This window comes from Cryptomeria japonica, chromosome 6 (genome assembly GCF_030272615.1).
Source record: "Cryptomeria japonica chromosome 6, Sugi_1.0, whole genome shotgun sequence".
NCBI classification, from domain to species: Eukaryota; Viridiplantae; Streptophyta; class Pinopsida; order Cupressales; family Cupressaceae; genus Cryptomeria; species Cryptomeria japonica.
In genome coordinates, this window is record NC_081410.1 from 290,134,329 (window position 1) to 290,206,417 (window position 72,089).

The following is a 72,089-nucleotide window of genomic DNA, read 5'->3' on the forward strand; positions in this document are numbered from 1 at the left end:
CATAGAGTTTGCGCTAAGTGTGATGTCATCAGCGCATAACACTGTTGAGCCCCCCACATCCCTATGGAGGTGCTGAGGTACTACAGGTTCCTTTCCCTTATCCCGAACATCCGTCTGTGACAAGAATATAATTAACACTATCAAAATTACTTCAAAACACTCAAGAAAAGATCATAATGTAACAATTTGCTTCTATCTAATTTGTACAATTACAATGAGGTTTACCTGCTCCGTAGAAGTGTTGGGACCTACACCCCTATCTGTGCTATGTGGTGGATCCATGTGGCCCTGTGACAAAGAAAAAGTATAAAAATGTTAGCGAAATGAAACCAATAGACTTAGTAAAAAAACTTAATAATACAATGGTTTATTGGATTCATTAATTGGAAGTTGGCTTAAATGGTATATATATAGTACGTACCACCCCCATGATAGTAACTTTGTTTGTATCTATATGGTTCAAATTCTAATCGATTACCAGCTCTTCCCCTGCACTTATTGATTTTATTGCACATACAAACACAAAATTTCCCTCACGTGCCTCAAATATGCAATTGGGTTGCTTATTAGTTGACCCAGGTCGTGTACTATTTATAAAACCTACAATATTCCCCATTGCTTTTGGCCTTCCATCAAAGTATATAGCCACTAGTTTACTTTGATCATTATCTTTTTGTTGTATATAATTGGCTGATAGTGCATACCTACGCATACTTTTTTTATATCGAACAATCTACATCCAATCATTATAATTGTAACAAGGTCCAACAAACTCCATCAATTCAGCAACTTTGTTGTAACAGACCTTTATGCTATCCATGGAAAATAGGCCCAAACCATGTAACGACGAAGGTGCTATGTGATATATCCTCTCATTAACACAAAAATTAGTGTTTATTGGAGGAATTTCCTTGGGTACACATTGTTTCAGTAGATGTTTGTACCTCAAGGGCACCTCAATGTCACCTTTGGTCTCATCATCATAAGAACATGACCCCCCTTGAGCAAGAAAAAATGCCATGTGTTTATTGAATTTTCTTCTAATCTTTTAACCTCTAGTTGATCTCCCTCTTTGAGATATACTACATGTCTCACTTTCCTCTTCTATTCCTACATTTCCCTCACTCGAGGAAGACACATCTGACAAATACCTATTTGGTGATACCTATGCACCATCAAATGAGAGAGTTAGTTGGTAATGAGAGAGATATTTTTCAAATGAGGGTAATATTGATGAAGAAGTCGGCCATAAAGTTGATGTTGAGATTAAAATTTGAGTAAGTCCAGCTGGGGCCTCAAGTGTTGATAACTGTATTAGATTTGCTGCTAATGTTGAGGTTTGCAAAACTGAGGAAGTTTGTTTTTCTTGTAATTTTAAAAAAATATATTATTTCTATAAGGTGTATTGACTTATACTTGTCGATCCATGAGACTGTGCAGGATCCTCGTCAAAGGGGTTCAGGTTCCTGCACCAACAATTGAGCATCATAAGCATTACATTTGTAATTTGATAAACAATAAATACTGCAGTATCATAAGCATCATAAGCATCACATATGTATCATCATATATGTAATTGAGCATCATAAGAATCACATATGTATCATCATAAACATGTAATCCATCACATACGTATCATAAATCACCATCCATCACATAGCTAATAAGTAGTCCACATTCCATAAATAAACACAAAGTTCAAAAAATGTCACATGTATCATCATAAGCATGTAATCCATCACATATGTATTTTAAATCACCATCTATCACATAGCTAGAGGTGCATCATGAATTAATTAAGTAATGGCATTAGAATTCAAAACATATGAATTGTTTATGTAACCATATAAGTCAAATCAATTTCTATCAAGATATCAATATTAAATAGATAATATAATAATCACATCTCATACATTTCATTCATGTCATTGATCTTCTTCTTCATCCAACTCATCATCATGACCATCATCATCATCATCATCATCATCATCATCATCCTTGTCTTCGTCGTCGTCATCGTCATCGCCGTCATTGTCATCATCGTCATTGTGTTCATCATCGTCATCATCATCACAATCACCGACACCATCACCATCACCATCACCATCATCATCAGCAAGAACACCATCATCATCATTAGCTTCTTCTTCGTGTACATTTTTGTCAAGAACATCATCGAGTAACTGTCAATCGTGATCATCTATAACATCTTCTACTTCTTTGGTATCTTCTTCTTCCATCACATTATACATTATCGGCCTTCCTCTTGGATCATGTCTAACAACAAATGACCAACCCAGTTTATGTGGAACCTCCGAGTAAAATACCTGCTCACATTGACTTGGAAGAACATAGGGCTCATCCCCAACTCGTTCAAATGACCTTGTATTAACCATTGTAAATCCATTATCATGTTCGATAACAGTTCTATCAGGATCATTTATATTCAGTTGTAGCCTATACCATTTGACGACGAACAAAACTAATTTGAAGGAATTAAAGTCACACTCAAGTATATCATCCAAAATGCCATAGTATCTATTTTGACACACTTGAGGCTGTATGTCATTTCTAGATGAAATATTGGTCACCTCAAAGACTGTAGTTATCCTAGAATCACAAGTTTTCTTTGTGTCATCCAACAGTTTGATGTGAAATTTATGACCATTGCAGCACATAGCCTTGTGGTGTTTGACCTGCAATATGTCTAACATATTAAAATTATTGCATCATGAGTTGATAAACATACGGGTGATTAATAAAATTATACATACCTGTTGATCTCTTAAACCATATGCTAAATTAATTTCCCTTTGTGTAACATTGGAATCTCCATTACGATGAGCTTCTTTAACCAATGAAGTGACACCATCCCATGTTAATGTGCAACCAGAATGTTGACATCGTTCAATCCACACCGTCATCCAATCAAGATTGTTTGCAATATACAAATGTAGCACATCCCACTCCCAACCGACTATACAAATAATTAATAGACCACTTATAGCTGATTTATTTAGAAGATGAAGAATTAATTTACTACAATAACATCTTATAATTACCTCTCACTTTCTTCAATCTACCTTTCCCCATCAAGTGCTCCCCTTCGAATTTGTTAATGGGGTTGGGATCCCAAATGCGATCTACGTGGATTTTTGCTGCAAAGTTAGGAAGATATTCGGTAATGTACACCATAGTTTGGTATACCATAGAACCCTTAGGATGTGCTCTTTGTCTAACCAAAGCCTTCAAAAATTTCAAGTGCCTCTCAACCATCCACATTGACCTAGTGTGTACAGGTCCACACAATTTGATCTCCTCAACTTGGTGTATGAGGTAGTGTTCTTGTGCATTGAAAAAAGTTGAAGGTAGACACTTTTGCATTTCACACATTAGATGAGGGATTTTTCTCTTCCAATATTTTATATCTTCCTTGTGGATTTCTTTAGATGACAACCACCTAATTAAAGAGATTGAAGACACAAAAATATATAAATGAGACTTTACAAAATAATATACAATATATTGCATAACAAGTAAAACAAATGGCCAAATATAATATCTATACAACAAATTGAACAAACATCACTACTTACCTCATGTATTTTCCAAGATCATATATGACTTGCTTGATATTATTGTCGAAGTGGTCTGGGAGAGATAGAGGTAGAATTTACTGTAACAATTATAAAATGATCTTTTCATTGTTTTCTAACATAATACAATGAAAAGTACATGCACAGTATACAAATATATAGTAAATACACAAGAACACAAATTACCATAATGAAGGTATGCCAATCATGCGTTTTCATCCCTAGCCCAAATTCACTCTTCTTTGATATGAGATTATTTATGTTCGTAGCAAATCCTATGGGAAATTGAATTTTTCGTATGACTTCTTTTATAGAATTGCTTTGCTACTCCGTTAATAACCAAGGAAGGGCACTTATATTAATCTGATCTCCATTGCTATTTGATTGAATGAAATTTTTCATTGCATGATTGGATTCCACAATGTTACTACAAATTTTGACAATTTTTTCTTTGTCATGCCTTCCATCCAATATTTTCCATAATGTCTTTGTTATATTCTTTCCAATATGCATTGTATCAAACAAATGCACAATTTGTAGCTTCTTGTAGTAAGGCAACCTACTGAATTGTCTAGGATAACTTTTTAGTCCCTTTGGAAGGTGGCCATCCATGCCTTGATGACCTTCACTATCATCAATTACATCATCAGTAAACAAAACACGATAGAAAAATTCAAATTCCAAACATAAACCATTAGATGGAATGACATTACCTTGATGATTAATTCTATTAGATTCCAACTTCCATAAGTGAGAAGTCATTCTTTGTGGCTTTGATGTAGTCTCTTCTTTCCCATTGAAAAGATGTTTTTCAGTATTCCGGTACTTATGATTTTTGTGAAGGAAGTGCCTATACTCATCAAACACCTGCTTTCCTAAACTTTTTGAATGACGGGATATCATCTTTGTACCACAAAATGGACATGCAAATTTTCCCTTTGTTTGAAGACCTACAAGATAATGTATAATTCTATTAAATCTATTAATTTTTATAATTATAATTATCATGCGCAACTTGAACACTATAACGTACCACAAAAATGTGTTAGCCCTGGGGCATCATGTATTGTCCATACAAGAATTGCATGGAATTGAAATTGTCTTTGTCCTATTGGTCTAGAGATGTCATACATGGTCACACCATTCCATAACTCCAGCAACTCATCGATAAGAGGCTCAATATATACATTCATATCTTTAACTTGGTACTTGCCTAGTGGAATGAACAAAAACATTACATAATTATTATGACCATTTTACTGCAATATTTATAATTAAATGTAGATGACTATTAAATAATAAAATACTCGGAACAATCATTGCCAACATTATGTGCTCCCTCTTTATTGACATCCATGGAGGAATATTATTGTTGATAACAAAAATAGGCCACACCGAGTAAACAGATCTCAACTCTCCAAATGGATTGACACCGTCTGTTGCCAATGAAAGCCTGAGATTATGAGGTTCTTCTTTAAAGTGTGGCCACTTTTCCTCTATGTCCATAAATGTTGAACCATCCACAGGCATTTGAATAATGTCATCTCAACTTCTATTGCGTGCATGGTAATCCATAAATTCTGCCAAGCTAGTGCACCTGAATAATCGTTGCATATGTGGAATAATGGGAATATAACAAAGAACCTTGCGAGGCACCTTTTTTGTTATTTGATTTGTTCAATATCTATTGATATGACATTTAGGGCATTCTGTTCCAAATTCATGTTGTTTATGATATATAATATGATCATTGGGACAAGCATCTATTATTTGATACTCCATTCCAATATCTTTCATAATGGCAGATAATTCTCGGTATGAGTGAGCTAGAATATTTGATGGTGGTAAGAAAAACTCACCTATCAATCTACAGCAAAAAAAAAGTTTGAGGTGTTAATATAAAGAATATTAATGGTACATGATTCACCATTTATTAACTATAATGACATGTATGACACACCTTCAAGTTCACCAACAACAATACAATAGAGAGAAGAGTTGTTTGGGAGCCTTTGTAAAGGGGCTCATATGCCTTCTCAAGAAGAGGTAAATCATGAACATCAAGGTCATCCTGATCATCATGATTAGCTGTGCTAGTACTAAATGTGTCATGGAACAATGTATTTGTACCATCATCTTCAATTATGTTTTCTGGTGCATGATCATCATCTTCCATGGGATCATTATCTTTAGCTTTGATATTCACACCTCCATGTTCCTCCACTTCGAAAACCATATTCTTAGGGTTTTGTTGATCCATACCATGTGCTCTAGGGTGCTCCACCTATATAAAATTGATATACATAAATAAACCGTGATCATGATCTCATTATCAAGTGATTTCTTATGTATATAAATTGTTAAAATGCTATTTATGAAATGATGGTCTTGAATCCACACACAACTAGGGAGGATCCATATGATTATGTATGACTTCCCCCTTGTTTGTTTAATGGGATTAGCCAACTCCAAGATATAGCCATCAATAATCACTAAGAATGTACAAGTGGATCTTAGCTACCCATACAACAAACACTTACCCCTATCCTCAAATTTTCCCAATGTTTGATTCCTTATATACACTCATCCAAGGTTATCTATGTCGATCTTGGTGAGGAATCACATCACAACAAAGAAGGCAACATTTAAAAATAGCAAGTGTTTCACTAAACTACCAAAGATCATAAATATTGAAAGAAAGAAAAAATAGTAACAATAATAAGTCAAATAAATGTGTTCAATTCCAATAACAATAATAATAGTCCCTCATGTGTGCATTTGTGGCATGAACACAAAAACTCCCACACGGCATGGCCATGTACCTAATGGAGAAGACATGCCTAGGCTACATGCCCAAAAAACATGACTATAATAATAGTCCCTCATGCATGCATTTGTGGCCTGCACACTACAAATCCTAACATATCATGGCAATACACCTCATAGAGAAGACACACCTAGGGCCACATTGCACATAGCAACGTGCCTTACAAAAAAGACATGCATAGGGCACATGCCACATAGCAATGTGTCTTATGGAAAAATGTGCATGCATGTCACACACCAAAGCTATATGTATACATCATGAGGCACATTCATATGTTATCAAACACAACCTATTGTATCTAACATGAGTTCCTCTCTACATGTGTGCAAATCTTCCAACACTGATCACCACTAAGAAGGAATAATATAAAATGCATCTTCAAATACTTGTGTGTGTGTGGAATTGTGTCTTTGAACCCAAATCGCTACCATCAACAACATTTAACCATCACCTATACTATATCAAAACATAAGTATGGTGTGACATCATATCTATTTGCATAATGTCAAAACACATGCAAAGATGGAAATCATCATAGCATGACAAAAATCAATCTCCACATGTTGGAACAAAGATATAAATAAGATAATAGGGTAAGAGGAAACCTGTACCAAGAACCACATACCAACTATCGGCAATGCCATCAAGATAAATGTAGGATAGGATACCACTATGAGCCATCCAATGGTCCATTCTATGAGGAGAACTAGGGGATACTATCTTTGAAAGGTGTGGTCAATAGAGATAATCCCTACTAATTCCACAATATGTCACCATAGCTTCTTGAGTTTTCCATTCTTCTACTTAACACCACATTTATTGAGTTCCTCAACAGCGAGGTTGGTTCTCAATAGGATGCACAAACATGTAAACACACAAGCATGGTTTCATCATACTTGTACAACAATACAAATTCATTTTTCTAGTTAATTACTTAGTGTAAAAATAACTCCATTACATAACATAGGGTAATAATCACCATAAGTTTTCAAATAATCTGCCCAAACATCAATTGGAGTTACCCTTTCTAAGGTACAAACATAATTTATTTATAACTTCAAAATTAAAATAATCAAAATACATCCAAATAAGTTCAATAGTGCATGCAAATAGACAACATGATCCATAATTAAACCCATAAATTACCCTAATTGGATATGCTAATAAAATGGTGTCTCAAATAATAGAGATTATGTTGGACCTATAATAGAGATCTAGACTTTGTTTCATCATACACAAGCATGGTTTCATCATACTTGTATCCAAATACACCATCCATAGATAGGTACTCAATACCACAATCTCATGGGTACCCTTTTAGCTGAATTTACCCTATATTTAGGTGAATCTACCCTTGTATCATTCCTTGATCTAGTATTTTTGTCATCATCCTAACTCCTCTTTTTGTTAAGTCTTATCCCTTCATCTTTAGGAAAATCCACCTATCCTTATGTGAATCTACTTTCTCTTAGGTGAATCTATTTCACATAAATCATTTATCTTATCCATCTTTCTTATGCAAATGGTGAATTTTTCCTATCCTTAGATGACTACACTCCCATTTAGGTGAATCTATCTAGTTTTAGTCTCCTTCCATTATTTTTTCCAAATTTGTATCCTCTAGTTTACATGATTCTACTTGTTCTTAGGAAAATCAACCCTATCATTCTAAGGAAAATTCACCTTGTCATCATCCTTAATCATCTACCTTTCAAGTGTATAGTCCATCCATCCTTGGGAGAATCTAACATATTATTGGGAAAATCCACTCCCTCTTAGGTGAATCCACCTTTTCCACCTTCTCATTAATCTATTATTTGTTCTAAGAAGGACACAAAAGTGGATAGAAAACAATAGAGGAGATAGTACTCAAACAAGTACTAAGGAATTGCATTAGTGACATGTCACAAATGTGAGTTATACACTAGGAAATTTGGCAAGTATTTAGGATTGCTCCTATAGTCTTAATTTTCTCCAAGGAAAATATTGGTGAGAAGATGAAATTTGTAGTTAATCATTTGGAGGTCCCTGCAAATTTTGTAGTTGTTGCATCCTAAGTTGTTGCAAAACAGTTTAGAACGGTCTATGAGGCCTAGGTTTTTGGTTTGGTAGAAAATTGAGTCCACCACTGGCCACGGTCTTTCTATTCTCAAGGTATTGATGATGACAAAGGGAAGGTTTATCAAGATTATAGAAGGGCATCCTGACTCTGAAACCCAGTGGACAATTTATGAAAATGTCATTTCTGATGCACCCAATGGTACAAAGAGATCAAGTAGTTTGAGACTGTGAAAGTCAGGACTCCAAAACCACAACAAACTTGTTATCTAGTCTTTGGCAAAAGCCAGCCAGGCCTTCCCCATCTAGGTATTGGCTGTGAGCATTTTACTTTCATGGAGGCACCCTTCTCAATGACAGGAGTGACAATGTTATCTCCTCTGCCATTTTTCTTTGTGTAATAACTCTTCAAGCGAGGTATGCATGACAATTATTAAATGCTAAAATGAGCTTCTAAAAAAATTTCCATTAAAAAAAAAATCGCAAAATGGGGTAGCATACACACGGCATGTGAACTGTATGACAGAATACCTTAGAGATGTCATTTCATGGTTTTAAGATCGCAGGATATGCACAAAATGGATTAATTCACAAAAAAAACCAGTTGCTTTGATTGCAAAAGAAACCCTACCTTGCTTGTGTAGAGATCGCTCCGGCAAGGGGGGGGCAGGGAGGCAAGATGGTCTTGCTTCAGTTTGCTTTGAAAATGAAAATGCATTGTGTTTGAAAATGCATTGAGATTTATATATTAACTACTTGCTTCCTACACTTCAGGAAGTTTGTGTGTATCAACCACATAGATATAGCACATACTATATCCTATTAAAATGTTACATATTAACTACTAATATATACAATGTTATCTATAAATCAATGGGGTGAATGGTTTCCACATCCCAATTTTCCCATAGGCATCTCAAAAGCAACTTAAATCATATGAAGCAATATATCTTTGACAAGTGGTTTAAACTAAGGATTTTCCTATTGTGTGGGAAATACTGGGAAATACTAAGTTAGCCCACAATGCATTCTCCTAGAATTGAGATTTGTGTGGGATCAGTTGTGAGACATTCTCTATCCAAATGGCATAGCATTAAAAAGCATAAAATGATTAGTTGGTTCTAGTTCATGGGATCTCAAACTCTTATTTTTCTTCCCTAGATCGTTCCAACATCAAATGGAAGCCCCCCACCAACAAGAAAATGGAAACTAAATTCTGATGGGAATATAACATGTTTTATTTCAATCAAGAGATCGATCAAAATGAAGAGCATCATCATAATTATTACAAGTGTGACTAAGGATAGTGGAATTGGTAGTTCATATCATTTGATAAATACTCTCCCATTGAGGAGTTACTCTATTTGCCTATTAAAGTGATTTTGATTCTTTGTGAGATTTCATTGTTGCCATTCTCAAAATTATTTTTTATCTTAAACATTCCCAATACTCTAATAGTAACCCATGGACCCTTTATTTCCAATTGGGAGGAAAAATAAATAAGATGAATTTCCTCAGCAAAATTATAGAGACCAAAATGAGAAGGTTATTCTTCTTTCAAGGTGGTGATGTGTGGAAGCAATTCAAGTGGTGCAAGGCATTTATGTTATACAAGGAGCAACAAGACACCAAGTAAGCTCTAATATTTCTTCCATGTTTGTAAGCAATGCTTTTATTATCATATGTATGACCATATGGGATAAGGGATAAGGCATTAACCAAGGCACTTGGAAACTATTATGTCTAGGACAAATTTTGATTCGGTGTGATTGAGGTAGTGGATAAGGCTACACCAGTTAACTTTTCTTCTCTTCATTGCATAGACTACAAGTTCAAGGAATTGGTGTCTTTGGGTGCAATCAAAGGAATAGAATCAAAACTAGAGGCCCTAATAAGGAAGGTGGATTCCATTCAAGGTTTTCTTTAAGGTGGTGTTGGTGCTAGTCCATACATCCCATCAATGGAAGTGCTCCAATTGTGCAAGCTAGTTAAATCCTCTTCTTTCCAAAAGTGATTTAATCTAGTAAATGCAAAGAAGGTGATAAAATTTATTGTGTTGAGTTGGCATGGTCAAGAAAGAAGATGGCACCTATTCATCCAAACTCATCTGCATGTGATAGTCCTTTACTTGGTTGGTTCAACAAGCTTTTACTATATGGGAGGGTAATAGAATGGTAGGTTTTACATAAGCTATATGTTTTGGGATCAAGATTGTATATCTTAGTATCTACATTATTTCTAAGGGTTGGTTAGGTTATTTTGTTTATTAGTGTTTATGCTACCAATGTATGTAATCTAGATACAATATCAAACACCCATACAATGTTGTAATGTTTTGGTATCCTCCCCAAACGTCATGGTGGGAATTTTGTATATTTTTCATAAATGTTAGAGTGGGTCCTTAACCCTCACTTGATTAATGAAAAAAGGATGACTATCTGATCCAAGTGTAGCAATGTTAACAACATTTTTCCTACATCAACGATGGTCAGATTATTTTTGTCTTAAGAGAGATAAATAGTGCTACCTAACAAATGCCCTAATAAAAGGTTCTTACGGTCATTTACACCTTAACCAAGCTCAACTTTAGTAACCCCACTCCATTAATTTAATTTTTCACACTTCTCATACTAGAATCCATTAATATTCTACAACACAAAGCCTTCCTAGGATGCCTTTACAAAGATGAAAAAGTAACCAACCAAAAATGATGGTTAGCTCACCATTGTATTGGATCAAAAGTATAAAGATGAAGATGCTTATCTTTGAAAAGTTGTTCTTGCACAAGAATCTAACATTAACAGTGACATTTCAAAAAATCGAGGGTAACCTTATTATTAATTTTGAAATTTTGAATTTGTACCAGTTTCTAAGATTCTTTGTTGTGCATCCCATATAGGCTTCTCACACTACTGATTTTATTCCCATGTATATTTATAGTGTGCATTCCTTGTATTTTCCCCCTCCAATATTCTATGCTAATATGTCCACCTCTCTTGGTGTTGAACCTACAACTGCACTCCATCACCTTCAACTCCTTAAATCTAGTGCTCATTTAAGGCTATGTGATATACCCTCAAAGCTTGTATGTCCATCACCTAATACTTGCAATAAGAAAACATCCAAAGTCACTGAGAATCACTTAGCTAAATCATCAACACCCTCCAAAACAACTATCCACTTTTCCTTGGCAAATATGAACAATACTCTAAATGGCTTGATGAAGGTTATTTAGTTGCAAAATAAGTAGCAAGGATTAAGTCCAGAAAACACCAATCTACTATTACAAACCTTCAAAACATAAAAAGGAATTGATGGACTCTCATCAGACATCTCAACAAGAAGAAAGTTTGGTCATCCTTACACATTGCTACTTGACTATTTTCAATAGAACCGAAGAAATAAAATGAATTCTAACTGCTACAAAGGCTTCAGAGAGATGACACATTTTCCACTAGTAACAATTTCGCATCTCCAAGAAGGACCACCATATTCAAAGAAGTTTTTTGTCAATAATCTTGTTGGAACTACTTAACTATGCAACATACATATGAGAAGCCAAGGTGAGAGGCATTTCAGTTGGCCTTGGAAATTTAAAAGCCACCTACCAACTAGAACTAAAAAATGGGAAAAGACCTTTCAACTCTAATCACTTCTCACTAGTTTTCTTAGTTAACTATCATTCATCTTGATTTGGAGATATACAATAAATGGAAGGCAAGAGAATTATTTGTGCATATGGTAGTAGACATAACTTTTTTAGGACATCTCTATGAAATTTTACTAATGTGATTTTCAAGACGTGATTTGGACTTTAGAAAAGACCAAAATAAATATATCATTATGTGCAGTTTTGTGCTATGAATTTGTCAATCTAAGGGTAGTCAACTTCGATTACTGTCATGCAAAGAAGTTAGAACATTCAAAACAATCAACAAAACAAATGCAAATTTTTGAAGGAGACACCGACTGTTATTGAGAAAGCAACTGACATAAACTAAATGTAGTGAATGTGAATCAAGAATGTGAGAAAACACATGAACTACACCCTACTATGAAAACAATTTACAAATGACATGGCTTATACCCTAACTCAGAGAAAAAAAGTGTTGAACAGATTTGTGTCTCAAGATATCTTTCTCACACATTCAAGATTGGCCACTTATGGCAATTCCAAGACAAACAAGCCTAACTGCTATAGCATACACTGGGAAATCTAACATCATGAAAGAATAACCATCTAGAAGGGTTCTAGATGGCTATTCACAACCTGAATTCAAATGTAGATTCGAAACACATTATCAAGTAGATCATAGTATCGAATGCATTGATGTATTTTAGGACAAGGCAGTTTGACTATGAGAAAGAGGTATTGGTTTGGAATGATATATGCTTCCAAAGGATTACTTGGGTTCCTTAGGAGTTGGCAAGGAAGAGGGTATGATTCAGAGGGTATCAATATGGCAACATTCTCCCTATTTGTTCTCATGCAACTATAGTTGATGCCCCCCTTTTGTAATAATTATAGTAGGGCCCACCCTAAAAGAATATGTGGGCTAATGATTCCTAACAATACCCATACACCAATTGGCAATGCCTATTATGGATGGAACTAATTTTTCAGTTCGTTTGGTCCTCCCTCACCTCAACACTATAGTTGATAGTAGGGGCAAGGAGGAGAAAAGGAAAAGGCCAAGTGGAGAGAAATACTACCATTTTGTGACTTGTGAGACCAAATTGAACCCACATTATGACGGAAGCAAGTGAACCTCTTGGAGTAAGGAAAGCAACAGTCTATTAAATACTAGAAACTGTGGCATAATTGGAACATGTATCTATTGTACACTTTGATTACATTCTTCTCATTGGAAGAGGTTCTCTACCATCTAAAATCCACTAAATCTAACTCACAACAACAAACATGTAATGCCCTTACCCTAGTCGGACTTGTAAAACCTGTTTGACCATGGTTGACTTCCTATGTGGCATTCTTCCATGGTAGGTTAACCATGATGCAATGTGTAGTTTAGTTAATATAAATAATTGTGCATACTTATTATTGTGCTCTTGCATCGATTCTTGTGTAAATGTAATTGTTTCCTAACTCCTATGATAAATCTCGAGCTAACGCCCTCATTGAATATGTATATGTATGTGTATGCTTGCGTGATTCATGGGTGCAGGAGATTGCAGGTACAACACTGCTTAGGGTGAGGTTCATCTCCTTTGGGATTTGCAAGGTTGAGTATGCCTCCTTCATCCTTAGAATTCGGATTTTGTGGTTATAAAACTCTTGTCTTGCCTTAGCCATGGTCAGGTGAGCATTGCGTGTGTGGTTCGTGGGGTTTTCTTTTCATTGGGTTGTGTGTCATGTGATTTGGTGGACTTCCTCGGTTTGCATGCCTTGTGCGGGGTAAGTGGAGCTTGTTATCCTAAGTATTAAATTCAATTTAATGAGTAGACGTACACATTAGTAATTTAGAAATTTAAAATAGGTAGCTTCTTTTATATGAATAATTGTTAATTTAAAAAGAGATCGCTTTAATTATAATTGTAGCAAGCTTAAAGCATTTAAATTGAAATAATGTGTTCATTTATGCATTAAAAGTTGAGGAATTAAAATAAATAGATTTCTTTCGTAAGATTAGTCATTTATTAAAAAGGTCGCTTTATTATGTTATAGCGAGTTAATTTAATAGCTAATTTTAAAATAACGAATTTAATGAGTTATGCATTTTAGAAAGGAAAGATTTAAAGTCATTTGGGAAATAGAAATAAATTCATCATTTTCGCATTTTAGAATAAGAAGGATAAATTTTATTATTTAAAAGAAAATTATTATTCTTTTTACTTGCAAAATTGATATAGTATAAAGGATTGATTTTTGAAGTTTTAATTAATTTAAATACCTCACCCTTGTTAACAGTTCAAAATATAAAGTGTTGGCTAAAGTAATATGAAGAAATTTAAAATTAGAGTTAAATAAGAAATGGAAGCTTTTTAATTTTAAAAGAAAAATGAATAAGAAGTATTGAATAATGGAAAGGAATGATTTTCCATTCTCATTCTCTTTTATTTTAAAAATAAAAATGCCTAAATTCAAAAATGAAAATTAGGGCAAAAAAATAGGGTATCTCATTTTTAACCTAGTTTTGAAATGTTTTGGCGGTCTTTTTCTAGGGAGCTTGTTTTTTTGGAAAAAAAAATGGGAGATTGGCTTTGAGTTGCAGGGGGAGCTCTTCATCAAATTCTTTCCTGGAATGCTAATGGGAGGTAGGTTTCTTGTTATCTTATATTTCATTTTAAAACAAAAGAAATGTGTTTGATTCTTTCTTAAAAAGAAATCTGAGTTCTGGTTTGAAATAATGGTGGACATTGGATCAAGATTGTTGTTACTGCCTTATGATTTAGCAAATCTTACTGAGAGTTACTGTTTTGTTTTCTTTGTTTGGGGAAAAATCATGAGTTTTTATTTGGAAATTTTATTGACCATTCTGATATTTTGGTCATTCTGGAAAAAAAAAAAAGAAAAAAAGAAAGAAAAAATGGCTGTGACTGTGTTAAGTGGCTAATGGAGGTCTGATGTTATTTTAGATATTTTATTATGTAAAATTTTCAAAAAAAAAATAATAAATACTTGGGTTGAACTGGACTGTATCAAAAAATATATATAAAAAAAAAAATGAACAAAAAAAAAAAGGAAGAAAAAAAAAATTGGGGTTTCGGGGGGGGAGCTGAAGCTCAACCTGCCCCTCCCCGCGTGTCGCTCGTAGTTTCCTTTCGGTGCCCACACATAGTGGGGGCTGAAGGGGACTGCGTCTCCCTTGGAGGCCATAGCTCCTTCCGATGCCACTGTGTGGCATAGCCGAAGGGACTGCGTTCCCCATGGTGACCGCAGTAACCCCCGACTCCACTGTGTGTGGAGGCCAAGGGGCTGCGCCCGTCGTGGTGGCCGCAGTTCCCTCTGGCTAGGGCACAGCTAGGGTTTGGCCGCCCGCCATTCCTCCTCCTCTTTTTTTAAAAAAATGTTTTCTTTATTATTTAGTATTACTTAGTATTTTAGGTATATTTAAAACTCGAATTCCAGATTTTCATTATATACAAAATAAATAAATAAAAGAAAAAAGGGGGTGCTTGTTAATATAAAAATTACTTTGAGTAATATTTTGTATTATAAAAAAAAAATGAGTTGAGATTTTTATTTTAGTAAATAATGTGTTTTTAAAAAAAAAAAAAGAGGGATCAATGTATATATTAAAATATATGCTAATATAGGTAACATCTATTTAGCATATATTATTATTGACATATATAGACTTTTTGGGCTTTAAGATAGCAATGAATTGCATTGTATTTTTAAATCGAATGATAATTGATTATATGATAATGAGTAAATTGAATGGAGGTAATAGTCTTTATTTTTTTTAATGTATGCAATAGAGGCTTAATTTAGCTCGGAAATGATTTTTCTTCCATTTCTCTATTTACTCTTAATGTATTTTGCTCTTGTAGTAAGAGGGTTGTTTTTGTATCATTAAAAAAAAAGGGGGGCTAGATTATTGTTCTAAAACTAACTTGTCATTAGTGTTTATTTAAGGTTTAATAAATCTGTCTAGATGCTTAAGTCAACTTGGGAAAATGTTGTAATTACCCGTTAACGCTAGAGTATGGCCTATTATTATTTTAGTAATCGATGCGTCTGTTATAGTAGCACGTCTTGCTAGGATTTGTTTTGGACCCTGTCATATGGTTATTTTTGTTGGTCATAGCCGATTTTGTCCCTAGTCAAAGTATCGTCAGTCATTTGAACTTGTAATTGCCTTGAAGTGTTTAGTTGGATCCGCTTCAAAAGAGATCATTATATAAATTTCGACCGAGGTGTATGTTGTATATTGATTGTATTCGCCTAAGTGGCAAAGATGTAAAAGAATTATAAATTATGTATTCCTAACGATATAATACCAAAGAGGTCTTGCAGTTGAGTAGACCCGGAGATGTAGCCTTTAGGGGTGAACTCTGAGATCATATCTGTGTTATGTGATGTTTTAGCTTCCTTTGTTTCATGCTTTAAGTTATCATGTATGGTGGATATCTTGTATAAGTGTATGGTGTGAATTTAATGAATTTAAACCTAAGTGCATAAAATTATTCATCTTGACAAATGTAGTAATCAGGTTCATAAAAGATTGTAATTAAGATTATGGAAAAGTATTTTGATAATGATAATTAAAAGTAGTAATAGTGGAAAAAATCTTGCTGGGTTACATCATTGGATTAACTTGTTATTAACCATGTAAGTTGAACGAATGTGAATGGGAAAAAAAGTTTGAATTAATGTTTTAAATTCTAAGTTGAAATTTAGAGGATGAACCTCATATAGATATTTACCTTTTCATCTTCTTAAATGAGTAACGCCATGTTAATTATGTTTCTCTACATTGGATGAATTTGTTAGTTATTTCACGTTTTAATCTTAACAAATAATCCCTACCAAATTAACTTGATAATTGGGTGAACTCAACTATTTATCCATAATTGTAACCTTAATGAAAGAATCTCTTATGATTGCTAAAATTGAACTAAAAAGGGAAGTGTTTGTATAGTTGTCTACATCTTAATCTTAGCAAATGTATATTTTCATATTAACTTCATTTAACTAAAAAGAGAGACACACATTTAGTTAGTTATAATCTAATCCTAATGGAAGAACGTCACTATTAACTTATATTCTAATCTTGAAAAGATGAATATCATCTTGCTAACTATATTTTAATTTAAATGAATAACTCATGTGTTCCTAATACATTCCCACCTTAATGAATTTAGTCCATCTATTAGCATTATTAAAACTCCAATGAATGAACCCTATGACTAATTACATTTTACCCTCCTTAAAAGAACTACGACTCATTAGTTGGTTATGCTTGGATTCAAAAGAAGGAACCACACTCTATTAATGGAAGTTTAATTCCTTAATGAATGAATCTCATCCTATTAACCAAACTTTTAATATTTAAGAAAGCTTTTAAATGTGGGAGGTTATCTTAAAATCAAATGGATGAACTTGTTATATTTATCACATTGAACCTTAAGGGAGGCCTCTTAAATTAAATAGGTGTTAATGTGCATTGAGTAAATAACCTCTCGATGGCCTCCTAACCACCCAAAGTAAATGAACGCTTCCTAAAATTCTAAGATGTCATATCATTGAACATATATATAATCATGTCTTATGCATTATCTCACAATTAGGATGTCCAGATTTATGGATCATTTGACGCAAGTTGAATTAGGTGCTAGGCTATGTAATCACATTGGGAAACTCCTTAGGATCATTTAGCCGTCTGCTATGCTATCTAAGTTTTTGTTAACTCCAAATTATCTTAATGTTGTAACTTTCATTAATGCTCTTAATTATTATTTAAAAATAAAAATATTTACACTCTATTCGAGTGTTTTTAACTTAAACCCTTAGGGGTTTCCTGGTGGGGCATTACACTTGGTATCAGAGCCCATGTTGCAACACTGGGATCTCTGGTTTTGCTTGTGCCCTTAGTTGGTGTGTGTGTGTCTACCTTATGTTGTATGCTTGTCCACCTTGATGTGAGGGTGTGATTTAACAACCCTGCTTGTGTGTGTTCACACCTTGTTTTCACCTTCTTGATGTGGGTGTTTTGGAAATAATTATAGGTGTTTTGTCTGCTTATTGAAGTCTTGGTCTACGATTTCTCTTACTTTGAAAGGGAGTCGTATGTACCTTCATTCTTGATTTGTTTTACTCTTTTGACTAATCCATCTGGGTTGGTTGTTAATGTCTTGAATCTAAAAGTATGGTATGTGCTTGTTTGTGGTTTTGATCTATCTTAATGATTGTCCACTTGAAAGACTAGTAAGGCAAATGTTAATGCTTATTATGTAGCACATTTAGTGATTATGATTCTTCTTCTTTCTCTCTAGTAAATTAAAAGGATTTGATATGGGTAATTATCTCTTATTTAAGTTTTCTTATTGCAAGAGAAAGGATGATATATCTTGAGCCCTTGTGTGAGCCTCATAACGTTTTGTGTTTTAAATTGTGAAAGGGATTGGTTTAGGAGTTAATTTTTGGTTAATGATAGAAAATGGTATGTTTGCATTAAAGGGTTCTCTATGTTCTTGGTAGGAGTAATATAATTAAATCCCATCTTAAGTAAGGTGCAATAAAATGCATATAGTTGATTTTGTGAAAATTGCTTGATGTGAAAGGAATACCAAAAGAGGACATGTTGTAGTAGCTTCAGGAGTGTATTAGTGTGCTCCTCGAAAGATTGTTTTATGTGCGTATTCAGCTAGTGTGATTTAGGACCTATTAAGTGACGCACCATTTAACTTGCTTTGGATTTAGATATTTGCCTTATTGTGTTTAAGAACGAGTAAATGAAAGACTTGTTGAATTGTATGCATTAAATGTGTAAAATCTAGTAGATAGCTCTTCATTTACCTCCTTGTTGTATTATAAATTTTCAATGTTATATTTGATGTGTTATTGTATTGTATTGTATTACGAATAGTGATTGTGCTCAAGAAGACTTGTATTACAAAAGAACATTTGATTGTCTTGAATTTTGGTTCGGAAAACTAGAACATTATAGTGCAACAATAATGATTAGAAATGTCATGTTAGGATGTTTTGGCACCTTCCTAAAAGATAGCAAAATGAAAACCGTGCAACTCAAATGACAAACTTATATCCGAGCATATGGTGTGATCTTGAAATTCTTGTGTATTCGTAGGAAATAGTTGATTTTCCAACTCTCTTCCTCCTCTTGTTTAAAATATAGGAATTGTTGTTTTTGAAAAACCATTTAGAATGCAGTGATTTGAAGGAAATTTTGTTACAACGCATATGAAATTGTATGTTAGCCTTGGCTTCTAATTGAAAGAGGAAAGTTTTTCACCTTGGAAAAAGGAAATTGCATAGTTAGTAATGTCAATGAAAATGCTTAGGGAAGATTGAGAAAGATATCAGAATGATGTTATTTCTTTGTGTAAATTTGAATTGTTGAGAATTTCAGTACGTGTATCTAGAGTAAACTTTATTTAGTGATTCATGTGTAAAGCATAATTAAAACTTCCCTTAAGTATATGTTAGCATAATGTAAAGTGCTCCCCGTAAAAGTGACTAAACCAATAATGGTGCTTTCTGTGTGTGTTGTAAGCAACCCGTACTTGCTATGTGTGCCCATGGGATGGTGAAGTAACCAACCATGGGGGATATGTTTTCTTATGAGTATGGGAAACCATACCTATCTAGGTGATGTTTCTTATTTGTTTCCTTACTGAGTGCCAACCCACGGGTTGTTGATAAGTCAGTATGTGAAGGGGTAGTAGTAGAAGTCACCATTCCTTGAATAGTATGAACAGCGTACGAGTAATGTCGATGCGAAGCGACTTTAGCTTCCCTATTTTGAGGAAAAGTATGGTTTTGTAATGAACTGTAACATAGGTGTACTCTATACTTCCCCTTGTGATGAATTGATTTATGAGGTTCATGTGTGCCAGCCTAATTCCTATCCTTTATTTTGAGCATATAGATGACAGTTCTTGAGCATATTGATGGATTTTATTGGAGCATCTTTTGCCTTGTCTTCATGAGAGGCGTGTTATTTTCTTACATAAGTTGCCAACTAACTAGTGTTGGTAGACTTGTGGGTAGACCTTAGCCATGTATACCTCTAGCTTACGACGAGTATCCTGAGAGGAACATTGCTATGCGGGGTGTGACTGATGCGTACCTTATCCACAGGGTACACTGCCATGCGGGATATGTCCATTGCGTGCCTTTTCCGCTTGGAGTATTGCCATGTCGTGCTGAGACACGATGCGGGAATGTAGTAGACATTTCCATGCGGCCTACTACTAGGCATAGGGTAGAGCCATGCCACATGACGATGTGATGCGGGGTGATGTCGAGGTGCACACTGCCATGCCATGCGGGTGTGTGACTTGGCCACACCACATGATAAGCTACTAGGCTAGCTAGGCGATTGTTCCTTCCTTCCTCGTTGGTGGCTAGCTACTAGTCACGTAGTGATGTAATGTGCAATTATGATTTTCTTTTAATTATTTATTTATTTCTTTGTGGGCCAGCAATTTATTTTACTTGACCTTGATAGTTTAGCCACGATCTTGCAATCTTGATTTTACTTGATTTGATGTTGCAAATCCGGAAATTATTTTCTTGTCTTATTGTTGGAATTGACAATTATTATCTTTATTCTTTTGTACTTTGGTGGCTAAACCAGTTTATCCTTGTTGTTTTCGTATGCTGGTCTTGTGTTGCAATGTGAGTTCCTCTCCAAGAACGTAGGAGACAGTCTTGGATGAGTGTATACGAGGAAGTAGACGCAGGGAACCTCGAGGATGGAGGTATGTGAGGCTGTGAAACAGCTAGGACCCACTACCTACCTATGAGTGGTGACTATCTCTTGGAGGCTAAACACCTTACACAACAAGGGATATTCATGAGGGACTTGTATGGAAGATAGCACCGCTATGGTGTACCCTAGCACCATCAAGCCCTCGAGTGAGATGTTGGACATTTGTTGATCATGTATTTATTCTGAGAGTAGGCATAGAGATGTGGATCATATATGTTACCTTTGACCGAGCATTAGACATGCTCACATGTGGCCTATTGTGTTGTGCAAACTAGTCTTGTGGATGGATATTATGCGTAATCATGGATTAAATGGAACTAACTTGTCACTATGTTATGGGGCATAGTCATTGGAAAGGTTCTTGTATGTCTGAAAAGTGTAAACAATTGAGTTCTTACATTGCTCTTATTTGATGAAAGTTAACTTGGTGGTAGAAATTGATATTTGAAGCTAGTTCTATGCAATAAAGTTTTGTGAAAGAGATGAATTGGTGAAAGAAATTGACCTTGAGAGCATATTTTCTTGTCATGTTTGATAAATGAGTATGATAACTGTGCTTATATATTTTAACTGCTTTAAATTTGGTGTAATAAAAAGGGAAAAATTCTCATTTCTCTACTATGATTGTGTGTAAATTATAGAATATTTGAAGATGTGAATTGATGTTAGATGCATTTTTTGTTAATGGATGATGACACTTGTAGAGGATGTATGAATAATGATCTAAGATGATGACAAAATAGTTGGTGGTGCAAATTGATGATTGTTAATTGAGTTTAAGGGCTAGTAAGTGTTGCAGGACTTCCGTTTAGCTTTGCGACTTCCAAGAGTACGTTGGAGCCTAGGGGGGGAGAATGTAATGCCCCTATCCTAGTTGGACTTGTAAAATCTGTTTGACCATGGTTGACTTCCTATGTGGCATTCTTGCATGGTAGGTTAACCATGATGCAATGTGTAGTTTAGTTAATATAAATAATTGTGCATACTTATTATTGTGCTCTTGCATCGATTCTTGTGTAAATGTAATTGTTTCCTAACTCCTGTGATAAATCTCGAGCTAACGCCCTCATTGAATATGTATATGTATGTGTATGCTTGCGTGATTCATGGGTGCAGGAGATTGCAGGTACAACACCGCTTAGGGCGAGGTTCATCTCCTTTGGGATTTGCAAGGTTGAGTATGCCTCCTTCATCCTTAGAATTCGGATTTGGTGGTTATAAAACTCTTGTCTTGCCTTAGCCATGGTCAGGTGAGCATCGCGTGTGTGGTTCATGGGGCTTTCTTTTCATTGGGTTGCGTGTCATGTGATTTGGTGGACTTCCTCAGTTTAAGTGCCTTGCACGGGGTAAGTGGAGCTTGTTATCCTAAGTATTAAATTCAATTTAATGAGTAGATGTACACATTAGTAATTTAGAAATTTAAAATAGGTAGCTTCTTTTATATGAATAATCGTTAATTTAAAAAGGGATCGCTTTAATTATAATTGTAGCAAGCTTAAAGCATTTAAATTGAAATAATGTGTTCATTTATGCATTAAAAGTTGAGGAATTAAAATAAATAGATTTCTTTCATAAGATTAGTCATTTATTAAAAAGGTCGCTTTATTATGTTATAGCGAGTTAATTTAATAGCTAATTTTAAAATAACAAATTTAATGAGTTATGCGTTTTAGAAAGGAAAGATTTAAAGTCATTTGGGAAATAGAAATAAATTCATCATTTTCGCATTTTAGAATAAGAAGGATAAATTTTATTATTTAAAAGAAAATTATTATTCTTTTTACTTGCAAAATTGATATAGTATAAAGGATTGATTTTTGAAGTTTAAATTAATTTAAATACCTCACCCTTGTTAACAGTTCAAAATATAAAGTGTTGGCTAAAGTAATATGAAGAAATTTAAAATTAGAGTTAAATAAGAAATGGAAGCTTTTTAATTTTAAAAGAAAAATGAATAAGAAGTATTGAATAATGGAAAGGAATGATTTCCCATTCTCATTCTCTTTTATTTTAAAAATAAAAATGCCTAAATTCGAAATTGAAAATTAGGGCAAAAAAATAGGGTTTCTCATTTTTAACCTAGTTTTGAAATGTTTTGGCGGTCTTTTTCTGGGGAGCTTGTTTTTTTGGAAAAAAAAATGGGAGGTTGGCTTTGAGTTGCAGAGGGAGCTCTTCATCAAATTCTTTCCCAGAATGCTAGTGGGAGGTAGGTTTCTTGTTATCTTATATTTCATTTTAAAACAAAAGAAATGTGTTTGATTCTTCCTTAAAAAGAAATCTGAGTTCTGGTTTGAAATAATGGTGGACATTGGATCAGGATTGTTGTTACTGCCTTATGATTTAGCCAATCTTACTGAGAGTTAGTGTTTTTTGTTTTTTTGTTTGGGGAAAAATCATGAGTTTTTATTTGGAAATTTTTCTGACCATTTTGATATTTTGGTCATTCTGGAAAAAAAAAAAGAAAAAAAGAAAGAAAAAATGGCTGTGACTGTGTTAAATGGCTAATGGACGTCTGATGTTATTTTAGATATTTTATTATGTAAAATTTTCAAAAAAAAAATAATAAATGCTTGGGTCGAACTAGACTGTATCAAAAAATATATATATAAAAAAAAATGAACAAAAAAAAAAGGAAAAAAAATAAAATTTGGGGTTTCGGGGGGGGAGCCAAAGCTCAACCCACCCCTCCCCGCATGTCGCTCGTAGTTTCCTTTCGATGCCCACACACAGTGGGGGCCGAAGGGGACTGCGTCTCCCTTGGAGGCCACAGCTCCTTCCGACGCCACTGTGTGGGGGAGCCGAAGGGACTGCGTTCTCCATGGCGGCCGTAGTAATCCCCGACTCCACTGTGTGTGGAGGCCGAGGGGCTGCGCCCGTCGTGGTGGCCGCAGTTCCCTCCGGCTAGGGCATGGCTAGGGTTTGGCCGCCTGCCATTCCTCCTCCTCTTTTTTTAAAAAAATGTTTTCTTTATTATTTAGTATTACTTAGTATTTTAGGTATATTTAAAACTTGAATTCCGAATTTTCATTGTATACAGAATAAATAAATAAAAGAAAAAAGGGGGTGCTTGTTAATATAAAAATTACTTTGAGTAATATTTTGTATTATAAAAAAAAAATGAGTTGAGATTTTTATTTTAGTAAATAATGTGTTTTTTTTAAAAAAAAAAGAGGGATCAATGTATATATTAAAATATATGCTAATATAGGTAACATCTATTTAGCATATATTATTATTGACATATATAGACTTTTTGGGCTTTAAGATAGCAATGAATTGCATTGTATTTTTAAATCGAATGATAATTGATTATATGATAATGAGTAAATTGAATGGAGGTAATGGTCTTTATTTTTTTTTAATGTATGCAATAGAGGCTTAATTTAGCTCGGAAATGATTTTTCTTCCATTTCTCCATTTACTCTTAATGTATTTTGCTCTTGTAGTAAGAGGGTTGTTTTTGTATCGTTAAAAAAAAGGGGGGGCTAGATTATTGTTGTAAAACTAACTTGTCATTAGTGTTTATCTAATGTTTAATAAATCTGTCTAGATGCTTAAGTCAACTTGGGAAAATGTTGTAATTACCCGTTAACGCTAGAGTACGGCCTATTATTAGTTTAGTAATTGATGCGTCTGTTATAGTAGCACGTCTTGCTAGGATTTGCTTTGGACCCTGTCATATGGTTATTTTTGTTGGTCATAGCCGATTTCGTCCCTAGTTAGAGTATCGTCAGTCATTTGAACTTGTAATTGCCTTGAAGTGTTTAGTTGGATCCGCTTCAAAAGGGATCATTATGTAAATTCCAGCCGAGGTGTCTGTTGTATATTGATTGTATTCGCCTAAGTGGCAAAGATGTAAAAGAATTATAAATTATGTATTCCTAATGATATAATACCAAAGGGGTCTTGCAGTTGAGCAGACCCAGAGATGTAGCCTTTAGGGGTGAACTCCGAGATCATATCTGTGTTATGCGATGTTTTAGCTTCCTTTGTTTCATGCTTTAAGTTATCATGTATGGTGGATATCTTGTATAAGTGTATGGTGTGAATTTAATGAATTTAAACCTAAGTGCATAAAATTGTTCATCTTGACAAATGTAGTAATCAGGTTCATAAAAGATTGTAATTAAGATTATGGAAAAGTATTTTGATAATGATAATTAAAATTAGTAATAGTGGAAAGAATCTTGCTAGGTTACATCATTGGATTAACCTGTTATTAACCATGTAAGTTGAACGAATGTGAATGGGAAACAAAGTTTGAATTAATGTTTTAAATTCTAAGTTGGAATTTAGAGGATGAACCTCATATAGATATTTACCTTTTTATCTTCTTAAATGAGTAACACCATGTTAATTATGTTTCTCTACATTGGATGAATTTGTTAGTTATTTCACGTTTTAATCTTAACAAATAATCCCTACCAAATTAACTTGATAATTGGGTGAACTCAACTATTTATCCATAATTGTAACCTTAATGAAAGAATCTCTTATGATTGCTAAAATTGAACTAAAAAGGGAAGTGTTTGTATAGTTGTCTACATCTTAATCTTAGGAAATGTATATTTTCATATTAACTTCATTTAACTAAAAAGAGAGACATGCATTTAGTTAGTTATAATCTAATCCTAATGGAAGAACGCCACTATGAACTTATATTCTAATCTTGAAAAGATAAATATCATCTTGCTAACTATATTTTAATTTAAAGGAATAACTCATGTGTTCTTAATACATTCCCACCTTAATGAATTTAGTCCATCTAAAGGAATAACTCATGTGTTCCTAATACATTCCCACCTTAATGAATTTAGTCCATCTATTAGCATTATTAAAACTCCAATGAATGAACCCTATGACTAATTACATTTTACCCTCCTTAAAAGAACTACGACTCATTAGTTGGTTATGCTTGGATTCAAAAGAAGGAACCACACTCTATTAATGGAAGTTTAATTCCTTAATGAATGAATCTCATCCTATTAACCAAACTTTTAATATTTAAGAAAGCTTTTAAATGTGGGAGGTTATCTTAAAATCAAATGGATGAACTTGTTATATTTATCACATTGAACCTTAAGGGAGGCCTCTTAAATTAAATAGGTGTTAATGTGCATTGAGTAAATAACCTCTCGATGGCCTCCTAACCACCCAAAGTAAATGAATGCTTCCTAAAATTCTAAGATGTCATATCATTGAACATATATATAATCATGTCTTATGCATTATCTCACAATTAGGATGTCCAGATTTATGGATCATTTGACGCAAGTTGAATTAGGTGCTAGGCTATGTAATCGCGTTGGGAAACTCCTTAGGATCGTTTAGCCATCCGCTGTGCTATCTAAGTTTTTGTTAACTCCAAATTATCTTAATGTTGTAACTTTCATTAACGCTCTTAATTATTATTTAAAAAAAAAAATATTTACACTCTATTCGAGTGTTTTTAACTTAAACCCTTAGGGGTTTCCCGGTGGGGCATTACAAAACATCATTCTGAGTAAGATCAATAATAGGTGTATAATGAGTCCTACTGAGAGGATTAAAAATTCATAGAAGAATGATGTTTTATGCTCTTTGAGCATATTTTACTGTGGCAGAGGGAAATGCTCAAATTCCCTAACTAAACATGTTTTACACTCTTCTTCAAAGTTTTGAGAAATAAGACTTGGATACAGGACATGAATCTTATCAAGAATATTGGGCCAGGTCTAGTTACTATAATGAAAGATTAAGACATGAGTAACTATACAAACCTACAAAAGATAGTGCATAGAGGAGGGTGTTGGAGAGAGGAAAAAATGGAAATTGAGGGCAAGAAAACTTTCTAATCCAAATATCAGATGAAAAGCTCAAGGAAATTTGACCCCATCACCATGTGTTTGGTTAGGGAATTTGAGCATTTCCTTTTTTATTTCAATAGATTACCTAGAGTTTGAAAGCACTACACTAAGAACAATATGCATATGGAGATTAAGAACAATATGCATATGGAGATATCATGTGCTGTACAAGGGACTTAGGCTGAAATTACCTTCAAAACCTGCTTAGATACAATGATAATTTATTTATATATATAGAAGAAAATGCCAAAAAACATAGAATAGTCAATGATTGAGGAGGACAAAGAAGTACCACAAATGCTAGAGAAAGGCAATGTAGGCCACCTTCACTAACAATTGTAGTAGTTGTTTTCAACACAAAATATGCATATACAAATGGCTTTGACCTGATGTATGTGAACACTCCTGCCATGTCTTCTTTGTTAAAAAAAATGTAGAAACACAAATAGCAAACAAGTAACAACTAATTGTTCTTACGTCTTCCCTGTTCAAAGGGTTAATAATCATGTACAATTCCAAAAGGTGTTTTCCTTGGCCTTACCCAAAGGAATGACTACAGCAGTCATCGAAATCATAAGCAGAGGTTTTTGCCCATATTCATTCAAAAGATCTCCAATGATGGGTGTAACCAGCACTGTCCCAATTCCAGAAATCTATTAAAACATTTTCAGTCAACAATCAAATTGCTTAAGAAAGTAATTTTAAGTTTACATGGCAAGCTATAAATGTGAATTACAGAACAAAATCTACAAAACACCCATCAAATGTATCGCTACTGGTACCTTAGCAAAACCAGTAAACTTTACAAACATTCAACCATAATCAGTTGCAATTCAAGCATAGTCAATTAAATATTTTCACCTATTTAATCACCCTACTAATTACAATTATCTATGAAAAGGAATTGGGTTACAAAGTCAAGAAGAAAATGCAATTGCCATTCAACCCCACTCTTGCACCAAAGCAATTATATATGTTTGTGTCAATTAACTTGTTGAAGTTTATCATAGGGTTGGGAATACTTACAAATCTTGAGCCCCCACAAAAAGCTACAAGAAGTAATACCCCTATTACAAGAACTCGTTAAAATGTAGATAGCATAACCTAGAAACAATTAGGAATGCGATAGGAAAAGATGTAAATTTTTGGAAAATATAAATAATTTGTTATTAATATTTCTGAACTTACACTACTTTCATTTTATAAAAAAATAAATAATTCCTAAAGCCTCCAGAAAATTGAATCTATTCTTACACATGACATGTGAACTATATGACGGAAAACCTCAAAGAGATGTCATTTCATGGTTTTAAGATCGCAGGATATGCACAAAATGGATTAATTTGCAAAAAAAACCAGTTGCTTTGATTGCAAAACAAACCTTACCATGCTTATGCAGAGATCGCTCCGGCGGGGGGGGGGGGGGCAGGGAGGCAAGACGGTCTTGCTTTGGTTTGATTTGAAAATGAAAATGCATTGTGTTTTGCTTTTTTAATAAAATGCCCGAGGTCATCGGAATTTTGACGAACATGGGCATTTTTTTTTTTTTAAATCAAATTTTCACACAATGCTCCTTGTTTGTCAGAAACCTCCATCGGAATTTAACCCCAAATGTATTAGTGCTAATATCAATAATATCAGCAACAGGGGAAGACTTCTCATTGTTACCTAGCTTTAAATCAGATGTCACACCTTTATCTTCACAATATTCTATTTCATGAATTGATGCAGTAATATCCAGATTCTCAATTCTTTCTTTGTATAAAGGGTTAAGAATAATATGAAAACCCTTCTCAAAAATATTATAACCGAGCACCAATTGATCTTCATCCACATCTTCACCAAATAATGCATTTTTCACTAAAGTTATTTCTTATCTCATCTTCAGGTCTATCAAGAATCCAAGAATCAGAATATGAACTAGAACACCCAATAATACAATCGTCACAGATCTTATCATCAAAAGCTAATGGTATCTTATCATCCAAATTTTTATTATCACAGTCTTGCAAACTTGCATCCATTTTAGACATAAAACTTTCCAATTCTTCATACCCATCGTCATATCTATTAGAAACATAAGACTACAAACTAACTCCTTGTGAGGTATTCTTCTTGGAGAAATCACTATTGTTGTCCTTCAGTAAAGTGATTGACACCATATCTATCTCTACTTATAATATGTTAGATACTTTCTCGTTAGCCTCTTCTACATAATATGAGGAATAACCACTGTCTAGGACAAGTTCTCTTCACTCACATTTTTGTTCAAATCATAATCAATAGCAGGGCTAATATAATTAGTAGGGATATAAAAGTCTTCACATGGTCCTTTAGTCTTGGATTAATGCTTTGCTTCAAACCCTAACATCTTAGGATAACATACCCTTGCAGATAGATAACCCCTAGGGATTCCATATTTCAAGTTGTTTGTAGTATCCATTGCTATCCTATAAGCCTGATGTAAGGTTTTAGGATCTTTATCTTTTAGCAAATAACTCTCTTCCTCTTCAAATGTAGCCAAATAAACAACTAGACATACTGCATCATTTGGTCTATAACTGCTAGGAATATTATCCAATTCCCTAGAAAACCTAAGATTAAAAGTAGGTACTAACTCATCTTCTTCTTTTTGAATGTCAATGAATGTCTCCATAACTAAGCTTGGATTAATTCTTTCACCAAACTGTTCCATGAATACCACCTTCAGCTCATCCCATGATGAGATAGAGCATACTAGCATGTAGGAGAACCAATCTTTGGCATTTTCCCTCAAAGACTGAACAAACAACTTCATGAAAACATCTTCCTGATTTATTTCAAAATCTTCCATTAATTCAGAAAACTCCTGCAAATGTTGTCGTGATGATTCTAACTTCTTCCTATTGAATCCTGGTAATTGTTCCCTAACCCCTACAAGAACAGGATTTGGGAAACCTTGGATACCATCAAAATTCAATGGTTTATATCTTTCCCTAAAGAAAGATCTATGATGACTTGGCATAGATTGCACTTTTTTTTTGACAATTCATAAGGAAACATAGGTACATGATACATATTTTCGTTGATTCCCTTATTTATTTCCCTTCTCTTAAACTATTTCATTGTAAGAATCAAAACATACTCCATCTAATCTTATACAAAAAGTAAAAACTGAATCATAGGAGCATGCAAAATAATCACTACCATTCCCTTCCTTAGTGCTTCTTTCACTCTTTAGGAAACAATTTTTTTTTACAATTTTCATGAAAATACATTTGACTCATGAAAATCTAAATACCTGGAAATGTTGAAGCTACTGTTGCCTTCTTCAACCTAGGATTTGCAAAATCACCTTCAATCTTCAAATATTTAACACTAATCTTTTGATAGATTCACCACCTCAGAGGACAAATACTCAAACAACTGGAATTTCTTCATAGGTCATATTTGTTTCAACACAGCACTCAACACATCCTTATCATCAAATGGTATTATTGATTCTATCATGAACTTGTCAGGGTACTTCATCGTAAGAGCTCAAATCTACTTCATCCTTCCTACAAATTTATAGGTTCTTCTTCAAGTAGACACACACTAGTGCATAGATCTTAGAGTCTCAAAGTCGCCACTCACAATTGTGAGGTATTACATATAATCTTGAAAAAAGGACAGATCTGGACCAAACTCTTTATAGAACAAGAACTACAATAGATTTCTCAATGACATTAATGAGAATTGACTCAAACCAACAAGGGATAGATTAAGAAGTGTCTTCACTCTGTGGGCAAAATCTTCACTATATTTAGCAATATTTTCTAACAAGAGATTCTCAACAGTTCATTTCATTCCCCAACAAAGTTGCCAATTTTTGTTGGTTCCCAAAATGGACGATGGGTTTACACTACTTACAGGGTAGAGACCAAGCTGATTTCCTCCAAATATCTATGGAGAGCCACCTCCAACTATCAATATCTGGTAGACTTGGACCAATAATAACAAGGACAGAAAGTCCTTCTGTGCTTTAGGATCTGCAACACTAGGGAGGGTGATCCCTTCAGTAAGATATGCTTCTCTCTGCAATGATACTCAGGAACTTACTGAAACAAAGCAGATTATCTCATAATAGCATTCAACAGAAAGGGAGAATACTCAAGGATGGAAAATCCTTTAGTGATCCTCAACCTTAAGGTGGATTATGAGAGAGGGTGAGACAACTTTCAGAAAATACATAAATCTTAGCAAATGATTATTTTGATATTTATAAGATTTATTCTGAGAGATCATAAAGAAGATAAAATTGGAAACTGAAAACCTAATGAGATTTTATATTGAATACCAGTGCCTTATTCATTTGGGTTACAGTGTCTATGAAAAGTGTTACTAAAAATCTGATAAAATTTCATCTAATAGCTGATCTAGCCTGAAACAATATTGCCTTACAATATTTCTCTACTTCTAATCCTTCATCTGAACTACTTATCAAATCCTATATCATTGTTATAAGTTTGGAAAAATTTATAGGTCTCCATCAAATTATTTTGTGGTAATCTTGCTTGCATACCATACACCAAATCAAAAGGTGCACATCTAATTTCTTTCTTGATTGTTACCATGTCTGCCCAAACAGCTAATCTCAGCTTTGAATCCCAAGCCTTTTTATTCTTTTCAAGGTTTCATTTAATAATCTTCATCAAATTTTTGTTACTGGATTCAGCTTGCCCACTTGCTTGTGGCTAGTAAGGTGGTGAATAAGAAATCTGGATACCATATTTGTTGTAGAAGTTTTCATATTCTTCTAACCTAAAACTCAATGCATTATCAGAGACTATCCTCTCTAGACATCAAAATCTGGTCAATATATTGTCTGTAAGGAAATCGATTACCACCTTACCTATTGATTTTTTAGTGGGTACAACTTAAACCCACTTAGTGAAATAATTAGTGGCTACTAAAATCAAAGAATGGCCACTACTTGATTTGCATGATATTTCTCCAATCAAATCTATACCCAACTTCTAAAATGGAGCTTGCACATTTACAAGTTTTAATGGCAAATTTCCTGAAAAAAATTAATTTTCCTAAAAAATATTTGGCATGGGTAACATTTCTTGACTAGTTGATGTGCATCTCTAAAGATCGTTGGTCATCAAAACCCAACTCTTAATACTTTATGTGTAGTTGTTTTAGCCATATCATGCCCTCCACAAACTCCATTATGTAGTTCAGACAACAACTTTTGAGCTTGATCCCGGTCCACACATTTTAACATGACACCATCACTGTTCCTCCACTAGAGCTTCCCATTTACAATGGCATATTTAATAGCATGTAATTTTAATTTCCTCATTTTATTATCAATCATATCTTCAGGACATTTCATCCTCTACAAATAATATATGATATCATCATACCATTTGCATCCATCCATATCATAGATACAAGACCTTTTCTCTTCTTCCAAAATATTTATTTGATTGGCATCCAAATTACTTTGGGCCATTAACTTTGCCAATCCTAATCCTCTCACTAATTTAGTTATTTGGATATCAATATTGAATTATTGGATCCTATTTATCCATCAACATCTTCTTCTAGACACTTCCTGTTGTGTGAAAATATATTTAATTGCAGCACTAGGCACATACGCAACTACTGTTGCTCCCATCAAGTAACTCCTAAAAGCTTTAATAGGCTTCACTAGTGCATAATCTTGCTTTTCATTTAAATCATACTATAATTCTGTAGCTTTCAAAGATTTACTAAAGAATGCTATAGGCTGTTCGAAACCTTCTAGATTCTTTTGCAACAACACAGTAGCAACAGTATCAAAAGATGCAAATGAAAATATTTGCATAGGTTTGCCATAATCAGGTGTTTTAAGAACAGGTGCATTTTTAATAGCCTATTTAATCTCTTGGAATGCCTTGACTGGCTCCTCATTCCATTCTATTTTTGCACCTTTCTTTAACATTTTGGATATAGGTCTACAAATTTCAGCAAAATTAGTGACAAACCTCCTTAAAAAAATATATTCCCAAAAAAAGATTAGATATCTTTCAATGTTCTGGGCTGAGGGACTTTTTATATTGCTATCACCCTCTTTGGGTTAATTCTCACACCATCTTTTGAAACAATGTGACCCAACAACTTACCTTCAGTTACCCCAAAAGCACATTGTTTGGGGTTTAGGGATATCCCATATTCAACAGCTCTATTAATTTTTTTTTCAAGGTGACCACAGTGATCACTTTCCTTCTTGGAATAAGATATTAACTCATCCTGATATACCACTAAGAATACATTTATAATATCATAAAATTCAACATCCATGGCTCTTTGAAATGTTGCTCCTACATTTGTTAAACTAAAAGGCATTCTTATATAAACATAGGTTCCCCAAGGTGTAGTAGATATTTTTTTGTATTGTTCTCACTCTCTAATCATCACTTGGTTATAACTTGAAAAATCCATTCATCATGGATAAAAGCTCACAACCTGTTACCCTTTGTAACATTGCTTTCACATTTGACAATGGATAATTGTCTTTTAATAAAGATATATTCAAATTTCTAAAATCAACACATAGTCTGATATCTCCATTCTTTTTTTTGACAGGCACCAAGTTAGACACCCATGATGAATGTCTGATAGGTCTTATAATCCTAGCATCTCTTAGCTTGACTAGCTCCTCTTGCATTTTATGTGCTAATGTTGGATTAATAGACCTCTATTTTTGCCTAAAAGTCTTGGCATTTTATTTCAAAGGAATCTCATGTTGAAATAAATCTTCCCTGTAAACCTTCAAATCATCATACGACCAAGCAAAAACATGCTTGTATTTCCTCAATAAATCAATTAACATTTTTCTAACCCTGGGTGACATTTTCTTTCCAACATATACCTTCCTTGGGGCTTCTTCTTTCCCAAGGTTAACTTCTTCTAAATCTTTAGGGTGTGGGGCAGTAGTAACAACCTTAGCTTTATCTTGACTATCAAACATCTCTCTAAAACAACCAAACCTCTAGGAATTTTATTTGTCTTCAATTGAATCACTTCTTTCCCAAAGATCATTTCCTTACCATCCTCTATTTGCACAAAAGCACTAAAATCAATCTCTTGTTTTTTATATTCATCTACACAATGTACAAATCTTAAAATATCATCATCATCATTAAAAGCCTACCAATTTCAATGTTATTAGGGACTAAAGGCCTTGTCTGAATCTCAATCCTTGAGATTCTAGCAAAAGTGATGTCCTTTGGCCTTAAATCTATATTTGCCAGAAGATCAGCCATTCTATTATGACTTCTCTCTTTCCATTCAATACAAAATGCATCAAAGTTCTCAATTTGGTCCCATACAACATTTCTATATTGTTTCAAACTTTTATTTTTTGACACATATTTAGATCTGATTTGGGATATGACTAACTCAGAGTCTCCAACCACCTTGAGATTATTTATCCCATGTTTTTCTATTAAATTCAAACCAAGAAACAACGCTTCATATTATGCTACATTATTTATACATGCAAATGACAAAGTAAAAGAAAACTTAAAAGTTTCTCCACAGGGTGATATGAACAACACACCTGCTCCTCAGCCCTCCTTAGAACTCGCTCCATTAAAATACATTCTCCACAAAACATCATGTCTTGATGACTTTTCTACAGGTTGTTCCTTTTTCTTCAGAGGAGAGTCTTCAATCCTGAATGCATTTATCTCTGTAAACAAGTCATATTCTCATCATATTGTATTGTATGTACCATCATATATATGGTATCCCGGATTCTCTTTTAACCTTTTCATTTTTTACCATCAATGCAAAAAGTAGCATAGATAGGTCACATTGCAAACTTCCTTCCATAGAGGCACTCCATTTTCTTGATAATAACATCCCATAATGAGGTGGAATATCCACAACTAGGACACTCACAATTAATTCTTTCTCAGGGAAAGCAACAAGTTTATAAGGTAGTTCCTTTATAGTTCCTATCACAAGCACTTGTCTTTAATCCATGGCACAACATCTTCCGTGAGGAGTATCTACCTTTAAACCCATGGACTACATTATCCTTATTGGCATGACATTATTTGAGGCCTCAGAATTGATCATACAATTCTTCAAGACTCCTCCATTAATAATAACACTTAAAAAGAAAAGATCTACATTGTCAGGGATCTCCCCTACTGTATCTTCAAGGTAAATTTGGGGATTCTAGGAAACCATTCCCTCTAAATCTTTATCCTTTGTTTCATTTCTAATCACACGTTCCTTTATATTATGAGATATATTCTTATTCTCAATTTCAATAGAATGGGAAGCACCTTTGACCCAAGCCATGGCTTTCTCCCTATGCTCTTCAATTCTTAACATCTCTTGCAAAGGAACCTTAATTGTAATATGAGAAAGCAACTTAAGCATATCCACAAGCATGTAATTTGGTAGTTCAAGTGACACACCTTATTGTTCTTCATATTTCTTGGGTATGTTGTCTTCAATATTTTGTGTCTTCTATGAGTCTCCTCCAATGAGCGAAATAGACTCTTCAACTATGTTTGCTTTCATCTTAAGTGGAGAATTTTTTCAATAGGTTTTACAACCTCTTTTTTTTTTTAGCCCACTCCTTTCTCTTGACCTCCTTAATTTTGATTGCTTCTTTAACTGATTTAACCTCCTTGACCTATTTTCCTTTATTTTTCAATTCTTTGACAAAAAAAACCCGAAGGCTTGCCTTGGTCTTCACCTACAACCCTGTTTCTCAATTGATAATTGCTTTTTACCAGAGCTTCCATAGAAGCTATTATTTTATCAATCTCTTCATTTGAGGGTCTTCTCAAGGACACAAAACACTCACCTTGTTCAGCATTGCACATTTGGTCATCAACATATAATTCCTCATTAAAAAAAACCTGCTGATGATATTTTTCATTTATTTGCCTTTGATTATCTATATCAAAGTCTTGAGTCTCAATATCAGAAGAATATTTTTCTTCTCCAAGACATGAAGAAATCATATGACAATCAGCATTGTCACCTTCAAAGGTTTCTTCCTCTTCTTCATGTATCTCATCCTTGGCAGAAATAAATTATGCTATGGCACAATATTCAGGTGAATGAGGTGATTGACAAGAAACACACTAGGGAGTATCATCCACCAAGTTCACTGTATGTTTCTGTAATGGGTCAGGGGTTTTATGTTCTTGTTTACCCTTTTGCTGTTGGAAAGGCTCTTATAAAATCTAGGATCCTCTCTTCTTCCAAGCTTAACTGAAGCTCTTCTATTTCCTTCCACATTTATAGCTATTCTAAATGCATCTCTTAAAGTTAAAGGATCCTTGTCTCTAAGTATATATGCCATTTTTGCATCAAATGCATTCATATATGTAGTCAGACAAACATTTTCATCCAGCCTTACCACTTGAAACAACTTATGCATAACTTTCTGAAATTTGAGATTGAAATTAGACACATCCTCGTTCAATGATTTCTTGATGCTATTGACCTTGTTTAACATGAAACTGGGGTTTGTTTTGTCACCATATTTCTCTTTGAAAAATCTCTCAAATTCCTCCCAGGAACTAATACTTGCAGTTGGCAATCCCCTATACCAATCCCTGGCATCCTCTGTCAGAGATTGTACAAATAATTTTATAACCACATCTTCATGCTCTGCCTCATAATCATTTAACTTATCAGTGAATTCTCTTAGGTGTTCTTTGCCAATTATAGCATTATTACCTATGAATTTACTAAATTTATCCCTTAAGTCATTTGGGATAATATTGGGATATCCTAGGATCCCATCAAAATGTAATTGCCTATACCTCTCTAGATGGATAGGTCTTCTTTGAAATTGCCTTGCTGCAACGCATCCTACAACACTTGTTGTAGTATTAGCTATAGTAGCATCTGTTCTAATGTTAACCCCTACAGTCATGTTAAATTCTTTAGGACATTGGGGATGACTACTACTTTGAGTAATTACCTAACTTTTCTGTCCAATAAGTGGAATCCCAACATTTTGAATATTTTGGTCATTTTGAGATGGAACACTTGTAATGACATTTGGCATTGCACCAAAAATAGCCTAAGTTTTGGATGGACCAACAATAAATGAAGAACTATTCAAAGTTGACAACTTAAGGAAATCAATTTTCCTTTTCATCTCTGCACTTGAGGGTTCCATTTCAACTCTCTTCAACTATTTTGCAAGAGTTTCAATTTCTATCCTAGTTGTTTCTAGCTCAATGTCAACTTGGGATAACTTTAGACTTAAATCTAGGATAGTCGAAGACTTCCTATCATCTATCTTAATAGCAAGCACTTTTCGTTTTCCCTTATCCAAGTCTAATCTAGGAATCTGAATATTTGGCTGGCTAAGATTAGTTAACTTCTAGTTATCCAAGTTATTCTTAGCCTTTTCCCTTATGACATTTTCAGATTTCTTATCTACAATCTCCCTTAGAACAGGGCCCTCAACACTAGGCTTATCATTTTCTTGCACTAAGGATTTGAGTGTTTCTAACTGTCTCATCAGACCATCTCTTTCTATCACAACTCTAATAACCTCAAATTATTTCTCCCTTTCTCTCTTACTTATGAGATCTATCCATTCCTGGAGTTCTCTTCTCAATGTATCTATATCTCCAGAAAATTCTTTTGGATCTGGCAAACTTATTGCAGATCTAGAAGTGTCATCTAGGTCAATCAAGTTCACATCATTCTATTCTCGTATTGATTCATAACTATGAGAAAAAATTGTTGTGAGACTTGGAGGAGGAGGTACACCAATAATATTCTCGCTTTGATGACTTCTACTTCTACTCTGACCTCTTGCCTTCTCTGAATATTGAACTTGAGTTCTTTCTTTCCTTTGTGGTTGCATTTCTTCTTGTATAGGTGTATCAAATAAAGAATTGAAAAATCCTAAACTATCTGATTCAAACTTCTAGAAGATGATGCATGAACCTTAGGAATAGAGTTTAACTATGACTTACTTGCATTCTTATGCTTGGGCTTCCATGATGAGGGAGTGACACTTATATCTGCATTTCTTCTTATTCCTTGTCTTTGTGAAGGTCCCTGAAGCTCTTCCAATTTTTCTTTAGGGTGCAGCTTCATGTAACCTCTAGTGTTCTTTGCTTTTCTCATAGTAGCAGAGTCCTTCAAAATTTGTTAATATCATTCAAAAATATATGCACTGACATAAAAATCTCAAAGTCGCCACCCAAATTACTTTGGAATATCAAATAATATACTCCTTGATACTTCTTGAAATAAATCTGTGAACCTTGTTCATAAACTGGAATATCTTTCTCACAAAAATGTAGAAAACCCTTTTCAAAGGAAAACATGAAACAAAATATAGAACCGCGGGCTCAACCATCAAATCACGGAGATATTATGAAAACTTCTACTGTATTTCAAACAAGAACTCTTTAACTAGAGACTCTTTATAATTTATTCCCCAGCAGAGTCACCATTTTTTGTTGGTGCCCAAAAATGGGTTTACAATGTCACAAAGGTAGAGACCAAGTTGTTTTCTCTTGAAAATATCTATGGAAAGCCACTCCCAACTATTTAATATTCTTCACACTTGGACCAATAATGACAAGGATGCTAGATCCTTCTACGCTTTAGGCTCTGCAGAACTAGGAAGGGTGATCCCCATGCTTATTTGTGATTTTACGCCACACTCACAAATCATGTATGAAACAAAGAAGATAATATCATATAAAGACTCAACAATAAGGGAGAATGCTCAGAAATGGAACATTCCTCAGTGTTCCTCAACCCACTTGGAGCATGAGATGACTAACACATATAACAACCTTTATATAAAATAAGAATATCCTGATATTTAATAAATTATAGCAAACCAGTGGTGATTCCGAACAGTAAATAAATACCCATGCATTCACTTAACTATGATTAGTGCCTTATCCCATTGGGTACATGAATTCATACTGCATTAGAGTGTAATTCTGACAAAATTTATCTAAAAACATATAACCAGAGATAATATTTCCTTGCAATACATTGTATTTGTAATCCCCTCCCAAAACTACTTATCAAAATCCCTGTAAAGATCCCTATCAGTCTGTAATTTCTTTCAAGCATTTAATTGACCTCTTAGACTAAGGCATGAACAAAAAATTACATACACAACAACAATGCAATTAATGATAAAATCCTTGATAATATGCATTTAAAACATGATAGAACAATACACTGGAGAGAAATGGGTTTGAATTGTATATTTATTTATTAATTATATTGTCTCTGTAAGAATACAATCCATACATAACTCCTTCAAGAACCCACAAAAAACTATAGACACAAGACTCTTTCTATTTTTTGCTTTGTAAATGACCTTTTACAATCCTTTTGTTTCACCTAGACTTTGCTATTTTGAAACAAAAATTCAGAACACCTAAGGGACCAAAATATTGAACCCTGTCTCATAACCCTCAATTCCCTTTTATAAAAAACAAGGGAGCAAATACACTCTAGGCCAGAGGAGACACCTTTCATCTTAGAGTGACTATTCATAACCACATTTTGTTATAAAAAAAAATCATCCTCATACTTTCTTATACTGGATCAAAATATGCAGCCGCCTTCTTCAAAACTCGTGATGAAAATTACCCCCATCCTATCTTACGAGTTCCAAAATATCTGCCACTAGAAAAAAAAAATAGTTATGCAAACTATTTACAACTTTCTATTCATCATTCAAATGCATACCACTCCACGCAATATAATTTTCATCGAATGGCCAATTGAAATTCATTACTTCATCAACTTTTGCCCTATATGGAATATAATTAATGGCTACTTAGTTTGCCTCTCTTTCAAAAGATTCCAAAAATAGCCCTGTAGCAATTATTTTATTCTTACTATCCTCCAGCATATCCATATTTAGCCCATCACAAATCATTTCTATCTGGGTGTTGATGACTCTCTCCACCTCTTTCTTCCAAGACTGCAAAGGATTTACTGCCCCTTCTCTATCTTCAATATCTAGCAAAAGAGTTTGTTCTAATTCACTAAAACTCTTCATCAATTCCCTTACCTTTATTTCTATATTTTCTGGCAGAATTTGGGCTTCCTGCATTTATTTCACCAACAAATATGTTGGTTGGAGTGCATGTGGTCTCTCAATATGAAATTTAGAGGCCATAGACATCATTCTAAGCTCATTTCCCATTTCTAACCACTTTGTAACTAGGGGAACCGCCACTTCTTTATCATCATTAAACTTTTTAATAGCATCAAAAAGTAAAGAATGTAAGTCATGAATGTTGTTTAACTTGCTTTCAATTTTCTCATTCAAATGAGTTAGCACAGAGCTAACTATATCCTTTTGCTCCTCGGCTAATTGTTTTTCTGATTCTTTCAATCTATTTTCTAATTCAACAATCTTCTCCAAAAGCTAAGACTCATTTAGTTCAGTTGATCTTGTAGTATCAAGCTCATCATTATCATTATATGGGACTAATACCATGCCAAGGATATTAGTACTTGTATTTAATTGAGTTGTTTCTCCTCTTTGGACCATAGGTGGCAACCTGGATGTTGATGGCTTGGGCAGTTCTGCAAGTGCAGGATAGGAGTGTTTTATTTGTCCTTGCTCAAGGAGTTGCACTCTCATTTGCAACTCCACACATCTTTTCTAAGATGCATTATAATCATTAAAAATCTTGTCAAATTTCTTCATCAGCTCATCCTTCTCTAAAGATTCCCTTTTCACACTCTCATGTCCCATCTTAGCAACATCAACATTCAATTTTGTTTCCACTACACTTGATATATCGATTTCTCTCTTTATAATTAAGATTCTCGTCAAGTTGGGGTTTAAATCATTGATGTTAGGCTTCTTGGGTCCTTCCTCCAGTGCCCATATGACCAAGGATGCATAAACATCTACAAAGTCTGACCCTCTTAATGCTAACCCTACTCCTTCTTCATCTGGTTTCCTAATTGCATCAAATACCACTGCATCTGCAATATCCCATTTTGGCAATATCAAGACTGCAACCTGACTTACAATTTTCCTGCCCTCATCAGTAGTGATTTCCTTGAACTCTTCCTTCATTTCATTTTTTACTTACTCTTTTATTTCTTGGTCTCATCTATCTAGCCTTTGGGCCTTCCTTTCAGTAATCCTTCCTTTGTATTCCTCAACCTTTATTTCCATACTAACTACAAAAAGGATGGGCTTCTTACAAATGCATCATCCTCAAGGAAATTATCACATGCCTCCTTTGTTGCATCTTTGAAGGCTTTACCCTAGATATCCAAGGGAGTAAGATCCAACTCCAAATTAGGAGGCAATACATGAATACCAATCCGTATTTCTAAACTTGTTACAACAAACGTATCTTCCTCCACCTATTCCTCATCTTGTCTTACTGGTGAGAAAGATATAGCTGGTGGAGAGGGACTTCTGTCAGAATCTTCAAGATCAATGATCCTGACTCCTTGAAGAGGCTTTGTTTGTATCTTGGGAAAAGGCTCCAAACTCATCATCTTCTTACCCTTTCTCCTTATCAATCTCCCACTATCATTACTACTATCTTCTTCCTCACTTAGTTCTTCTCTAATTCTTTTGTGAGGAGATTCCTGATTAGGCCTCTCTGTTATCACACCATTTTCTCTCTAGGATATAGGAGGTTGTGAGCTTAATTGTTGTTGGCCATGAACTTCTTCAAGTTTTGCTAGCTTGTCCCTTAAGATCTTCATCAATTCATCAAAAAAATTTATAACAAATTTAATCTTCGCATGGAATTGGGAAAAATCCTTTAATGGATCATATTTGTGAACCATCTTCTAAATAGAAACCCATAATTTTCTAAAAATGATCCACTTCTCTTTTCTCCATTCCTGCATCATGGGGTCAAATTCATTCCTAATTAAGTCCTCATGAAAATTATGCACATGGGGCAACAAAGATCCTTTTTTTCTCCTTCTAAAATTGTTGTAAAAACCCTCAAGATCACTGTTTCGAGCTATACCTACCCCCAAATGATATGGAGTGAAGAATTTGTCAAAGTGCTCACGTCCTCCCTTTATAATCACAAAGTATGGGATAATGGTGTAATTTGGGAAGAATGTCCCTTTTCCTTTTCCTTTTCCTTTTAAATCTTTATCCTGAATACATCCAATTTGCCACATCACCTCAACAAAACCCATTCTTAGAAGAACATTGAAGGGCACTACATGAGGTTGTCCAGAAAATCCATAGATTCTGATTACAGTACTTATAGAGTACAAGATAAAATCCCCCCAATTATGTTCAATTTTGGCAAGAGGCACCCTTTCCTTGAGTCTCACAAAATCATGCAATTCCTTAGGAATCCTTGGTTGATTCATTGTCAACCTTTGCCTTAACCTAGAGGCAAATTTGTTATCAAATCTTATATAGCTAGCCTCTTGTCTATCCCATGACATGTATGTGCTCCAGAGTTGTATTGGAATCTCTTGATTATCTATTGTCCTTCCGAGGTTCACGGTACCCTCAAAATAATCTGCATTCCTTGAAAGGAACATATGCATAAGTAAAGAATACTAGGATAACTTAACCCCAACAACTTGATTCTTAATGTGTAATAACCCCTAATGAATCTTTTCCTCAAGATAAGGGACAAAGTCAAAAACTACTATGAAATCCAGATGTTGTATTTGCATAGCCATGTACATAAAATTAGGCGGTATTACTATAATAGGACTAAAACCCAATATTTAGCATAGACAAAAGAAAGTACCTTGGAAATAAGGAGTGAAAGCACCAATTGGAAATGGCTCTTCTGAACTAGGGCTGATATGGTATGTTGTACTTCCCACTCTAGCTAAATGCATTGGAAGAAAATTCTTTCTAATGAATTCCTTCACCTTGCAATACTCTTTCTTTTGTTCATTTAAATCTACTCGTACCAGGCAAGGGGATGGTTCATACAAGTCAAAAATCTCTTGAAATTCCTCCCTTCTGATGGTTAACAGAATCTCTCCATCATTTCCCCTGATAACCCTTGAAACTGGTTCATATTTGTTTGCAACATCCTTGAGTAAACTGACATCCATAAAAACAGTCGGTAGTACAAACTTACCCAAGTCATACTGCCAAGGACTAGATAATGGGGAATTCAATTTCCTTTGTCCATACCATAATTTCAAAATCTCTAACCCAGTTGCTAGTATATTAGCATCCGCCAAGCGGAATGGTTTGTTAGTTCACCCTTCCCCTAGGGTTTTTTCATCCACAAACCTCTGCCCCTATTTCTTATCATTTGTAGATGGATTTAATTCATCCAAAAATAATTATAAAGATTTCTTTTCATATAATCCACTTGCCCTGAATGTTTCTGTGAGGGAGCCATTCTTCTACAACTAGGGCTTTCTACTATATCTCCAAATTTGGGAAATAAAACTAGGGTTATTACAAGATTTTTAAATTACCAGAGCAATTCAAATATATTTCTTTTCATATAATCCACTTTCCCTAAATGTTTTCATGAGGGAGCCATTCTGCTACAACTAGGGCTTTCTACTATATCTCTAAATTTGAGAAAGAAAACTAGGGCTATTACAATATTTTTTAAAGTACCAGAGCAATTCAAATAGATTTCACTATTTTCTATCTAGTATCTTTACCCTAGAACAAATTGAATTTTCTTCTTGCAACGTTACACACAATTTGTAATATCAATTTGTTTCAAGAACATATGGAGAGCGTAGATAAACTTACTACTTTTGATTTTCGCTAGAGATGACAATTTCGTGTCGCAGAGTCGTTTCAATCTCCTTTAGCAATAGGAAATTCTTCAGGATTTCTATGAAATTTTTGCAAATGAAAAAGCTCTTATGAATCTTTTAATTATTGTCTTGGAAAGGACCTAACTGTCTTGTCCACCATTAATATTCACGTGAGTAAAACAATGGCTCATAACTTTGTATTTAAAAAGTTTGAAAATTAGTTGTCTATTGTCCTCTGAGTTGGCCAATCCAATGATCATCTCTTATCAACTAGGCACTTGACCTTTCATCTATATCAGTGGCCCCACACAATTGTGACAAATCAGACACACCTCATCTTTTTGTTGAACTCCATCAGCGGCCCCACTATAGGTCTTTCTGGCCAAATAGAGACACGTCGCATCATCCCGTGATGCCACAGTCCATAACCACCTTGAAAATTCCATTGCAGGAATACTAGGGTTGTCTGATTTGTTCAAACTTTACCACCTAGCATACTGCCCATTGACTCTTCTTGAACTTAAAAATCGAGCACCTTTTACCTCAAGATAAAACATCTCCATTCATTCTAACCACATGCAAATTGATGGGATTGTTAGTAGATTGACCTTTACCACCTACGAACTGGTATCATAATCCTTTTGATTGGTTACACTGCTAACACTGTCAGTTTCTCTTGATAACACATGACATAATCTAGCGATATCGCAGTCATTAAATTCCTCACATCTTTGATCGCGAGGGAGCGCTAACCGTTGGATCTATCCTATCTTTAGAAAATGGTCGGAGTATTTAGGAATTTTTGGACTTAGGAAAATACAAGCATGGGCACAAATATTTAAAAGGAAAACTGGTTATAGAGAATTTCATGTGGATGACTTCGGAATAGCATATTTCACAAACCGGTTAATCAACACTTAATACTTAGGAAATAAAAATGGCCCCATGAATGAAAGTAGAACCCTTAGCCTTAAGTGAGAAAATGATAATAGAAGAGTATATTATGGAATGAAAACTTACTTTCAATCCAAGATTTATTCATAAAAGACAAAACCCCTATAGCCCTAAACCTTGATAACTTGACCAAGGGCAAAAATTAAAACCAGGATGACCAAATTTTGCAAGACATAATTTTAGGTCCTATCACACCATATTCCTTGGGTGAAATTTGTCTCAAGTCCTCTTAGAGACCAACTGTTGTAAATCACCACCCTTCTTTTTGATATCTTCCTCCAGCATCCAGGTAGCCTCTGAGTCAGGAAGGCCCTGCCATTTGACTAAGTGCTAAAAATAGGTCTTGTGCCTTGTTTTCTTAGCTTCCCTGCTATCCAAAATTCACTCCATCTTAGGTGGTTCCTTAGGTGGCAAGTGCCGTATCCATTCTTTAATTTCCTAAATAGAGTCATCTTCACATTCTCCTACAGTAGGACTCCTATACAATGTTAGATCAGACACATTAAATATAGGTGAAATAGAAATATCATCAGGGAGTTCAATCTTGTAAGCATTAGGGCCATATTTATCCAGAATTTTACAAGGTCCAATTCTTCTCATCATCAACTTGCTATGGCTTCCCTTGGGCAACCTATCCTTGCTAAGATTAACCATGGTCATGTCACACACTTGGTACTACACATCTCTCCTTTGCTGATGCACTCTTACTTTAACCTTTTGTTTGTTATGTTGTAAGGTATCTTTGACTTGTTGGTGCATCTCTTTCATAGCTTCTACAAATTCATCAGCATGTCCACTCCTCTTGTCCAACCCCTGGACATATCTCAATTCAAAAAATCCTCTTGGATGACTACCATACACAATCTCAAAAGGACTCAGACCTATACTCTGGTTTGTTGAATAATTATAGCCATACTCTGCCTGAGGTAACACCACATCCCAACTACTACCATGATCCTTTGTCAAACACCTAAGAAGGTTTCCCAATGACCTATTCACAACTTTAGTTTGGCCATCAGTTTGAGGGTGATAAGTTGAGCTAAAAGACAATTTGTACCCAACCTTTTCCACAAGGTTCTCCAAAAATATCCTAGAAACTTTCTATCTTGATTAGATACAATACTCAAAGGAAACCCATGGATTCTAACAATCTCTCTAAAAAACAATCCTGCAATATAACTAGCATCATTTATGGTTTTACAAGGAATAAAGTGAACCATATTATTGAACTGGTCTACCACAACAAATAAACTATCATGACCTATCTTTGTGTCGGTTAATCCCATCACAAAGTCCATACTCAAACTTTCACATGGTCTACTTGGTACAAGAAAAGGTTGGTATAGTCCTACATTGGTTGAAACCCCCCTTTCTCTCTGACACATAGTACAAATCTCCACAAACTTTCGGATATTAGTCTGCACACTAATACATTTGGTCTATAATTCCAATGGAGGTTTCCGACGGAGAAGGTATATTGTGACCAAATTTGATTTTTTTTTAAGAAATGCACGAATTCGTCGAAATTCTGGTGATAATTTCACATTTGGTTTTGATAGAGAAGACATTAGCAATGAATTTTTTTTTTTTTTCAAAAAAGTGTCCACGTTCATCGCAATTGCGACGACAATGGGTATTATATACTTTTTAAAAAAAAAGGAGGCAAGTCATTTGTGACATTTGCAATCCCGCGCAGGCTTTCATGTCGAGCTCAACCCCTGGAAAGATCAAACAACACACTCACCATTTAAGGTAGAATCTTCACCTTCATTTCGGATTTGCATAATATGAGGAATTTCTTAATCTTCATCTTCATTCATTTTTGGATTTGCATAATATTTGCATGAGGAATTTTGGATTTGCATAATTTATGGAATTTCTTGGGTATAATCTTCACCATTCAAGGTAGTTGAATCTTCACCTTCATTCATTGATTTACATATATGAGGAATTGCTTGCATCCCACCCATTTCTTGAGCTCTCCACTAAATTTCACACCTACATGTGCTTTGTCGTTCCTAGGTCATCAAAAGTCTTTTAATGTTGCCCCCATGCCTTGGATGTTGATGTTCAATATACCCCTTTCCCCACCATGAATTATATATGCCCTAGAGGGCAATTGACCTTTGTTTCTCTTTTCTCTCTCTCCCACCCTGCCCCTACCATGGCACTAGGATGTATACACAGTGAAGAATGAGCTTACCAGTTCTAGGGAGGTATTAGCAGAGGAAGAAGATATGCCTAAGTTTGAGAGCATACTATAAAGCATCTAATTTAAAGAGACTTGATTATTTTAGTCATGATCAAACACAACATGCATCTTTCCAAATAATTAGTTTCATGAAGATGTATCTAGGCCTAGAAGACAAAAAGTTAGCTATAAGTTACAACAGTCGTAAGCACAGGGATATATACCTATGAATAAGAATTAAAAGGATTAAACAATAGTCTAAGTTAGATTTTATAGTGAAATGAAGTGCATGTTATCACTATAGTCTTATCAATGAAAATAATTGTCATTCATCATTAACTTGAAATAAAACAATAACATCATCACCACACCAGATCACATTTAAAATAGTTTCAGGTGGGAGTCATAGTTATTTTAACTGTCACAAAGTACACATTCATGAAGTATTAAATAGAATAGCCAAGACAGAAGTCCTCATGAGAGGAATACAAGAAGTTCATTGTATGTGTAAACAGTCTTTAGGATAACAACACACAAATTTTCATTTATAGTCAAAGATCACAATGATAATGAAAACCTACACAGTCTTAGAGGAAGTAAAGGGACAACCCAGGCTTGTGATTTGGGTTCAATATCAACATCAATGAGTACCATAGTAGTAGTGATAGAAAAAACAATGTATATACTACTTGTGTAAAGACTACTTATTACTATTTTGTGCTTTTTTTTTTTTTATAGGCTTTGTCCTAACTTTTTCTCTTTGGTTGGTTTGTCATTGAGATTTACATTTCAAATCTTTTCCCATGATCTCACTATTATTAATTTGGCTAGGACTATTATCACTTGTGCTTTTCCATGTGTATTTGGTTCTTATTGTGTATCACTTTCTCATGACTTCTTAAGGAGGCTTTGTGTCTACTCTTAACACTATCCTAGAAGATCTTTACTATATTTTCAATGAACTTGGCTTTGTTTACTTCTTATTCACTATTTTGTTAGTGTAGATATTCCTTTCTATGTCTTCTTTTAATGTGTGCTTCAAAGTGATGTGTTTCTCACAATTATTTTCCTTAGACCTATACATAAGGCTTGTCATTGTCATCTACATACCATGGTTATACTATGCTCTCATACTTAGGCATATCTGTGTTTCCTTGCACATTTATAAATGTGCATGAGAGTCATCTTGAACTAGTTCTAGGGAGGTATCTAGCAGAGGAAGCTTCATAACATTACAGTTTGTGTTAATATGGTCCAAACATATATGTAAATAAAAAATTGACAAATATACCTCAATTTTGAAATGTTTTAATGTTTCTAGAACATGTTAGTGTATTCTTTCATCATGGAAAAACATAATGTAGTTGATCATAACTGATGTAACAAAGTTGTATCTTTGAATGCCTTTTTCCTTGATTATAGATCTATGCTCAATTGATTTGAATTGCTTGATTGAAAAATTGGTAGATGTGGGTTGGAGTTTATAGGGGTTTAAAATGAGAAATAGACTTGTATCTATAAGTAGCTTGCACCTTTTCAAATTGAACTTTTGTAAAAGTCCAAATTTGGAGGAAATTCCTACTATTTTCATGAATAAGGGTTCCAATTTCCATGAATAAGAGTTCCCAAGACCCTAGTCCTAGAAAATTGATCCATGAGGAACATCATGAATAAGGGAATGAACCAAATTTATGAAACATTCTGAAACCTAAGTATAATTAGGCATAAAGAAGGCACAACCACTAAAGTGAGTCCAAACCTAGTGTATATTTATAAAGAGATACAACCTATGATACAATATTTAGCCCCCTCTTAGTAAGATTATTAAATTATGCTCATGTACTCCTGGGAAAATATGGAGAAACCAAATATTCTTTCACCAAGATATTGAAGAGTCAAGATGACTACAGGTTTGGAAAGGTGGTAGCTCCCAAGACTTATGATATTGTTAATCTACAATATTGAGATAAAAGGGAAGTACACAGTGAGTAATATGAGTAACATTGGTATCACACATGGAGAATGCAAAACACAAAGTTACAACATTTAAAACTAGTAATATTCATATCTTCTCACTACAAACCATATCAAAAAGACAAGGCATAGATCTAGGACTAGTAATATCTTTATATAGTTACTAGGAGTCATGTAAGAGATACATAAAAGAATGATACCCAAGTTAGTAAGATCCTTTAATACTTAGTCATAGATCACATTTTAACAACAAATAGAAGGTCATATCTTGGTAACCTTACTAGTCCATGAGTAGTAGCTCAAAATGTTATTAAAGCTAGGTTAGGATAGGAGCCCCAAGAACCTATAATGTGTCTTATAATGGGTGTTGAAAATAATCTACATGCAAGCCAACAATGGAATGGTAAGAAAGGGGGTAGTAGCTCAATGGTAGAGAAATTTGTTAACAAATAGAATGCCTTAAGTTGGATTCCTAGAGATTTTATGAGTATTAGCTTAACATTTTCATGCATAAATAACATCTACTGATAGTTCTAATACTAATTGTTAAGTACAGATGCCAAGCTAACAAGATGAGAGGGGGGGGTGAATCATACAAACTTAATCTTCCATAAAATCAACAGATTTAACCTCAGTAGCTTAAACAGATATATGTAATCAAAATTGTAAAACATGCAACCTTAAGAACACATAATCATAACAACACTCATAACACTAGATTTAACATGGAGACCCAAATAGGGAAAAACCACTGTGGGATTTCAAACCCACTAAGAAATATACTCTTCTAGAGTATGCTTGGTTAAAAGAAAATCCTGTTAAAGATTACAAACACATTGCTAGATGTGACCCGGTTAAGGGATTTCCCTCAGATTTGTTAGGATCTTCACCTTGTTAGAGGTGACCTTGTTAAAGGGTTTTGAACACTCAATCAGAATGTCACCTTGCTAGAGGGTTTTACAAATAAGATTGTTAAGTCCACTTGGTTAGGAGATTTTCTATCACTTCACAAAATAACAGTAATAAAAATATATCTGCAAATTTGCATCTAAAATGCTAAAGCAAATTCTTATTTGCTCAATACAATCTAGTCATAAGACTTATCTTGTCCTTCTGTTGGGTTCTATACTTTGTTAATCAAACAGATCTTCAAGCTTCTATGCTCGGGAATCACTATGTAGCATCCGTGTGCATACACTTGCCCGCATGCATTGTTTATCAACAGTTCCTTATTTATAAACAATTTACTAACTACTTAATCTCCTTGATCACATATCCCATGATCAATCATAGCCATCAAATCTTCAAACTTGACCAGGTTCAATGTATCCTTTGATCTGAAAACGTTTTACCTCACCTTGGAACTTGCATAAATTTCTTGGAACTTATGCTAAGGTATTGTCGTTCAATCCTAGTTGTAGATCTTTCTATTGATCTTCCATTACCATAGATTCTTTAACAAACTTCATGCACGACATACCAATCATTTAATCAATTCCAGCTTATTAGCTTCCTTCATTAAATAACACTTTTAATAATTTAATGCATTCTATTATAGCTCGGTTGCAACTCGGTAAATACTAAACTTCACTCGATAGACATTCCACCTTCATTAACTGATAGCGATAACCTTAGGGTTTACCAACTAGGTTCGTTAGGGTTACAGACTAGGTTCCTTGCTCGGTAACATAATATAGTATTAACCTTACAATCAACAACATATGTAGGATATCAAAACAATCTAAACATCATGATCTCATCATTGTCTAACTCGGTAATAGTTGCCCATTGAATAACTTATTTCTCCCCTTATTCATCACAATCTTTTTGTGTCTTTTACTGACATCTTTATACTCATCAAATCATACTTCTTAAGATATGGCAACATCATACTGAATTAGAAAATCAGTATATTGACATCAATGACAAAATAATAATATTAAGATAGTAAACATCCTTAATCAGTTATATCCATAATCATCAACAACCTTCTCAATATCCTTATTGAAATGCCAACAATCTCTCCTTGTCTGTTATAATGCCAACATCTACTCCCACCTCTACCTATATACACCTAAAAATGGTCTGAAGATAATAAATTAAATAAGCAATTTTTTAATTAATCTCCCTTCCTAATTTAATTAAATTCACTAAGCAATTTGATTAAAATCCCCCTTTCATCTACTTATTAATAAATCTAAGGATTTATTTAATAGGCTCATTTCATAATCCCCTTTAATTATTTAATTCAAATTAATTAATTCCCCCCATCAAATTCATTTCAATAATCCCATAATTAATTAAAACAAATCAATTTATGAGGTGTTGAGATTAATTAGCCTTTTCCTATTATTTGAATATTTAAATTCAAATTCTCCTAACTTCTAACCACCTAACCTAACCCCTTCTAAACCTAACTCATTCCATCTAACCTCGAGTTTAATTAACCAGCCTAGCTTGCACATCCTAACCACCATGTCCCCTTTCCTTGAACACTTTGCCCTCTCATGAGAAAAGCTTTGTGACACTTGTCACTAAGTGTTCCCTTTCATTCAACCTCTTCTAGAATCCTCTTGACACTTGTCACCATGGAGATGAAATTGTCCCCTTTCATCCAACCCCTTCTCCTACCAACCTCCAAATGTTCCCTTTAATCCAACCTCTTTGCCAACATCCTCCAATTTAACCATTGATATCTTCAGACTTAATCTTGACTGTTGATTCCTAGCACCTCACCCCTAGCCTTGGAAATCCTATAAATAGACCCCATTTTGGAGCAATAAGGATCCCATATCATTTGCATTCAAGCATTGTTACTATAGTCATATAGCTCTTAGTATTATCATTTTAGCATTGTCATCATGTTTAATTTTAGCTTAAATCTAGCTTATTTTCTAGCATAATCATGGGATCATGTAGCTTAATCATTATCATTTCTAGCTTAAATGCATCTTTATCATTTAAATCCTCCATTTAAGTGTAGTCAAGTCACTAGAATTTGTATAATCAGATCTGAGAGCAAAATTCATACTCGCATTTACTAGGAGGCGATAGATCGATTAGCTATGGTTTTATTTTTTGTTGATTAATTTTCTAATCATTGCTTGTAATAATTTATTGTGTGCTTTGTGTTGCAGTTGCAGGTATAACAGGTACACACTTCAAAGGAACAACACTACCATAGATCAAACTTCCACCATTTCTCCTTCCACAACCTCTAGTTACCTTCATGTACAAAAGCCATTAGTGCCACACCTTTAGTATTTACATCCTTCACTTATCATCCACCATATGGCCTATTTATCAAATTTATTTCTTCTACATGTAAAAGCCATATGCACAAGATGAAATGAAAATTAGTAGAGTAAAAGCCATATTCCACAACCTTCGCTAAAATCCTTTCTGTCAGTGCCAAAATGTGAGGTTTGTAACAGGATGTGACATCCATCAAAATATAATAGAGATGAGATTTCTAACAAGATGGTAGATCAAACAATAGTAGGAAAGCATCAATTAAAAATTAATATAAGATTGCAGTTTATAGAGTTAGCTTCATTTTTTTTGTGGCATTGAATTTCATAGTGTTTTAAAGAAGATATCATAGTTTTTCCAAAAATGTCAAAACGCTGCCTAGTGTTTACTAAGAGCAATAAATAATGTATAGTTTGGTCTCCCATGCATATAAATTCACCCAAATGGGTGGGAAGGCCTTTTTTCATTCTATGTATCATATTATGTTGTGTGCAGGGCTCCAAATTAGATTTGGTACGTGTTTGGGCATGAGGACAGTCTGATATCTCTATGTATCAGATAGTAAAAGGTAGTAAGAGTGAAGAATTTGGTGGGAAGACCAAGTGATTGGTATTTTTAAGTGGTTGATTATAGAGAGAGGGGTGAGGGGACCCTATGAAACCTTCAAAAGGGTTTGTGGATCAAAACCAAATGAAATAGATTAAATTTCAATGACTGTCCTAAGGGTATTGATTGCCATAGTCATAGTTTTACTAGTGATATTGTTTTTGTTTTGACAGAGTTGTGTTTGTAAACCCAAGTGTGGACATGTAATGGAGTCATGATATGTCTGAAGACTACATCAATACTTAACAACAACATAGTGTGTAGTCACCTAAAATATGAAAGGACTACATATTGGAAGGCGCATGTGATGATGCCATGAAAGGTCTAATATCCCTATGTATCAGACGGAGAAAACTAGTGAAAGACAAAAAAAAATACATTGAGAAGGAAAAAGGTCAAATTGCCTAATGTTTGTTGTTGAAGTGATGTGTGGGGACCTTGCTAACTCAAATACTTTGTTGTAGTTTCAAAGGGTGGAAAAAGAATAAGCATTTTATTTATTGTCCAAATAGACCATCCATCATAACAATGATTACCAATGATGTGTGTGTTGCAAAAAAAGTTCTAGAGGAAAGCTCTTTCTATTATAATACCAATTGAGTGTTCATAGACCTTGTGTAGGGTGCTCCAAGCCTAGAGTAAGGAGTTCAAAGCCTAGATACATTTATTTGGCCTTGTGGCCACCAATGAGTTTTGACCCAATAGAAGAAGTCTTGAGACTGACAATTTTGGAAGTGTGGCATTGTTGAGAGCCAACACTTATGTGTGAACCCTGTCTTCATGTATTATGATTAGTTGCCATGATACTTGACCCTATCCTCATGGTGTTGGCTCAATTCATATTAGTGTGTTTTGTTGAAGAAACATGATGTGAGAAGTTTTATGCAAAGGCAAGGGTAGAGCTCAGTATTTCATATTAGGACAACAACCACATGGATTAGGCAAGTCAGAGAGGGTCTCTCCAATGTTTAGGATAAACAAGGGCAGAATTAGTCATGTAAGTATGCATGAGCATGGGAATGGATAGTTGCTTTCCTTTTAGACTAATTTGGACAGTATTGAGAGGATCTTATAAGGAATGACTATCACCATACTCTCGATGAGTTCACAACATTGATAATGAATTCACATTAGACACTCATGGATTACCCCAATTAGACATTATTCAACTTAAGATATGATACAATGATTGCATACCACAAAGAAATTAGATATGTTTTGAGATGAAAAAGAAGAGTTAAATGGTTTTGGTTCAATTTGCATAATTTCTATGTTAAATTAATTTGATTTGGTATATTATACTGAAACATGATTTCATAACTAACGTTTCAACTTCTATATAACTAGTTCTATAGCCAGATTTTCTTTCCTGTGAAGAAAGACCATGTTAGACAATATCAGCAAACAACAAAATAAGGAGACAATTGCTAGATTATGGTCTAACATGAAAAGAAAAGGTGATGGAAAATGTTATTATCCCTGCAAAATTTGTAAGGGTTTAAAGACTAGAAGACTTCTAATCAAAACAGCTAAGAAACATTGTAGGCTGCATGGTCACATTGAAGGTGGACATCATTATCATCTTTTGGTAAGTTTTTTATTATATCATTTTAACAATTTATATACATAATAAATCAGTGGATGATGAGATCATGATCATGGTTTATTTATGTTTATCAATTTTCTATAGGTCAAGCACCCTGGAGCATATGATATGGATCAACACAACCTAGAGAATATGGTTTTCGAAGTGGATGAACATGGAGGTGTGAATATCGAAGCTGAAGATAATGATCCCATGGAAGATGATGATCATGAGCCACAAAACACAATTGAAGATGATGGTACAAATACATTGATCCATGACACATTTAGTACTCACGTAGCTAATCATGATGATGAAGATGACCTTGATGTTGTTCATGATGTCCCTCTACTTGAGAAGGCATCTGAGGCCCTTTACGAAGGCTCGCAGACAACTCTTCGCTCTGTTGTATCGTTGTTGGTGAACTTGAAGGTTATGAATGGTTTATCCATAATAAGAATCTCACGTATGTTAAGTTATGTCATATATGTCATAATAAATGGTGAATCATGTTGTACCATTAATATTCTTTATATTAGCAAATTATATTTTTTTTTGTAGATTGATAGGTGAGTTTTTGTTATCATCATCAAATATTTTACCTCGCTCATATCGAGAATTATCTACCATTATGAAATATATTACAATGGAGTATCAAGAAATAGATGCTTGTCCCAATGATCATATTATATATCATAAAAAATATGAATTGCGAACTGAATTTCCCTAAATGTCCATATCAATAGATATCAAATAGACCAAATAACAAAAAGGGTTCCTTGCAAGGTTCTTTGCTATATTCCCATTATTCCACATATGCAACGATTATTCAAGTGCACTAGCTTGGCACAATTTATGGATTACCATGCACACAATAGAAGTCGAGATGACATTATTTGAATGCCTGCGGATGGTTCAACATTTATGGACATAGATGAAAAGTGGCCACACTTTAAATAAGAACCTCGTAATCTCAGGCTTTCATTGGCAATGGACGGTGTCAATCCATTTGGAGAGATGAGATTTGATTACTTAGTGTAGCCTATTTTTGTTATCAACAATAACATTCCTCCATGGATGTCAATAAAGAGGGAGCACATAATGTTGGCAATGATTGTTCTAGGTATTTTATCATTTAAATATAGTCGTCTACATTTAATTATAAATATTGCAATAAAATGGTCATAATAATTATGTAATGTTTTTGTTCATTCGATTAGGTAAGTACCAAGTTAAAGATATGAATGTATATATCGAGCCTCTTATCGACAAGTTGTTGGAGTTATGGAATGGTCTCACTATGTATGATGTCTCTAGACCAATAGGACAAAGACAATTTTGATTCCATGTGATGCTTCTATGAACAATACATAATGCCCTAGGGATAACACATATTTGTGATATGTTATAGTGTTTAAGTTGTGCATGAACATTATAATTCAAAAAATTAACATATTTAATCCAATTATAAATTATCTTGTAGGTCTTCAAACAAAGGGAAAATTTGCATGTCCAGTTTGTGGTCCAAAGATGAAATCTCATCATTCAAAAAGTTTAGGAAAGCAGGTGTTTGATGAGTATAGGCACTTTCTCCACAAAATTCATAAGTATCAAAATACTGAAAAATATATTTTCAATGGGAAAGAAGAGAATATATCAAAGCCATGAAGAATGACACCTCACCTGTGGAAGTTGGAATATAGTATAATTAATCGTCAAGGTAATGCCATTCCATCTAATGGTTTATATCATAAAACATATTTTCTATTTTGTTTTGTTTACTAATGATGTGATTGATGATTGTGAAGGCATAAATGACCACCTTCCTAAGGGACTAAAAATTTATCCCCGACAATTTAGTAGGTTTCCCTACTACGAGCCGTTACAAATTGTACATTTGCTTGATACTATACATATTGGAAAGAATATAACAAAGACATTATGGAAAATATTGGATGGAAGGCATGACAAAGAAAAAAATGTCAAAATATGTAGTGACATTCAAGATTCCAATCATGCAATGATAAATTTCATCCAATCAAATAGCCATGGAGACTAGATTAATATAAGTGAGCTTCCTTGGTTATTAACGGACCAGCAAAGCATTGCTATAAAAGAAGTCATATGAAAAATTTGATTTCCCACAGGATTTGCTGCGAAAATAAACAATCCCATATCAAAGAAAAGTGAATTTGGGCCAGGGATGAAAACGCATGATTGGCATACCTTTATTAAGGTAATTCATGTTCTTGTGTTTTTACTATGTATTTAAGTACTATGCGTGTACTTTTCATTGTATTATGTTAGAAAAAAATGAAAAGATAATTTTATAATTGTTGCAATACGTTCTTCCTCTATCTCTCCTAGACGACTTCAACAATAATGTCAAGCAAGTCATATATGATCTTGGAAAATACATGAGGTAAGTAGTGATATTTGTTCAATTCGTTGTATAGATATTATATTTATGATTTGTTTTACTTGTTATGTAATATATTTTTTTGCATCTTGAATATCTTGTAGGTGGTTGTCATGTAAAGAAACCCATAAAAAAATATAAAATATTGGAAGAGAAAAATTCCTCATATAATGTGTGAAATGCAAAAGTGTCTACCTCCAGCTTTTTTCAATGCACAAGAACACTACCTCATACACCAAGTTGAGGAGATTGAATTGTGTGGACCTGTACACACTAGGTCAATGTGGATGGTTGAGAGGCACTTGAAATTTTTGAAGGCTTTGGTTTGACAAAGAGCACATCTTGAGGGTTCTATTGTGGAGGGATATATGGTATACTAGACTATGGTGTACATTTCTGAATATCTTCCTAAGTTTGCAGCAAAGATCCACGTGGATCGCATTTGGGATCCCAACCCCATTGACAAATTCAAAGGGGAGTACTTGACGAGGAAAGGTAGATTGAGGAAAGTTAGAGGTAATTATAAGATGTTACTGTAGTTAATTAATTCTTAATCTTCAAAATAAATCAGTTGTAAGACTTCTATTTATTTTTTGTATAGCTAGTCGAGAGTGGGATGCACTACATTTGTATATTGTAAACAATCTTGATTGGATGATGGTATGGATTGAACATTGTCAACATTTTGGTCGCACATTAACATGGGAAGGTGTGGCTTCATTGGTTAAAGAAGCTCATCGTAATGGAGATTCCAATGTTATGCAAAGGGAAATTGATTGACATATGGTTTAAGAGATAAATATGTACGTATAAATTTATTAATCACCCATATGTTTATCAACTCACAATGCAATAAATTTTACATGTTTGACATATTGCAAGTCAAACACCACAAGGCTATGTGTTGCAATGGTTAGAAATTTCACATAAAAAAGTTGGATGACACGAAGAAAACTTGTGATTTTGGCATCACTGCAGTCTTTGAGGTGACAAATATTTCATCAAGAAATGACATACATCCTCAACAGTCTCAAAATTGATACTATGGCATTTTGGATGATATACTTGAGTGTGACTTTAATTCCTTCAAATTAGTTTTGTTTGTAGTCAAATGGTATAGGCTACGATTGAATAAAAATGATCTTAATAGAACTGTTATTGAACATGATAATGGTTTTACAATTAATTAATACAAGGTCATTTGAACTAGTTGGGGATGAGCCCTATGTTCTTCCAAGCCAATGTGAAAAGGTATTTTACTCAGAGATTCCACATAAACCGGTTTGGTCATTTGTTGTTAGACATGATCCAAGAGGAAGGCCAATAAAGTATAATGTGATGGAGGAAGAAGATACCAAAGAAGTAGAAGATGAAGTAGATGATGATCATGATCGACAGTTTCTCGATGATGATGAAGAAGAAGAAGTTGTTATTGTTGATGGTGATGTTGATGGTGATGAAGAAGTTGTTGTTGTTGATGATGATGATGATGATGATGATGGTGATGATGATGATGATGATGATGTTGATGTTGATGGTGATGGTGATGGTGACGGTGATGGTGATGGTTATGGTGATGGTGATGGTGATGGCAATGGTGATGGTGATGATGATGGTGACGATGATGGTGATGATGATGGTGACGATGATGATGGTGGTGATGGTGATGGTGATGGTGATGGTGATGGTGATGGTGATGGTGGTGGTGGTGATGATTATGATGATGATGATGATGATGATGATGATCATCATCATCATCATCATCATCATCATCATCATCAATGAATGTATGAGGTATGTGATTAGTATATTATCTATTTAATATTGACTTCTTGATAGAATTTTTTTTACATAATTAATTCATTATGTTTTGAATTCTAATGCCATTACATAATTAACTCATGATGTACCTTTTAATATGGAGATGGAGATAGGGAGAGTGACTATTTATGTGACGTTTTTTAAACTTTGTGTTTATTTATGGAATTTGGATTGGTTATTAGCTATGTGATGGATGTTGATTTAAAATACATATGTGATGGATTACATGTTTATGATGATACATGTGACATTTTTTTAACTTTGTGTATATTTATAGAATGTGGATTGTTTATTACCTATGTGATGGATTACATGTTTATGATGACACACATGTGATGCTAATTATGATGCTCAATTACATATATGATGATACATCATGTGATCCTTATGATGCTTATGATACGTATGTATTTATTGTTTATCAACTTACAAATGTAATGCTTATGATGCTCAATTGATGGTGTTGATTTCATGTATAGTCCCTGTGTGATGTTGTCACCCTTGGTGGGAGTAGGTCATTGACTACTGACATAGTCAGCCATTTAGTTGAGCATCCTGCATAGTCTACATAAAGTAACGGTAAGGAATTAAAAAATTTACAATGATTTTGATGACAAAATCTTTTTATTATTTAATACTCTTTTTGTCTACAAATTTCATGTTGTTCATGTTGTGTACTATGTAATTTTTAGCTAACATAAGATAATTGAATTACATGTGTAGGAACCTAAACCCCTTTGACAAGGATCATGCATAGTCTCATGAATGGACAGGTATAACTAGTCAATACACCCTATAGAAATAGTTTTTTTTTTAAAATTACTTGGAAAACAAACTTCCTCAGTTTTTCAAACCTCGACATTAGCAACAAATCTAATATAGTTATCAACACTTGAGGCCCCAGTTGGACTTATTCAAATTTTAATCCCAAAATCAACTTTAGGGCTGACTTCTTCATCAACATTACCCCCATTTGCAAAATTTCTCTCTCATTTGATGGAGTGCAGGTACCCCCAAATAGGTATTTTTTAGATGTGTCTTCCTTGAGTGAGGGAAATGTAGGAATAGAAAACGAAAGTGAGACATGTAGTAGGTATACAATAGGGAGATCAACAAGAGGTCAAAAGATTAGAAGAAAATTCAATAAATACATGAAATTTTTCCTTTCTCAAGGGGGTTCATGTTCTTATGATGATGAGACCAAAGGCAACATTGAGGTGTCATTGAGGTACAAACATCTACATAAACAATGGGTGCCAAAGGAACTTCATCCAATAAACACCGATTTTTGTGTTAACTATAGGATATATTGCATAACACCTTCATCGTTACATGTTTTCGGCCTATTTTCCATGGACAACATAAAGGTCTGTTATAACAAAGTTGCTGAATTGATGGAGTTTGTCAAACCTTGTTACAATTACAATAATTGGATGCAGATTGTTCAATATAAAAAAAGTATGCGTAGGTATGCACTGTCAACAAATTATATACAACAGAAAGATAATGATCAAAGTAAATGAGTGGTTGTATACATTGATGGTCGGCCAAAAGAAACAAGGAATATTGGAGGTTTTATAAATAGTACGCGACCTAGGTCAACTAATAAACAACCAAACTACATATTTGAGGTGCACGAGGGAAATCATGTATTCGTATGTGCGATAAAATCAATAAGTGCAAGCCAAGAGCTTCTAATCTATTACAGTTTGAATCATATAGATACAAACAAAGTTAATATCATGGGGGTGGTACGTACTATATACCATTTAAATTAACCAACTTCCAATTAATGAATCCAATATACCATTTTATTATGAAGTTTTTTTGCTAAGTCTATTGGTTTAATTTCGCTAACATTTTTTAGATTTTTTCTTTGTCACAGGGTGACATGGATCCATCACATAGCGCAGACAGGGATGTAGGTTGTGACACTTCTACCAAGTAGGTAAACCTCATTGTAATTGTACAAATTAGATAGAAGGAAACTGTTACATTATTATGTTATTTTTTTGAGTGATTTAGACTAATTTTATAATTTTTAATGATATTATTGACACAGATGGATGTTTAGGGATAGGGAAAGGGAGTTGTAGTACCTGAGAACCTCTCTAGGGATGTGGACTCTTAGGATGAAGCGATGATGACCCTGAAAATTCCACATACCCTATGGAATTCATAAAAAAGCCTCCTAGAAAAATTAGTAAAGAGATTGTTTCTTTGACATCCGTGCATCCTATGACTAATGAGATATGAGAGAGGGTGCAAGTATTGATTCAGACGGCAGAAAACTTGCAAGTAAGAAGTAATGAAACCTTTAATTATAACAAAAGTTCAATAATGGTTTATATTTTATTCTCTTTTATGTCATTAACTAAAATATGTACGTGTTGTTTTTACATCAATTTATGTGCCCTCATGAAAGTGGTGGCCATGATCAGGGTGTTGCAGGTACTTAAGGTGATGACAATTTTCTTGGATTATTGCTTGCCTGGATTATCACTTTGAGTACCCAAAACACATCATACTTGATACTATCAATGTTCATAATAAAGGTTCATCCTTGTTTACAATTGTTGCACTTTTCATATATTTAATGTATTATTCTTCAGGTGTTGTCAATGTTCCTGTGCAAATGTCATCGTCGCCTCATTAGAGGTTATCCCCACCTGTATTGCCAAATGCAATGTCGGCAACATGTAGCATGCAGACATCCTCGAATACATGTCATATTGGCCTGCCCACTATTGGTAGATCCCTCTTTTTCTCTATCTTATGTTATGTATTTATTTCCCTTCAAGCGTTCTTTCTTGGGGGCATTTCATAGTGGATTCATTTTTTGCATGAGGAGATGCACATGAGGATATACCAGAGGCGACTACTGCTGATAACATGCCATCATTTCCTAGATCTTCTCGTATTTCTAGTACAAGAACATTGCAGGCCATATTGGTGGTGAGCGACGAAGAAATGATTCTCTTAAAGATACAGAAGGTTCTAGGTACTTTAAAATTATTATTATATATAGTCTAATTGTAATTTACTTTATGATCACTCATCTTGGACTATTGATCCCGTGAATTATTTGTAGGAAATGATATTTTCTATAAACATCTTAGTGACATTGCATTGCAGATATTTGGGCCCACCGTACGTAAAAGGTGGTACATCATATGTGAACTAACCCTAATCCACTATTTTGATTTCATATCATTGCTAGAATAGTTTTCCTTTGATCCATTTCTTGAACTATAATAAATGTAGCTTTAGTTCATTTCTAAATCTAACAAGTTTGATTTTTCTTTAAAAGGTGGAATGACCAAGAAAAAAGGTTAAAAGATGAATTGACAAACCAAATGGTTGAGTGGTTTTGAAATGACACCTTTGACAAAACCAAGCTCCTTGAAAAATTTGGCACATATCTAAAGTATTTGAGGGACCAATACAGGACCAATTTAGAGAAGAACCTAAAGTACGAGCATCCCCCCATGATTCCAGAGAGGGAGTGGAAGGACTTTATTTTGGATGCCAAGGAGAGAATTGAAAGGAAAAAAGAAAATACACCACCAGATGCCAAAATAAGGTACAAGATACTATTAAGAATGTAATTATGTACTAATTGATTATATTTTATATTTATATAATCTAACATATTTCAAAAAATTTATAGACTGAGTGACACGTCAAAGGCAACAAAGCCAAGACAAGAAAAGCACAGGAAACACAAACTCAACTCTGGTGGTGGTGGTTATATAAAACTTATTGCATGAATTGTAAGTATCTCATGTAAATGAAATATTGCATCAAAATATTAATAAATTCCAAACGATTTTTTTTTTATCAAACAATGCAAGCAAAATGCATGATACCAAGCAAAAATGCAGGGCTCTGAATTCAATAGAGTACCCATAGAAGATGACAAGATAATTGCCTACCAGCAAGGCTATACAGTCGTGGCTAATCAACTATGAGAATTGAGTGGGCATACACAATATTCAAGTGCATCCATCACACAGGTAAATATGCTAAATGGAAATTGTTTCAAATTGAATACTTTACCAATAATCTAATTGATGTTGAGTTACAACATAAAGTGACTCTATTTGTTTTAAATAAACAAGAAATGATAACAATGTGCAATGACATTGGAATGCAGCCTACTAATCATGAAACACCACCTGCACACAAAGGTCCAGATGTGCATCCCAGTAGTGGAGGTATTCATTTTCTATTCAAATTTATTTATGTAGCTATTAATACAATTAAACATCTTAATTTGTAATTAGAGTAGTAATTAATGTAACCCTTTTTGTTAATATTTTAGAGCATGTAGTCGGTGGTGACCAAGTGGAGCATGATCTAGGTACACAACATCAGGAATATGATGTTCCCCAATTAGGTAAAGAGGACCACTATTATTCCTTTAAACAAATATAATTGCAACTGGTGTTGATCATTAATGTAACCTTTAGTATTTCAACTCCAGATGATCTAGAGGGTGTTCAACATGTTGAGGTTGAGGCTAGACAAAATGATGTGTTCTCTAAATTAATGAAATACTTGTAGCAATAATAAAAAATATTTTGAATTTAACCCATTTCTTTGTTATTGTAGAGGACCCCCATTCGCTTTAGTGTCCTCATCCTCAGTATAGGACTAGGCATACATCAAGATCATGAGCATAGGGTGGAACAACTACAGAGGGGGGAAATGATGAAGAAACCAATGTTCCTAGTCTTTTCATAGCTTCAAAGAAAAAACAAAAAAATAAATGATTGTAATCTACCTTATTTGATAATGAGTGATTTTTATGTGTTAATGAATGTAATTATGTGCTAATTAATGGTTATGAATGATATGTGTTAATTAATATTGATGAATGTTGCATGTTAATTAATGTTAATCAATGTTATGTGTTAATGAACATTATGTGATATTAATGAATGAACGTTATATTTTATTAATGGTAGAAAGAATGATTGAAATTTATAAGATGTTAACAGGGAATTTAGAGTGATGTTAGGGGGGGAGGGGCCAAATGAGCTTCCACCTTCACGTGGTTGGCCCTGTTAAGTAGAGAATATTAAACTATTCTTGAAACCAAGTGAAGCTCAACAAGATAACACACTTTTCAATATTTCATTACGTTGCACAGTTAATCTTATTGAATAATGTATATTGAATCTAAATTGCAGGGCCCAACAGAACCAACATGAACAACAACACCATAAGTTGTTGGGTACAATGAACTCCCATATTGTCTTGTATGTACACTAACAGTATGAGTTGCTTCTAGTGTTGATATCCATGGCACGACTGCAAAAGTTATGAATATGCCTCATCCTTGTAAGTTTTTTTATTACTTGTCATTTTCTTTAGCATTTTGTTACTTCATGAATGAGATGTTTTCAGATTTCTATTCCATGAATACCTCTCTATTGTATTCTTCATGACCAATGTGTCTTCAGCATGTCCACTCCATGAGATCCTTTCTCATATATGCTTGTACCTTATGTGTATTTATGTATTACTTCATGGTTTACATGTATGATTCATGCCTTGCATGTATTAATATGTATGGTTTGTGCTTTACATAGCTCCTTCATGCCTTATGAGCATTACTTCATGCCTTGCAGTCTTCTCAAAATATTGTAAAATCATTCAACAAGAAAAAGAGTATAAGAGGCTACATACCAAAATAAATTAGATCTCCCTCTTTATTTCTTCACTTTCTTCCCTATTTTCTTCCTCCCTTCTTTATCACTTCCCTTTTTCTTTATTTTTCCTTGATATAACTAACCTTTTCTCCTTAATGTTCTTCATGAATCCAAAGACTCCTTTACACTCCCCACTTTACATCCATGACAAGTACCTCCATAACTTCACTTAGTGTGAAGTAATTATTCTCCTCTACCATGACCTTCATATATCTTTCATATATCCTTTCATATATTACCATCCATATATATATTGACCTCATTCTAAGACTTTGAATCTACCTCTTCTACCTCATTATGTGACAAAAAAATGTGAGGATTTAAGAGAAGCTTCGAATCATAATAGCCCTTAGCATTGGTTCAGAAAGAGTCTCATATTATGCTTCCTAGATTGGATGGCTTTGATCCTCATCACACTATTCAACTTTGTCCTCCTCACTAGATTGTTTGCACTCGTGATGACAAAATTGTGAAGATTATATTTCAACAATTTTTTAATTTTTTTTCTCACTCTTGATCCAACTCTTTATATGTCCTAAAATTGTATGAGCCTAATAGATTCTACTCTTGTTGATAGTTTGGTGGCTCTAAACAATGGCTCCTTCGAAGAAGCATGATCCTTGTAATTTTGGCCTTCCTTGTAATTTTGGTCTTCCATGATGTGAAAAAGAGGTTATGCTATGAATAATGGTCTAGATTAGTTATTTCTTATTATGTTGAGTATGAGTAAATATGGGCTTCCTTGGCTATGGTCACTATTTTGTTCTAACTATTGTCATTTAATGTGATTTGAGCATGGACGTCAAGTAATCATGAGGGTGGAAACAATCTTCAAGTGTTAGGGGGTACACGGCCTTCACCAAGGGATGAAAGTATCAGGAAAGTACAAGTGATTCATGTGTAGATCAATGTATCATTCACCTATTAATTCCTAGCAACATTCTCAAATAAACAAGAAAAGAGGTATGTTGAGTGCATATATACATTTTATGTTGCCATGATATAAGTAAGATATCAAACATGTAACTTAGATTGATTTGTAATTTCATTCATAAATATTTGATCTTCCTTGTGGATTTTTGAATGCATAATATCTCGTTGATTTCAATATCTTTATTGCAAGTACTCTTTTCAACATGAAACTCCACTCATTGAGGTCTCTTACTAAATGCAAGTCAATTATCCTATCAATGATGATACGTTGTGCATGCATTTTATGAGGAAATCTTATTAATAGCTATGGTTGGGTTGTTAATTGTTTTGTGAAAATATATACAAGTAGATTGGGACATTAGAGTTATAAACCCTAAATTGTGTTTGAGATCATTGTCCTAATTGTAACAGTCAACCACCATTGGCCCAAGGCCACACCAACACCGATGTGACACCAAGGTTTGTGCATACTGGTGTAAGGGCTACTCTTAGGACATTTAATTACCATTACATATACACACCTAGTGGGGTTTCCAAACACAACTTGTTTGAGTAGGTAGTATCATTGGTAAAATTGTGATTGTCACCATTGGTACCCTTAGGACAATCATTAATATTTGGTCTATGGCACTTTTTTATGGCTTCTACATGCTTGTATGGGGTGTGCAGAGGTCCCACACATCTCTTTCAACATTCCATCCAAGGCACTTCACTCTCACCTATCTTTTATTCCACTTTCTCTATGTTGTTATCCCAGAGGTCTGATACATGTTGTTAACATTGCTTTGATAACTCCTAATTCATATCTAAGATCATCCTAAGGTAACATGTTCATAGTCAATCAATAAGCTTTGTCTATGTGATTTCAAGTAAGATATTGATCTATATAGTTAATTTTGTGATTGATTTGAGGGATACATCCATTGTCAAACCTTAAGAAAATTTTGTTCCATATCCTATATTTATTTTGTTTTAATTCTCAGTGAGTAATTTTCAATAGTAATAAAGTGGTATATATCCTTATATTTCAATGAAAAAAGATCAGTTATTTGAATAAATACATATAAACATAAAACAAATTTTTCAAATCGATTTGATATATTATGTATAACAAATTGCTATGGTTGCAAATTGCTTTGATATATTATGTATAATAGATTGCTATAACTGAATTTTTGTGCTATACTCTTGGATCCAATACTCATGATTTTGGATTTTAGATAGCATGCCTACTATATTACTTTGGACTATAGTTGTAGATTTATTGTGGTTAATGCTAAAAGAATTCAAACAATTGTACATAGTTTATGGGTAACTTCACTTAAGAAACTCATGTCTCATCTCAATTATGTTCAATTACATTGTCAATTTGAAGATTTGGTCAAGTTTGAGGTAGGAACTCAAATTCCTCCTTTGTTTTTCAATTGAATTGATTTTAGTTTGTTGCAAATGAATTGTTGAGTGAATTAAAGTATTCTTCCAATTTAAATCTCTCCATTTGGATGATTATATGATTTGTATGAACCAAATTTAGAAATTATGAATATATATGAGGTTATGATGTTCAATTCTATTTGGGATGTTGAAATGACAAATCGAGGGAGTATTGTATTGTTGAGTTGATTAAAATCAAAAGGTTATTCTTTAATTTTCATTTTATGCACTTTGAAATTTCAAGATTTTTGAGGTCCATCAGTTAAGGGTGTTTGTCTTGGTCCCATAGACTATTTAGTCTCATGGATGTCATTAAAATCCTTCATTCATTCATTCATCAATGGTAATTGGCCTCATGACTGGTTTTTGGTCCAAGCTTGGGAATTATTGAAAAGTAGTATTTGATGATTTTGAGATGATATTCTATTATGGAATCATGATAATATATATGTGAATTTTGATAAGGGATCAATTGGGATCCATTGTCTTGGTGTTGTTCCCAATTGAGCATGTCTTGCTTATGTATGAAAATGGCATTTTTCAATTGAGACAATTTGATGTATTTAAGACATCTTGCATTTAGATATGGCATGCGCTTAGTCCTAGAGTGAGTCTAGGGAGTGGCTCCCACTCGTGTCCCTCATCTGAAAGTGGTATGCTTGGAATTCATTTTTGGGGGGTTTTGTAATCAAGTGATAACATAATAATAGAATTGGGTTAAAACAAATAACAAGATAATTGGTTCCTTGAGCACGCCTTGAGCGCTATCACAACACCAAGGGTGTTTTGGGAAGGCATGCTTGCACATGGAGTGTTGGGACTTTTGAGAAGAGGAATTCCCACTCACACAAGGATTATGTGATTGTTGTTATCATTCACGTGTGAGAATTCTTGGTTCCATATGGTCTATCCCCAAGAGCCTTTTACGATGAAAGGCATTCCCACACATGGAGCATTAGGACTTGTGCAAAGAGACATACCTGCTCATGTAGCATAAGGATTGCGTGATCATCATTCTCCTTCATATGAGAGAACTCTTGGTTCCATATTGTGTGTCCCTATGAGCACATACAATGAAAGGAAAGCCCACACATGGAGCATTGGGACTTGTGTGAAGAGACATTCCCACTCATGTAGCACAAGGATTGTGTGATCGTTGTTCTTGTCTGTATGAGAGAATGCTTGGTTCCATATGGTACATCCCCATGAGCACATACAATGAAAGGAATTCTTGCACATGGAGCATTGGGACTTGTCGGAAGAGACATGCCTTCTCATGTAGCACAAGGATTGCACAATCATCCTTCTCGTCCATATGAGAGAATTCTTGGTTCCATATGGTGCATCCCCATGAGCACATATGATGAAAGGAATGCCCACACATGGAGCATTGGGACTTGTCAAAAGAGACATACCTACTCATGTAGCACAAGGATTGCATGATCATCCTTCTTGTCCATATGAGAGAATGCTTGGTTCCATATGGTGCGTCCCCATGAGCACATACGATGACACTTCCTTCACTACACTCTAGAATCTAATGACTTTTGTTTTTTAAAGTAGTGACCCTATATGGATTCATGACTTGGTATCATTCTTGTCTATTGATGTTGCACTATATTGTTCCATTACTTGTGTCATGTATGTATCGTGTATGGCATGTGTGAGCCTATCATCCCCCTTGTATACTTTGATTGACTATTTCAAGCTATCTCCACAAGCATGATGGGGTGGACCTAAGGGTTCCACATGGTTGGGTGGCATTGCAAACCACCATTGGGGACCAATGGACTTAATTCATGATCACCTCAGAGAGCACTTCCACCTCCCTCAACACATGTTATTTCTCTTTCATCTATTCTTGCAAGTTATAATTCAAATGCATATTGAAATAAGCATTGTAATCATTGATGATATGTATATTAAACAATCCAAGTGGAGATTGATGTAATTGAACATAATTGATATGGTTTATGCTAACTTCACTTAAGTATATTATGGGCCCATAACCCATAGGTCCCAAGATCAATTTCATAACTAGAAAATAAGATATGTAAATGAGTTGAAAAATTTTAGGAGTAAACATGTGGGCATGTTGAACTATACAGGGGGAGAGATAACCTTTAAAATTTTATTTTTTTATACCAAAATTTAAATTCAAATACCCTAGTTACTTAAACAAAAGAAAGGTTGGAACTATTTTATATCAAGTGTTTTGTGGGTGGTCATAATGCATTTATGTTTTCTTTTAAGATGCTAGTAACATTATTTTTAGTACTATCTTTACCTTTTGTACTTTGCTATTGGACTTGATCAACCCAATAACCTTGTACATGTGATTTATTTTATTAAAGAGGATATTCATGTAGTCCAGAATGCATGATTATCATCTTTGAATATATGTTGAATATATAATAATGAGTGACTTCTTAGTATGAGATATATACATGTCATTCAATAGGTATATGTCATGTATTGACATAGGATGACACTTTATATGAGATTATCAATTTGGGATGTACTTATAAGAAATATGTGTATATATAGTAGATAAATTCATTTCATGTGTATATAGAGTAGATAAGTTATGGTAGCTCCCAAGAACAACTAACTTAGATAAGGTAGATAAAATCATTTCATCTCCCTGATTGGCTTTAAAGGCTCTTGCATTTGGGTTAGCTAATTCCCTATCAACACCCTTTTTAATAGGTTTACCAATACTCAGTGGTTCATACAGTCCTCTTAGAAGTTAGACCATCTCAATTATGGTGTGCTTGATCATATTAGCTTGAAACCAGTGTGCCTCATATTAGCTTGAAACCTATGCCCCCTATTGGTAGTTGATGGGGATAGAATATCATTCGTTGTACATATCAATGAGGTGTGCTTTACATCTAGATAATAATTTTTTTTTTTAAATAAATTTCTGTTAGAATTACGATGACAACTAAACTTTCCAGTGATGATGGAATTGTCAAACCAACAACATTATCATTGGTGCAAAGTTTCAAGATTTCATTGAAATTCAGACCCCAACTAAACAAACATCTGACGAGGATGTTGTATGTCCGATGATACTTCCTTGTCAGACAATTGTCGATACATATTACTGAACCAATGACAAAACCATTAGACCAACAACATTCTCATTGGTGCAAAGTTTTAGACTTTCATCAAAATTCTAACACAATCTAAACAAACATTCGATGACTTTTTTGACTAGAAGAGAGGTCATGCCCGTTGTCGGTAGAGTCCATGGTGTCATCATAATGCCAATGTTCAAAGGCATCATCAAAGAGTCCAATGACAAGCTTTTGATGATAACTTTTGTTAGCAGTCCGATGAAAAGTAATCGAATTCCGACGATCGGCCATCAGAAATTAGCCCCAAATGTACTAGTGGCATCTTTGGCCAAAATTAAAATCTCCTAACTAGGTCTAAAGTCTTATTTAGCTCGAAGTGACCTCCTAAACCACCACTACATTTCTCCTTTACGACATTATCCCTCATTTAACACCCAGGGATACATGACTGACACCCCTTGAACAAAAGTCCATCCTGCAAGGTGTAGTCAGAAAAATCTCCATGAAAAGCATTTTCAAAGTCACAACATACCTTATAGATTTCCTTGAAATCTTGGTCCTCTTCATACAATCCTTTGAGTTCTTCAACACCCATATTCTACAACTACACTTCTTGCACTATCAACACCCTCCTACTTAGAAAATATACAACCTTATTGGCTACCCCTTTCTTGTGCTTGATGATGAAGGTGTATGCTTGAATACTTTCAACTCATTTCATATACCTATGACTGAGTTTCTCCTATCCATTCAAAAAACTAAGAGCATGATTGTCAGTATACACAATAAAATCCTTAGGAAGAAAGTAATACCTCCACTTTTTTAGAACTTGTACCATAGCATACAACTCTAAATCATATGAGGAATACTTCCTCTTTGCTTAATTTAGTTTCTCATTGAAAAAGGCCACTGGTCTCCCCTCTTGCTCAATACTGGTCCTATATCAAATCCACTTGCATCACATTCAATAGTGAAGACCTTACTGAAATTAGGCAATACTAGGACTGGGTACTTGGCAACCTTCTATTTTAAACACTCAAAACTCTTAACTGCTTTTTTGGTCCACACAAACTTCACCTTACCACCACCGTTGATGGTTTCTAACATAGGTGCACAAATATCACTCTATTTTCTAATGAATTTCCTATTAAATGTTTCCAAACCATAAAAAATTCTTACCTCACCGACTGTCTTAGGTGTAGGCCAATTCAAAATAGCCTCTACCTTGGAACAATCCAACTTCAAGTCACCCTTAGAGATGAAAAATCCTAAGTACACCAACAACTACTTCATAAAGTCACACTTTTCTAAATTTATCATCAATGTTTTCTCCTGCATCCACTTTAGGACTACCTCCAAGTGTTTCAAGTAATCCTTCTTGCTCTTACTAAACACCAATATGTCATCGACGAAGACTACTACAAATTTCTCTATAAACTCCTACAACACTTCATTCATTAGTCTCATAAAGGTGCTAAGGGCATTTGAAAGACCAAAAGGAATCACAAGCCACTCGTACAACCCTTCATTTGTTTTAAATACAGTCTTTCATTTTGATAACTCTATGATGAACCACAAGTACCAAACTGGTACTGAGAGGGGGGGGTGAATCAATACAGACACAAATATAGTCCAAAACTAGTTTGATAGAAAATAATCCAAACGACTGGCAAACAGGAATACCTTTTCAACACAGACTGCAACCGGTAAAGCCAAGAATGCCTAAAACAAGCATTGACCGGTTAAACACTTAGCTTTTCATTTAACTCAAAACAACACTACCATTTCACCCTCATGCATGAATAGGTTAACTATCCTCTGATCATCACAACAATAAGTTCAGTATGCTTTATAGACAAGCATAAAACATAGAACCATCATGTGCTCAACAAGTAATAACAAAGCATCACAAGACAGAAGCATCACACATGACACACATATTTTTCACTTGGAAACCCAACTGGGAAAAACCATGGTGGGGATGAATACCCACAAGTTGCTTTTGAACTCTTTTGAAGTCTTCTCTGTTAGGAGCCTTGTCCGGTTAAAGACATTACAATAGGTTTTGCTAGGAACCGATCCTATTAGGGATCACCCGGTTAAGGGATAGCAACAATACCCGGTTAAGGGTTAAACCTGGTAGGGTCACCTTGTTAGAGGATTTGAAGAACTCAATAGCTAAAGGATCTCCAGAGCTCTATAGCTTCTCAGAACTCATTAACCTCAAGTTACCCGATTAAGGGATTTGAATCAAGCTTGTTAAGACCACCCTAGTAGGGGATTTTGCAACAAGCTAGTTAAGGCTACCCTATTAGGGGATTTTACAACTGTTGAAGTGGTTAGAGATCAACAGGAATTACAATCATCTGGTAGCAGCACTCAATGTTAATGCAGATCCATTTTGGCTCCTCTTCACCTTCTGCACATTCACTTTGTAGGTATCTCTTCTCTCCTTTGGTCTGGCAAGAATCACGTATCACTCCCCTAGGATACACACACACAACTTTTGCCAACAACCCTAGAAAGAAACACAACATCAACCTTATAGGAAACAGACAGGTCGATAGAAAAAACCCTAAACCCTAAACCTGAAAGGTTAAGCAATTCAAGTGGTTCAATCCTGACCGTTGAATC